At 45.7% G+C, this 72,089-nt stretch overlaps 2 protein-coding genes and 1 pseudogene across 2 annotated transcripts in view; 1 reads left to right on the top strand and 2 right to left on the bottom strand.

Annotated features, from left to right (window-relative positions):
* Nucleotides 1–6,554: 6,554 nt before the first annotated feature.
* Nucleotides 6,555–8,900, bottom strand: LOC149450502 (uncharacterized). Its single transcript, XM_089691860.1, has one exon. It carries the CDS (start codon nucleotides 8,037–8,039, stop codon nucleotides 6,690–6,692), a length of 1,350 nt encoding a protein of 449 aa, XP_089547986.1. The 5' UTR covers nucleotides 8,040–8,900; the 3' UTR covers nucleotides 6,555–6,689.
* A 23,780-nt stretch (nucleotides 8,901–32,680) lies between these two features.
* Nucleotides 32,681–46,304, bottom strand: LOC149450501 (uncharacterized; annotated as a pseudogene).
* Nucleotides 46,305–65,211: 18,907 nt separating this feature from the next.
* The window catches only part of LOC149450500 (phospholipid scramblase 1-like), a 15,326-nt gene continuing 8,448 nt past the window's right edge, over nucleotides 65,212–72,089 (top strand). Inside the window, exon 1 of the mRNA XM_089691854.1 lies at nucleotides 65,212–65,845. The gene's annotated coding sequence lies outside the window, so the exon portion shown is untranslated. The remainder of the gene's footprint in view (nucleotides 65,846–72,089) is intronic.

Below are 72,089 nucleotides of genomic sequence, written 5' to 3'. Positions count from 1 at the left end.
TCCAGTCCATCATGAATACTGCTTCCAGGGTCATCCATCTTACCAACCGTTCAGTGTCCTCCACCCCTCTCTGCCAATCTCTCCACTGGCCTTCATTCAGTGTCCTCCACCCCTCTCTGCCAATCCCTCCACTGGCCTCCATTCAGTGTCCTCCACCCCTCTCTGCCAATCCCTCCACTGGCCTCCATTCAGTGTCCTCCACCCCTCTCTGCCAATCCCTCCACTGGCCTCCATTCAGTGTCCTCCATCCCTCTCTGCCAATCCCTCCACTGGCCTCCATTCAGTGTCTGCCACTCCTCTCTGCCAATCCCTCCACTGGCCTCCACTCAGTGTCCTCCATCCTTCTCTGCCAATCCCTCCACTGGCCTCCACTCAGTGTCCTCCACCTCTCTCTGCCAATCACTCCACTGGCCTCCACTCAGTGTCCTCCACCCCTTTCTGCCAATCTCTCCACTGGCCTCCACTCAAGTGACCTCCACCCCTTTCTGCCAATCCCTCCACTGGCTTCTACTCATCCAGTGAATAAAATGTAATATACTAACAACAACAACTTATAAAGCCATCCACAACTCTGCCCCGGCTACATCACCAACCTGGTCTAAAAATATCAACCAAACCGCTCTCTTCGATCCTCCCAAGACCTTCTGCTCTGTAGTTCTTGTGTCACCTCCTCCCATGCTCACCTCAAGGACTTCTCATGAGCTTCTCCCATCCTATGGAACTCCCTACCCCAATTTGTCCAGCTATCTCCTTATCTATCCACCTTTTAGATGATCCATGAAAACCTCTCTCTTTAAAGAAGTCTATCCTGCTTGTACCTAGTAAACTGCCAATTATTTCCTCCATCAGCCCATCCCCCACAGCTTTTACCTTTTGTATCACTCGACCCTTCCTCTTAGATTGTAAGCTCTAATGAGCCGGGCCCTCTGTGTCCTCTTGTACTGAATTGTATTGTAACTGTAATGTCTGCCTTCATGTTGTAAAGTGCTGAGCAAACTGCTGGAGCCATATAAATCCTGTATAATAAGAAGAAGAATAATCAGCCACTAGGATGGCTTTTCCATGACAAGGAATGTCCAGCCTGGAGCTGCAGTCATCATCCCAGTACGTCCTACAGGCAGGAAGGGGCTAAAGTCTAAACCATCAATGAGGTGGATAGTACACGGTACTGCAGAGTGTGAGAGCCGGAGCAACCAATCAGAGGGGGAGTGCAGGCAGCACTGTGATGTCTATTACTGATCAGCATGTTCCCCGCTCTCACCCTCTTCATCTTCCCATCTATTCTACATATTAGCAGCCTGATGTATGACGGCTCTCTGTAGAATATCGTCTTCTCTGGGGGGGAAGATGAGGAGGGTGAGAGCGGAGAACATGCTGCACAGCAACATCCATCTCAGTGCTGCTTCCACTGACACCGACACCCACACTGCTCCAATTCTAGGAAGGAGATGTTCTATTACAGTCCATGCCAAGACAAAGACTTGATTTCTAGTTGTGGATGGTGTGGGGAAGGAGGAGAACCCCAGTTGGCTTTTCCTACTATAGGGGGCTCCGGGACAAGGAGTGAGGGCCAATCTGTACCAGGGACACAGACATAGAAAGATCTGACAGGGGCCCCAAACCTTCCCCTTCTTTACTCCACTAAACATAGGATTCTTATTTCACTCTGTGTTTCTGTTGGAGAGTTCCCTTCATTTCCTGTCTAGGAAAATGTTGTCACCGAGACAGGAAGTGAGGAGAAATCTCTCTAACGGAGCCCCAGATAGGAAACACCTGACCGAGGATCTAATCCTGACCCACTCGGCCTACAAACTAAGTCTTCAGTCCCACTGGATCCCACTTTGTAATCTGGAAACGTCACTTGAAGTCGCTCGATTCCAAAGTCGGATGTCAGTGCGACTTCAGGTGCGACTTGCAGGACATCTGTGTGACTTTATATACAAGTCTATGCAAGTCGCAGCTGAACTTGGAAAAAGTAGTGCAGGAAGAACTTTCATAATCGGTGCGACTCGGATGGAGGGGGATTTGTACCGGTATGACCGCTTCCATTGTGGGCAATAGAGTGCGACTTGTCATGTGATGAGAAACTATCAACTCACATGACGAGTCGCACCGCTGTGACCGGGGACTAAGAAACACAGTCTGGGCTCTCTGGTACATCAGATTATTTCTTTCAGTAGTAAATCTGTAGAAGACGTCTTCATATATTTCCTCTCAGATTGTTACATTTATTTCCATCTCTTTGTAGTATACATTGTATGGAGGAGGGGGAGGGGCAGAGAGGAGGGGGAGGGGCAGAGAGGAGAGGTGACCCCATCCTATCCCATCACAGTGACTGCACCTCACCCTCTATGTCTGATCATGGTGCCACCCCACACAGAGGGACCACATGGGGGAAGGGGTAGAAAGGAGCTGGAGGGGCAGAGAGGAAAGGTGACCCCAATATATCCTATCACATTGATCACACCCAACCCTCTATGTCTGATCATGATGCCACCCCATACAGAGGGGCCACATGGGGAGAGGAGAATAGAGGAGGGGAGAGGCAGAGAGGAGAAAAGAGGTGACTCCATCCTATCCCATCACAGTGACCGCACCCCACCCTCTATGTCTGATCATGGTGCCATCCCACACAGAGGGACCACATGGGGGAGGGGCAGGGAGGATGGAGAGGGGCAGAGAGGAGAGGTGACCCCATTCTATCCCATCACAGTGACAGCACCCCACCCTCTATGTCTGATCATGGTGCCATCCCACACAGAAGGACCACATGGAGGGAGGGGCAGGGAGGATGGAGAGGGGCAGAGAGGAGAGGTGACCCCATTCTATCCCATCACAGTGACAGCACCCCACCCTCTATGTCTGATCATGGTGCCATCCCACACAGAAGGACCACATGGAGGGAGGGGCAGGGAGGATGGAGAGGGGCAGAGAGGAGAGGTGACCCCATTCTATCCCATCACAGTGACAGCACCCCACCCTCTATGTCTGATCATGGTGTCACCCCATACAGAGGGACCACGTGGGGGAGGGACAGGGAGGAGGGACAAAGAGAAGGGAGGAGAGAGAGGAGAGGTGACCCAATCCTATCCCATCACATTAACCACACCCCACCCTCTATGTCTGATCATGGTTTTACCCCATATAGAGGGACCACATGGGGAGGGGCAGGGAGAAGGGGCAGGAAGGAGAGGGATATGCAGAGAAAAAGGGGAGGGGCAGGTAGGATGTGGAGGGGCAGAGAGAAGGGGGAGGGACAGGAGGAGATGGCTGGTGTCACACATTGTGATGATAACTCTGCTTAAAAATTACAAAGTATCATGTCAGATTTTCGTGAGATAGAGAATAGATAGATAGATAGATAGATAGATAGAGAATAGATAGATAGATAGATAGATAGATAGATAGATAGATAGATAGATAGATAGATAGATAATAGATAGATAGATAATAGATAGATAGATAGATAGATAGATAGATAGATAATAGATAGATAGATAGATAATAGATAGATAGATAATAGATAGATAGATAGATAGATAGATAGATAGATAGATAGATAATAGATAGATAGATAATAGATAGATAATAGATAGATAGATAGATAGATAGATAGATAGATAGATAGATAGATAGATAGATAGATAATAGATAATAGATAATAGATAGATAGATAATAGATAGATAGATAGATAGATAGATAGATAGATAGATAGATAGATAGATAGATAGATAATAGATAGATAGATAATAGATAGATAGATAGATAGATAGATAGATAGATAGATAGATAATAGATAGATAGATAGATAGATAGATAGATAGATAGATAATAGATAGATGATAGATAGATAGATAATAGATAGATAGATAGATAGATAGATAGATAGATAGATAGATAGATAGATAGATAGATAATAGATAGATAGATAGATAGATAGATAGATAGATAGATAAATAGATAGATAGATAGATAATAGATAGATAGATTAATAGATAGATAGATAATAGATAGATGATAGATAGATAGATAATAGATAGATAGATAGATAGATAGATAGATAGATAGATAGATAGATAGATAGATAGATAATAGATAGATAGATAATAGATAGATGATAGATAGATAGATAATAGATAGATGATAGATAGATAGATAATAGATAGATAGATAGATAGATAGATAGATAGATAGATAATAGATAGATGATAGATAGATAGATAATAGATAGATAGATAGATAGATAGATAGATAGATAGATAATAGATAGATAGATAGATAGATAGATAATAGATAGATGATAGATAGATAGATAGATAATAGATAGATAGATAGATAGATAATAGATAGATAGATAGATAATAGATAGATAGATAGATAGATAGATAGATAGATAGATAGATAATAGATAGATAGATAATAGATAGATAGATAGATAGATAGATAGATAGATAGATAGATAGATAGATAGATAGATAGATAATAGATAGATAATAGATAGATAGATAATAGATAGATAATAGATAGATAATAGATAGATAGATAGATAGATAGATAGATAATAGATAGATAGATAGATAGATAGATAATAGATAGATAGATGATAGATAGATAGATAGATAGATAGATAGATAGATAGATAGATAGATAGATAATAGATAGATAGATAATAGATAGATAGATAGATAGATAGATAGATAGATAGATAGATAGATAATAGATAGATAGATAGATAGATAGATAGATAGATAGATAATAGATAGATAGATAGATAGATAGATAGATAATAGATAGATAGATAGATAGATAGATAGATAGATAGATAATAGATAGATAGATAGTAGATAATAGATAGATAGATAATAGATAGATAGATAGATAGATAGATAGATAGATAGATAGATAGATAGATAGATAGATAGATAATAGATAGATAGATAATAGATAGATAATAGATAGATAGATAGATAGATAGATAGATAGATAATAGATAATAGATAATAGATAGATAGATAATAGATAGATAGATAGATAGATAGATAGATAGATAGATAGATAGATAATAGATAGATAGATAATAGATAGATAGATAGATAGATAGATAGATAGATAGATAGATAATAGATAGATAGATAGATAGATAGATAGATAGATAGATAGATAATAGATAGATGATAGATAGATAGATAATAGATAGATAGATAGATAGATAGATAGATAGATAGATAGATAATAGATAGATAGATAGATAGATAGATAGATAGATAGATAAATAGATAGATAGATAGATAATAGATAGATAGATTAATAGATAGATAGATAATAGATAGATGATAGATAGATAGATAATAGATAGATAGATAGATAGATAGATAGATAGATAGATAGATAGATAGATAGATAGATAGATAGATAGATAATAGATAGATGATAGATAGATAGATAATAGATAGATGATAGATAGATAGATAATAGATAGATAGATAGATAGATAGATAGATAGATAATAGATAGATGATAGATAGATAGATAATAGATAGATAGATAGATAGATAGATAGATAATAGATAGATAGATAGATAGATAGATAGATAGATAGATAGATAGATAGATAGATAGATAGATAATAGATAGATGATAGATAGATAGATAATAGATAGATAGATAGATAGATAATAGATAGATAGATAGATAATAGATAGATAGATAGATAGATAGATAGATAGATAGATAGATAGATAGATAGATAGATAATAGATAGATAGATAATAGATAGATAGATAGATAGATAGATAGATAGATAGATAATAGATAGATAATAGATAGATAGATAATAGATAGATAATAGATAGATAATAGATAGATAGATAGATAGATAGATAGATAGATAGATAGATAGATAATAGATAGATAGATAGATAGATAGATAGATAGATAGATAATAGATAGATAGATGATAGATAGATAGATAGATAGATAGATAGATAGATAGATAGATAATAGATAGATAGATAATAGATAGATAGATAGATAGATAGATAGATAGATAGATAATAGATAGATAGATAGATAGATAGATAGATAATAGATAGATAGATAGATAGATAGATAGATAATAGATAGATAGATAGATAGATAGATAGATAATAGATAGATAGATAGATAGATAGATAGATAGATAGATAGATAATAGATAGATAGATAGATAGATAGATAGATAGATAATAGATAGATAGATAGATAGATAGATAGATAGATAGATAATAGATAGATAGATAGATAATAGATAGATAATAGATAGATAGATAGATAGATAGATAGATAGATAGATAATAGATAGATAGATAATAGATAGATAATAGATAGATAGATAGATAGATAGATAGATAGATAGATAGATAGATAGATAGATAGATAGATAATAGATAGATAGATAGATAGATAATAGATAGATAGATAGATAGATAGATAGATAGATAGATAGATAGGCCACACCCATCCTCACGGACCAATAGGAACATGTTACTGTTACTCCAGTAATACTCCACAGGGATCAGTAAGACATCTCAAGTTTATTAATAGTAGAAACATCTGCAGGAGACTGAAGCCCCGCCCACCACTATATACTATTGGATGAATATTAAATGAATTCCAATTCTTTGACATCACCAGACTGTGGGCGGAGTTCTCACATTTCTCCCCTCCCCCCACATATCTTTATACAACCTCTCCATACACATACCCCAGCATGGAGGGGCTCAGTGAAGGTGGTGGTGAAGGTGTGGAGGTGTCGGATCGGGTCACACAGATCATAGAAGGAGATCCGCCCGGCCTCATAATCCAGATATATCCTGACTCTGTTACTGGAGGGATTGGTGGGTAATGGGGTCTCATCATTGTCATGCATCACTGCATACTGATCATCATCATCATCATCCCTGTCCAAACACCAGGACTTGTTATTCCTTCCAATCAATGACTCCTCTCCTCTCCTGGCTATACTGGGGTAACACATCCCGACTACCCAGCTCTCTGACCCCCCGACATCCACTTCCCAGTAATGTCTCCCTGAGGAGAACCTCTGACTGCTCATCACCTGAGAACACAGGAATCTCTCTGATGTTTCTAGATGATTCTGCTTTATATCTGACCTGGATGCAGTTTTCCCGTCATCTGATATCTGTAGATAATTACCAGCTGTGTTTCCATCCAGTAATATGTCTGCAGCCCCCTGTATATAGAAGGATACATTTCCCCCTGTTATTATATCAGATAAACCTGTGTGTAAGACCCCCGCCACACCCAGCCCCCCTCCATCATGGAGGAGTTCCTCATGTCTCTCTCTGTCCTCATCATCTCCATCCTCAGTATCACACAAGTCACCTGTGTCTGATTCCTCATCATCTCCATCCTCAGTATCACACAAGTCACCTGTGTCTGATTCCTCATTATCTCCATCCTCAGTATCACACAAGTCACCTGTGTCTGATTCCTGTAGGACAGTCAGTGGATCCATCATGTTACACAGCTCCTCAATGTCACGCATCTTCCTGGACAGCTCCTCCTTCTTTATTTCCAGATCCCGGATGAAGATGGAGACCCGCTCTGCCCTCCCGGAGATGTCCCTCAGGACTCTCTTCTCCAGGTCTTCCAGACGTCTCCTGAGGTCTATAAACAGGGCAGGAGGTACAGCAGGTACAGGAGACTCCACACAGTAAGTACAGAAGACCTTGGAGTCCTCCTGACCTGGCTGAGCAGACAGGAAATTCTCCGCTAGTTTCATGTTCTTCTGCAGTGTAGGACGTTCCGAAAACTTCTCTCTGCATTCTTGACAGCAAAATCCTCCAGACCCCCCACATACACCAATCACACGTTCAATACAGACCCGGCTGTTGTGTCCTAATTTCATGGTCACGGGTTCAGTAATAACGTTCAGACAGACGGAAGTTTCCAGTTTAGCTTTCAGAGCAGCAGACGCCATCGCTGACAGCAGAAGAGAAATGAAACTGAAAGTCTCTGACAATGGAGAGGAATGCATTGGGGGAGGGGTGACACCCTCCTACACAGGGGGAGGCTGGGCTGGGTGATTATTATTGGACACGGAGATCAGAGTACAGAGGGAGGAGTTTGTTTCTGCCATAGTAACAATAATCGCACCTCCCAACATTAGAAGACAGAGAACGAGGGAAAGACGGATGTGAGGGAGAAGGAGGAGGACTAAGTGCATTGAGATGGAAAATGGAGGTGACTACATGATGCTGAAAAGGGATCCGGTTATATGGAGTCTGAGCTCACTCATGTAGCGCTCTTTGTACACTCTTTGCGACTACTGGGGTGTGATGGTGTCACCTGTATAGTAATTAGGAGCAGAGTCCTTATAATCTGTGTGATCAGGACAAGATCTCTAACAAGCACTAGTGCCTCCTCTCAATTGGGGCTTGTGGATAACAAGTGAAATCCCAACTGAGAAATGTATCATCCACATAGACAGCAATCCACACAGCATTGTATATGGAAGTCCATGTATTGGAGAAATCACATTCAGTGACCATCCAACATAAAGGATCTTCCAAACAGGAACATTAAAGCATTAACAGTGTTTTCTGCAGGTCTCAGTGAGGGGGGGTCTGCAACGCTGACAGTCTGAGCTCTCTCTCTCCCAGGAAATCTACACCCCTCTCTTTCTACAAGTCTCTCTCTGATGACCTCATCCTCAGTGCCCAGAGAACATAGCAGCCATATTGGAAAAGGGCAAAATAAACACTGCAGAATAGAAGAATACACTGGAAAATGGGCAAAGAATATATCACATCACTACATTCTCCCCCTGCTGAAAATCCTTCCGACCCGGCAAGGATATACACATAAAGCAACAAAACACAGCAAGTTAACATCGTTGTCACCTTCTGCGGACCACTTCTCCAGAAGCAATCTATTACAGAGATTATCTGCAAAGAAAACATGGTTAGTAACAAATAGGCATCATGCTACCCAGTCTAGAATGGGCTGTAATCATGTCCAGCAGAACATGAGGTTGTACAGCATAGTTCTGTACAGCACAGCAGGGTCTTCCCAAGGTGTCATAAGTAAACATTGGTGGAGGTCCTAGAACAGGATCTCCTCTCCTCAAGCCTTCAGGCATTAGTCCAGATAAATCTGGGACTGCACTAGTGGGAATACTTGGTGCTCCAATCATGCCTGGAACTGTAGGCACAACATTTTGGGCTGTTGGTTTGAAAGCAGGAGTAGTTGGTTTCAGACCTCCCCTCTGAGGAAGACCCCCATTAGTAATAGGTGAAGGAGCCTGTACAGGAGACTCTGGTGGAGGTGTAAACCAGTCATTGTCATCACACTGTTCTCCACTGTCTGCACAAGGCACATCATTAGAATCTGTAGCAATATCAGGTTGTGGCTCCTCATCCGCAGTAGCAACTTGTGGTACTGGAAGCAAGTGATTCCTATGCCAGGCTTTGATCCGACCCTCAGGTCCTCGAATCCAGTAGACTGGAATTCTAGGCAGTTTTTCTATAACTTCAAACAACTCATTTCTCCAGCGATCAGCTAAGTTATGTTTGGCTGAGGGTCCCGAATTGCGAAGAAGCACTTTATCACCAGGTTGTAAGTCTTTGTAACGAACTTTGGCATCAAAGCCTCTTTTATTGGCAGCATTTATTTTTGCAGCATTTTCCTCAGCCATTTGATAGGCCTCTTGTAAACTATGTTTGAGTCGTGCCACATACTGGTAGTGATTTCTATGTTCCACTCCATCAGTAGACACATGCAACTGAATGTCAATAGACAGACGGGCTTCTCTCCCAAACATGAGAAAATAAGGAGAGAAACCAGTTGACTCATGTCTGGTACAATTATAGGCATGTACCATAGCTCCAACATGTCGGCTCCAGGTTTGTTTAGTACCATTAGGGAGGGTACCTGTAAGGGATTTTTGGCAAGACGAACCGTGATCGGAAATGCCCGATCACACACGTGTATGTTCACACGCACGGCAAAGATTGGCTTCAGACGACCTATATAAGGAGTGTCTCTGTTCATGTTCAGTGCTGAGTGGTCTTCAGCTCCCCCGTGTCCTGCTTGTTCCTGTGTGATTCCTCCGTTGCTGACCCGGCTTGTTCCTCACCTGACTCTGATTGCTCTCCTGATACTGGTTTCTGACTTCGGCTCTGCCCCTGACTTTTGATTTTCCTACTGATTCTGTACCGCGCTGCCCGACTGTTGATGACTTTGGCTATTCCATGACACTGCTCCTGTCTCTTGTCCTCACTACCTGCCTTGCTCTGCTGCACGCCTGGCAATCTACAAAACCTGCTCTTCCTGCTACTCCTGTGCAGGTACCCCTTCCAAGGTATTCATCTGCAAGAGCTGCAAACAACAACTATTGGCACTTTTGTTCCCCTGGGTCCTAGACTTCCTTTGTTTCAACCTCAGCGGGGTCAGGGCTAGTGACACAAGTGAGGCCTACCTTGTAAATTCAGTCTCCCATCAGGTACGTGACAGTACCCAACATATTCAACGAGGTACGATTGAAACGCTCAAGGAGAGCATCACCCTCTGGATGATAAGGTGTGGTTAGGCTCTTGTCGATGTTAAGTAATGTTAACAGCTCTTTAATTAGGTGACTTTCAAAGTCCCGTCCCTGGTCAGAGTGAAGTCGATCTGGCAGTCCATAATGAATAAAAAACTTCTCCCACAACACTTTGGCCACAGTTACTGCTTTTTGATCTTTGGTGGGATAGGCCTGAGCATATTGAGTGTAGTGATCAGTCACAATCAAAACATTTCCCGCACCACTGCTGTCATTATCAATACACAAAAAGTCCATGCACACTAAATCCATTGGACCAGAACTTTTTAAGTGTTCCATAGGAGCAGCTCGAGTAGGCAGAGTTTTCCGTTGCAGACATCTCACACAATGGCGGCAATAGTCCACAACAGCTTCCCTCATTTGTGGCCAAAAGAAATGATCTTAGATTAATTCATATGTTTTTTCAACTCCTAGATGCCCATGTTGGTCATGCAAACTTCTCAAAACAGAATTTCTGTAGACTTGAGGGAACACTAGCTGTCTCCTTCCAGGATGATCATGAGCCCCAATATTTTTGGTTCTGGGCTTGTACTTGAGAGTGAATTGGTAATTAGACAAGGCAGCAAGCCACCTATGACCAGTGGCATCCAGCTTGGCTGTAGTCAAAACATAAGTGAGGGGGTTATTGTCAGTTCTCACCTCAAACTGAGCCCCATACAAGTAATCATGCAGCTGTTCAACAATAGCCCACTTCAGGGCAAGAAATTCCAGTTTGTGAACAGGATAATTCTTTTCTGCTGGGCTTAGACTGCAACTGATATAAAAAACAGACCTTAGTCCTCCTGGGTACTCCTGATGGAGGACTCCTCCTAACCCTTCATAGCTGGCATCTACATGCAGAACATATGACTTTTGTGGGTCTACATAAGCCAACACTGGTGCTTCTGTAAGGCGTTTCTTAAGCTGTAGAAAAGCTTCCTCACAACTAGAAGTCCACCTCTCACTGAAAGGAGTTTTGCTGGTTGTGTCAATGCCAGGTGTTTCTTTAAGCAAGTCATTGCGAGGCCGAGCAGTCTTGGAATAGTCTCTAATGAAGCGGTGATAATAGCCACAAACCCCAAGAAGGACCTCAGTTCTGTCAGATTTGTGGGACGGGGCCAGGTTACCACAGCCTCCACTTTAGCAGGATCAGTTGCTACCCCTTCTGCAGATATGATGTGGCCCACAAAGTTTACTGAAGAACGGGCAAACTTACATTTGTCCAGGGAGAGTCTCAGACCTTCTCTCCTCAAACGATCAAGCATTTTAAACAGTCTCTGATCATGCTCCTCCAGAGTGGAGCCAAAAACAATTATGTCATCTAGGTAGACAATACATTGAGTGGGACAAAGGTCTCCCAGTGTCCGATCCATTAGATGCTGGAAGGTTGCAGGTGCACCACAAATTCCCTGAGGCATTGGAACAAACTGGAAAAACCCCAGGGGGCAAATAAAAGCTGTCTTTTCTTCATGTTCCTCACTCATTGGTACTTGGAAATACCCAGATCTTAAGTCCATTACTGTGAATCACTTGCTGCCTTGCAGGGCATCAAGAGCTTCCTCAATACGAAGTAGCGTATATTGATCTGGGACCGTTCGCTGATATAGAGTCCTGTAATCAACACATATTCGTACTCCACCATTTTTCTTTCTGACCACCACTATTGGGGATGCATACGGGCTTTTAGACTCAACAATGATGTTTTGATCTTTCATTTTGTGCAAGCACTCTTGAACATCATCCAGATCTTTAGGAGGTATGCGCCTGGATCTTTCTCTAAAGGGGGTGCTATCTGTTAGGTGAATACTGAGTTGAATACTTTTAGCTCACCCAACATCCATGTCATCAGTAGAGAAAACATCATTGTATTCCATTAGCTGCTCTTCTACTGCTTGTTTGTGCTCTGCAGGACTATCAGCATCATTCAGGTGAAAGTCTAATTTGGTTTCTTTCTCCTCGACCTTGGCAGGGTAAGAGCTAATGGTTTCCACTGGGTAACAATAGGCTACCTCCTGCCAGGCTGGTATTATAACTGGCTATGTGGTAACATTCCGAACAGTAACAACATCCATTCTTGGACATTTTAAACAACAGTCTTTCCTTTCTGGTACTATCTCCCAGCCATTCTTTGCAGCCTCTTTTGGATCAGTCTCTAGCAGGAAAAAGCTACTCTTTGCACCCGGTGAAATTTCCACATAAACCCGCAACACTCTCACTCCCCCCGGCTGGAAGCTCTATGGGATGCCATGGATTCCCCACACATCCTCCAGGAAGATCAGGAGGAAAGGTTTGGCAGATATTTTGAAGTTCTGGAGCAACAGGCAGTGAAGGTAGAGGAGTACCCTGTTGTGGCTGAAGAAACCTCATGAAAGCAGCCTCAACGGCTTCAACATTGGAACCCACAATCATAGGAGCATACTCATTACCCCCGGGTGAAGGGCTCACATAGGCAATGACTTTAAGTGGGGGATCCTCATCAGCTGTCACACCAGGAATGCGAAGCTCAACTTCCAGACAACCATCCATAAAAACAGGATTTTCTCCCACACCATAAACCGTTAGCACGCTTTTTATTATTTCAATCTGATCTCCATGGCATCTATGTTGGGCAGGAGGAATTACGACTCGCTTTGTTTGCAGATGATATCTTAGTTTTCACTGCACTCCCTTCCCTTGACCTACCCTATATACAACGTATTTTTTCCGCATTTTGTCTATGCTCTGGACTCCACATCAATTTTTCTAAAAGTGAAGTACTTCCCTTATTCCACTCCCACCCTCCGGCATGGTCTCACAACTCGGTGTTCAAAATCGCCTCCAAGCATATCACTTACTTAGGTATAAAGATAGGGAAACTAGCTTCATCTTTATATGCGCTAAACTATACACCAACGATCACCAAAATTATTGGGGAACTAGAAATGTGGAAGGATTTACCACTTTCGCTCCTGGGCAGATCACACCTTTTCAAGATGGTCAGCTTTCCGAAGCTTCTCTACCCACTCCAAACCATTCCTATACTACTTAAACAAAGTGACATACTAAGGTTACATCGAGCATTATCAACATTTCTCTGGAAAGGCAAACGTCCCCGCATAGCAATTGATAAACTATTTCTACCAAGATGCGGGGGAGGGGCAGGTCTGCCGAACATTCGTATATACAATCTTTCCTGTTTACTTCGAATAGGCCTGGATTGGATCACTCAATCCTCTACCTACTCCAACTATCGTTTGGAGTCGGCAATAGCATACCCTTATGATCTCTCGGCCTTACTACATTCCAATGTCAACTCCTTGCCACCGCATTTAAAACATAATCTGCTTATCCACGATACCTTAATCACATGGAGGGAAGTCAGGCGTAAGTTGGGGGTGTCTCGGTGGCTCTCGCGCTTTCTTCCTATTCATCATAATCCCTCCTTTCCTCCTCCTCAATCTCACAATGCATATGGTACTTGGCGAAATCAGCATCTAACTCTGGTACATCAATTGTATGACACTTCTACGGGATCCCCAAAACCTCTTAATAGTATCCTACATACTTTTGACCTTCCAGCGCATCATTTCTTCTACATATTTCAAGTAAGAAACTTTGTAAATTCAGTGGCACCCACTATCTCTACTAGATTCCAATCAACATTCATTGATGTCTTGGTGAGCTCACGGAAATACAATATAACACATGTATATAGATCTTTGAATCTCTTATTCACTAAACCTTTGGAGTCGCACAATACTGTTAAAACCTGGATTAAAGATTTCAACAACACACTTACAGCCGAACAGTTACTAGCGGGATTCCAATCCACTTGTGCCTTCAACTGCAATGAATTCTGGCGGGAACAACAACTTAAGATCCTCCATCGTGCCTACATGCCTTGTCTCCATTCCAAAACTGATCTGACTCTATCTACCTGCCCCCTGTGTGGCACTCAAAAACCATCACTACAGCACAGATTCTGGACTTGTCCATCTATACTCACATTTTGGAAACAAGTAGTCCACTTCGTATTCACCATCACAGCTTTCCGATTGCCCACCCACCCGCTACCTTTACTTTTCGGATTTCTGGAACAGCCAATCATTGGTCTTTTTTCCTCACAAACGTCATCATTCAGAGATAATAAATCTTGGATATCCACATGTCTTCTATCTGCACGAAGGGCTATTCTGCGCAAATGGACTTCCAATTGCCCTCCAACTATAACGGACATTAAACAAGAACTTAACTCTCTTCTTCGTTTGGACAGACTACATCTACTCATATCCCCGGATAACTCAAAGGAATCTCGCTACTTTAGCAAATGGAGGTCTTATATTGTAGGCTCCTTATCAATACAGGAACAGGCCTTTTTCACTCAGACAAGGACTTGTTGATATAGGTTCAATATCTCATTTACATCCGATATTGTAAGCTCACCATAGATCTTAACTAATGTAATGGGGTGCCATTCTCCTCTCCTTTCATTGTTTCATTTCATCTTAGCACATCATCTATGGCGGCTCCCGTGACATGTAATACTGACATGTAATACTGACATGAAATGCCGACATGTAATTTACATATGTTACATATTTACCATACGCATAGTATACCACTTTTGCCTTCACAGCTTGCACTGGATCCTTTTATCTTCATCTCTTTACTCTCTATTTTTCTCGGACCCGTGGTCTCTTATCTATATCTCTATATTTTCTAGACCTTTTCTCTATGCCTTCGAGGAACATCGTTCCTATCTTCACTACTATCTCTACTACTACATCTGAATGATTCCTGACTCCGGATGATATCTCATCTTTTCACTTTATTAAGCCCTCTTATTTCTTATCGCGCTGATTATTTTTTCCTTCATAACTCCCCCTTTTCTCTATGTACACCCCTTTTTTTTCCCCCTCTTTCTTCTTCACCTCTTGAAAACGTTATCTCCTCTTACTATCCAATCTCCAGAACTTGATCAACACACTATATCTCACACATGGGACCGATGGGACGCTGTTGTTATCTAAATACATTTTCTTTATTTATTTATTATTAGCTACTAGTACATTCTGTCTCGCCTCACTGAGCTGCGTGTATACCTCCATCATAACTGATATGATTTACTAATGTACCGTTATCTTTTAGCACTTATCAATGCTGTAATGTGTTTATATGCTTATTAATATATTCATGAGTGAGATGGATGTAACTTGAATGTTAGACCTGTTGTTTTCTCTATCAGAGGTTGTATTTTGTTAAAACCCAATAAAACTTTCTTTAAAAAAAAAAACATCGTTGTCGCCTTCTGCAGACCACTTCTCCAGAAGCAATCTATTACAGAGATTATCTGCAAAGAAAACATGGTTAGTAACAAATAGGCATCATGCTACCCAGTCTAGAATGGGCTGTAATCATGTCCAGCAGAACATGAGGTTGTACAGGATAGTTCTGTACAGCACAGCAGGGTCTTCCCAAGGTGCCATAAGTAAACATTGGTGGAGGTCCTAGAACAGGATCTCCTCTCCTCAAGCCCTCAGGCATTAGTCCAGATAAATCTGGGACTGCACTAGTGGGAATACTTGGTGCTCCAATCATGCCTGGAACTGTAGGCACAATATTTTGGGCTGTTGGTTCAAAAGCAGGAGTAGTTGGGTTCAGACCTCCCCTCTGAGAACGGCCCCCATTAGTAATAGGTGAAGGAGCCTGTACAGGAGACTCTGGTGGAGGTGTAAACCAGTCATTGTCATCACACTGTTCTCCACTGTCTGCACAAGGGACATCATTAGAATCTGCAGCAATATCAGGTTGTGGCTCCTCATCCGCAGTAGCAACTTGTGGTACTGGAAGCAAGTGATTCCTATGCCAGGCTTTGATCCGACCCTCAGGTCCTCGAATCCAGTAGACTGGAATTCTAGGCAGTTTTTCTATAACTTCAAACAACTCATTTCTCCAGCGATCAGCTAAGTTATGTTTGGCTGAGGGTCCCGAATTGCGAAGAAGCACTTTATCACCAGGTTGTAAGTCTTTGTAACGAACTTTGGCATCAAAGCCTCTTTTATTGGCAGCATTTATTTTTGCAGCATTTTCCTCAGCCATTTGATAGGCCTCTTGTAAACTATGTGTGAGTCGTGCCACATACTGGTAGTGATTTCTATGTTCCACTCCATCAGTAGACACATGCAACTGAATGTCAATAGGCAGACGGGCTTCTCTCCCAAACATGAGAAAATAAGGAGAGGAACCAGTTGACTCATGTCTGGTACAAATATAGGCATGTACCATAGCTCCAACATGTCGGCTCCAGGTTTGTTTAGTACCATTAGGGAGGGTACCTGTAAGGGATTTTTGACAAGACGAACCGTGATCGGAAATGCCCGATCACGCACGTGTATGTTCACACGCACGGCGAAGATTGGCTTCAGACGGCCTATATAAGGAGTGTCTCTGTTCATGTTCAGTGCTGACTGGTCTTCAGCTCCCCCGTGTCCTGCTTGTTCCTGCATGATTCCTCCGTTGCTGACCCGGCTTGTTCCTCACCTGACTTTGATTGCTCTCCTGATACTGGTTTCTGACTTCGGCTCTGCCCCTGACTTTTGATTTTCCTACTGATTCTGTACAGCGCTGCCCGACTGTTGATGACTTTGGCTATTCCATGACACTGCTCCTGTCTCTTGTCCTCACTACCTGCCTTGCTCTGCTGCACGCCTGGCATCTACAAAACCTGCTCTTCCTGCTACTCCTGTGCAGGTACCCCTTCCAAGGTATTCATCTGCAAGAGCTGCAAACAACAACTATTGGCACTTTTGTTCCCCTGGGTCCTAGACTCCCTCTGTTTCAACCTCAGCAGGGTCAGGGCTAGTGACACAAGTGAGGCCAACCTCGTCAATTCAGTCTCCCATCAGGTACGTGACAGTACCTAACATATTCAACGAGGTACGATTGAAACGCTCAAGGAGAGCATCACCCTCTGGATGATAAGGTGTGGTTCGGCTCTTGTCGATGTTAAGTAATGTTAACAGCTCTTTAATTAGGTGACTTTCAAAGTCCCGCCCCTGGTCAGAGTGAAGTTGATTTGGCAGTCCATAATGAATAAAAAACTTCTCCCACAACACTTTGGCCACAGTTACTGCTTTTTGATCTTTGGTGGGATAGGCTTGAGCATATTGAGTGTAGTGATCAGTCACAATCAAAACATTTCCCGCACCACTGCTGTCATTATCAATACACAAAAAGTCCATGCACACTAAATCCATTGGACCAGAACTTTTCAAGTGTTCCATAGGAGCAGCTCGAGTAGGCAGAGTTTTCCATTGCAGACATTTCACACAATGGCCGCAATAGTCCACGACAGCTTCCCTCATTCATGGCCAAAAGAAATGATCTTAGATTAATTCATATGTTTTTTCAACTCCTAGATGCCCATGTTGGTCATGCAAACTTCTCAAAACAGAATTTCTGTAGACCTGAAGGAGCACTAGCTGTCTTCCAGGATGATCATGGAACAAATGTTCCCTATACAAAAGTTCACTGATTATTTTGCGTTCATCCCATTCCTTAAGATAGTAGGTACTCTGCTCAGGTAGAGTTTTTCTCATGTAATTAGGATCTTTGTGAAAAACAGACTCTCTAACTTGTCTGATTACTGGATCCCTCATTTGTAGAAGAATCACATCTTTCTTTTGCAGCTGGATGTTTTCTGGTACCCCTAGAGCAGTGGGGCAGCAATACATGTCTGGGATACACTCTTCACCAGCTTCCAATGAGTCAACAACTCGTAAGTCAGAGAAAACAATATTGTCTCCTTGTACAGCAGCTGTAGCACAGTAGGCAGCCACAGAAGGCCCAGGTACTTCCTCCCATGCACTTTCTTCTAAGGTCATTGGCAATCCAGGATGCCTGGAGAGAGCATGAGCCCCAATATTTTTGGTTCTGGGCTTGTACTTGAGAGTGAATTGGTAATTAGACAAGGCAGCAAGCCAACTATGACCAGTGGCATCCAGCTTGGCTGTAGTCAAAACATAAGTGAGGGGTTATTGTCAGTTCTCACCTCAAACTGAGCCCCATACAAGTAATCATGCAGCTGTTCAACAATAGCCCACTTCAGGGCAAGAAATTCCAGTTTGTGAACAGGATAATTCTTTTCTGCTGGGCTTAGACTGCAACTGATATAAAAAACAGGCCTTAGTCCTCCTGGGTACTCCTGATGGAGGACTCCTCCTAACCCTTCATAGCTGGCATCTACATGCAGAACATATGACTTTTGTGGGTCTACATAAGCCAACACTGGTGCTTCTGTAAGGCGTTTCTTAAGCTGTAGAAAAGCTTCCTCACAACTAGAAGTCCACCTCTTACTGAAAGGAGTTTTGCTGGTTGTGTCAATGCCAGGTGTTTCTTTAAGCAAGTCATTGCGAGGCCGAGCAGTCTTGGAATAGTCTCTAATGAAGCGGTGATAATAGCCACAAACCCCAAGAAGGACCTCAGTTCTGTCAGATTTGTGGGACGGGGCCAGGTTACCACAGCCTCCACTTTAGCAGGATCAGTTGCTACCCCTTCTGCAGATATGATTTTGCCCACAAAGTTTACTGAAGAACGGGCAAACTTACATTTGTCCAGGGAGAGTCTCAGACCTTCTCTCCTCAAACGATCAAGCATTTTAAACAGTCTCTGATCATGCTCCTCCAGAGTGGAGCCAAAAACAATTATGTCATCCAGGTAGACAATACATTGAGTGGGACAAAGGTCTCCCAGTGTCCGATTCATTAGATGCTGGAAGGTTGCAGGTGCACCACTAATTCCCTGAGGCATTCGAGGAAACTGGAAAAAACCCCAGGGGGCAAATAAAAGCTGTCTTTTCTTCATGTTCCTCACTCATTGGTACTTGGAAATACCCAGATCTTAAGTCCATTACTGTGAATCACTTGCTGCCTTGCAGGGCATCAAGAGCTTCCTCAATACGAAGTAGCGTATATTGATCTGGGACCGTTCGCTGATATAGAGTCCTGTAATCAACACATATTCGTACTCCACCATTTTTCTTTCTGACCACCACTATTGGGGATGCATACGGGCTTTTAGACTCAACAATGATGTTTTGATCTTTCATTTTGTGCAAGCACTCTTGAACATCATCCAGATCTTTAGGAGGTATGCGCCTGGATCTTTCTCTAACGGGGGGTGCTATCTGTTAGGTGAATACTGTGTTGAATACTTTTAGCTCACCCAACATCCATGTCATCAGTAGAGAAAACATCATTGTATTCTAGAGATGAGCGAAGTATTGAAAAATTCGATTTGGCGAATTCCAGTATGAAATTCGATTCGATGCGAATTTATCCGCTACGAAGATGACTTATAAAAAGGGTTTCTAGGCTTCAGAGAGCCTTTAAATTAGTGCAGAACACTGTACCTTTAATTTAAATGCCCTTGGAGATGAGGAAGGAGAAGGAGAAGGAGAAGGATGAGAAGAAGGAGAAGGAGAAGGATGAGAAGAAGGAGAAGGAGAAGGATGAGAAGAAGGAGAAGGAGAAGGATGAGAAGAAGGAGAAGGATGAGAAGAAGGAGAAGGAGAAGGATGAGAAGAAGGAGAAGGAGAAGGATGAGAAGAAGGAGAAGGAGAAGGATGAGAAGAAGGAGAAGGAGAAGGATGAGAAGAAGGAGAAGGATGAGAAGATGGAGAAGGAGAAGGATGAGAAGAAGGAGAAGGAGAAGGAGAAGGAGAAGGATGAGGAGAAGGAGAAGGATGAGAAGAAGGAGAAGGATGAGAAGAAGGAGAAGGAGAAGGATGAGAAGAAGGAGAAGGATGAGAAGAAGGAGAAGGAGAAGGATGAGAAGAAGGAGAAGGATGAGAAGAAGGAGAAGGAGAAAGATGAGAAGAAGGAGAAGGAGAAGGATGAGAAGAAGGAGAAGGATGAGGAGAAGGAGAAGGATGAGAAGAAGGAGAAGGATGAGAAGAAGGAGAAGGATGAGAAGAAGGAGAAGGAGAAGGATGAGAAGAAGGAGAAGGATGAGAAGAAGGAGAAGGAGAAGGAGAAGGATGAGAAGAAGGAGAAGGATGAGAAGAAGGAGAAGGATGAGAAGAAGGAGAAGGATGAGAAGAAGGAGAAGGAGAAAGATGAGAAGAAGGAGAAGGATGAGAAGAAGGAGAAGGATGAGAAGAAGGAGAAGGATGAGAAGAAGGAGAAGGATGAGAAGAAGGAGAAGGATGAGAAGAAGGAGAAGGAGAAGGATGAGAAGAAGGAGAAGGATGAGGAGAAGGAGAAGGATGAGGAGAAGGAGAAGGATAAGAAGAAGGAGAAGGATGAGAAGAAGGAGAAGGATGAGAAGAAGGAGAAGGATGAGAAGAAGGAGAAGGAGAAGGATGAGAAGAAGGAGAAGGATGAGAAGAAGGAGAAGGATGAGAAGAAGGAGAAGGAGAAGCAGAAGGAGAAGGATGAGAAGAAGGAGAAGGAGAAGGATGAGAAGATGGAGAAGGAGAAGGATGAGAAGAAGGAGAAGGAGAAGGATGAGAAGAAGGAGAAGGAGAAGGATGAGAAGAAGGAGAAGGATGAGAAGAAGGAGAAGGAGAAGGATGAGAAGAAGGAGAAGGAGAAGGATGAGAAGAAGGAGAAGGAGAAGGATGAGAAGAAGGAGAAGGATGAGAAGATGGAGAAGGAGAAGGATGAGAAGAAGGAGAAGGAGAAGGATGAGGAGAAGGAGAAGGATGAGGAGAAGGAGAAGGATGAGAAGAAGGAGAAGGATGAGAAGAAGGAGAAGGAGAAGGATGAGAAGAAGGAGAAGGATGAGAAGAAGGAGAAGGAGAAAGATGAGAAGAAGGAGAAGGAGAAGGATGAGAAGAAGGAGAAGGATGAGGAGAAGGAGAAGGATGAGAAGAAGGAGAAGGATGAGAAGAAGGAGAAGGAGAAGGATGAGAAGAAGGAGAAGGAGAAGGATGAGAAGAAGGAGAAGGATGAGAAGAAGGAGAAGGATGAGAAGAAGGAGAAGGAGAAAGATGAGAAGAAGGAGAAGGAGAAGGATGAGAAGAAGGAGAAGGATGAGAAGAAGGAGAAGGATGAGAAGAAGGAGAAGGATGAGAAGAAGGAGAAGGAGAAGGATGAGAAGAGGGAGAAGGAGAAGGATGAGAAGAAGGAGAAGGAGAAGGATGAGAAGAAGGAGAAGGAGAAGGATGAGAAGAAGGAGAAGGAGAAGGATGAGAAGAAGGAGAAGGAGAAGGATGAGGAGAAGGAGAAGGATGAGAAGAAGGAGAAGGATGAGAAGAAGGAGAAGGATGAGAAGAAGGAGAAGGAGAAGGATGAGAAGAAGGAGAAGGATGAGAAGAAAGAAAAGGATGAGAAAAAGGATAAGGATGAGAAGAAGGAGAAGGATAAGGATGAGAAGAAGGAGAAGGATGAGAAGAAGGAGAAGGATGAGAAGAAGGAGAAGGAGAAGCAGAAGGAGAAGGATGAGAAGAAGGAGAAGGAGAAGGATGAGAAGATGGAGAAGGAGAAGGATGAGAAGAAGGAGAAGGAGAAGGATGAGAAGAAGGAGAAGGAGAAGGATGAGAAGAAGGAGAAGGATGAGAAGAAGGAGAAGGATGAGAAGAAGGATGAGAAGAAGGATGAGAAGAAGGAGAAGGATGAGAAGAAGGAGAAGGAGAAGGATGAGAAGAAGGAGAAGGATGAGAAGAAGGATGAGAAGAAGGATGAGAAGAAGGAGAAGGATGAGAAGAAGGAGAAGGAGAAGGATGAGAAGAAGGAGAAGGATGAAAAGAAGGAGAAGGATGAGAAGAAGAATGAGAAGAAGGATGAGAAGAAGGAGAAGGATGAGAAGAAGGACAGTTCTGTGACAGTTTCTGTCTATTTCTGACAGTTCTGGGACATTCACTCCATACAGCAGTTTCAACCGCTGTATGGAGGGAATGTCATAGAACTGTCAGAAATAGACTATTTCTGACAGTTCTGGGACACTCACTCCATACAGCGGTTGAAACATTGTATCTATTTGTTTCCATAAATGGATCCATTTATGGAAACAAATAGATACAATGTTTCAACCGCTGTATGGGAGGAATGTCCCAGAATTGTCATAAATAGTCTATTTCTAACAGTTCTGGGACATTCCCTCCATACAGCGGTTTCAACCGCTGTATGGAGTGAATGTCCCAGAACTGTCAGAAATAGTGTATTTCTGACAGTTATGGGACATTCACTCCATACAGCGGTTGAAACATTGTATCTATTTTTTTCCATAAATGACATTCTGCAGATACACTTAGAGGAGCGCTGCAGATACACTTTTTGCCGGCTTGGAATTATTCTTATTTTCATCCTACTTCTTCTTCTTCTTCTTCATCCTCATCCTCAGAAGAAGAAGAAGAGGATGAGGATGAAGAAGAAGAAGAAGTAGGATGAAAATAAGAATAATTCCAAGCCGGCAAAAAGTGTATGTGCAGAGCTCCGCTATTTCTGACAGTTCTCTGACAGCTTCTTCACATGTACAGCGATTGAAACATCTGTATCCTAAATGGAAACTAATAGATACAATGTTTCAACCGCTAAACATGTGTTCCTTCTGTCAGAGAACTGTCAGAAATAGCGGAGCTCACTGCAGGGACACTTTTGCCGGCTGATCGGGAAATATTCGATTCGCGCACCCGAAGTAGGCAACATTTCGGATTCGACGCGAATCGAATATTTCCTGAAATTCGACTCGAATTCCGGTTCGCCTGGTTCGATTCGCTCATCTCTATTGTATTCCATTAGCTGCTCTTCTAGTGCTTGTTTGTGCTCTGCAGGACTATCAGCATCATTCAGGTGAAAGTCTAATTTGGTTTCTTTCTCCTCGGGCTTGGCAGGGTAAGAGCTAATGGTTTCCACTGGGTAACAATAGGCTACCTCCTGCCAGGCTGGTATTATAACTGGGTATGTGGTAACATTCCGAACAGTAACAACATCCATCCTTGGACATTTTAAACAACAGTCTTTCCTTTCTGGTACTATCTCCCAGCCATTCTTTGCAGCCTCTTTTGGATCAGTCTCTAGCAGGAAAAAGCTACTCTTTGCACCCGGTGAAATTTCCACATAAACCCGCAACACTATCACTCCCCCCGGCTGGAAGCTCTATGGGATGCCATGGATTCCCCACACATCCTCCAGGAAGATCAGGAGGAAAGGTTTGGCAGATATTTTGAAGTTCTGGAGCAACAGGCAGTGAAGGTAGAGGAGTACCCTGTTGTGGCTGAAGAAACCTCATGAAAGCAGCCTCAACGGCTTCAACATTGGAACCCACAATCATAGGAGCATACTCACTACCCCCGAGTGAAGGGCTCACATAGGCAATGACTTTAAGTGGGGGATCCTCATCATCTGTCACACCAGGAATGCGAAGCTCAACTTCCAGACAACCATCCATAAAAACAGGATTTTCTCCCACACCATAAACCGTTAGCACGCTTTTTATTATTTCAATCTGATCTCCATGGCATCTATGTTGGGCAGGAGGAATTACGACTCGCTTTGTTTGCAGATGATATCTTAGTTTTCACTGCACTCCCTTCCCTTGACCTACCCTATATACAACGTATTTTTGCCGCATTTCGTCTATGCTCTGGACTCCGCATCAATTTTTCTAAAAGTGAAGTACTTCCCTTATTCCACTCCCACCCTCCGGCATGGTCTCACAACTCGGTGTTCAAAATCGCCTCCAAGCATATCACTTACTTAGGTATAAAGATAGGGAAACTAGCTTCATCTTTATATGTGCTAAACTATACACCAACGATCACCAAAATTATTGGGGAACTAGAAATGTGGAAGGATTTACCACTTTCACTCCTGGGCAGATCACACCTTTTCAAGATGGTCAGCTTTCCGAAGCTTCTCTACCCACTCCAAACCATTCCTATACTACTTAAACACATTGACATACTAAGGTTACATCGAGCATTATCAACATTTCTCTGGAAAGGCAAACGTCCCCGCATAGCAATTGATAAACTATTTCTACCAAGATGTGAGGGAGTGTCAGGAATGGACTGGCCAGCTATGGTGGGACTCACCTGCCTTTTGATCTGCAGTACCAGGGCTGGCCAGCGGGTGTTCCCAGCAATCAGAGACTCAACTTTGCAGCCAGCTAACACCTGTAACTGATTATGCTGGTGTATTTAAGGGATGGCCAGACCCACAGACTCTGCCTTGGTGTTGTGTTTGTCCTGGGCCCGGTATCCTGTTTCTGTCCTGCATCCTGTTTCTGAACCGCTGCTGACTTCTCCTGCTCTGATCCCGGCTCACTTCTGACCATCCCTCTGTCTGACCCTCTGTACCTCGCTGCTTGCTACCTGCTGAACCTGGCCTGTGACCCCGACCATTCTCTGCTTGCTCCCCCTGTACCTACCTGCCCAATTGATATTGACCCGGCCTGCCTGACGACGCTTGCTTGTATGTACTGTTATCTGTGGGTGGTTGGTTGGGTTTGTTTGCACTGTACTATGTTTAGTATTGCACTGCGTTTATGTTTGTATGGTTAGTGTTAATAAATTATATTGTTTATAACATATCTGAAGTCTGCGTTTCCCTGCGTCAGTCACACATCTCTGGTCATACCCGGGAGCCCTGACATTACACCAAGGCCAATCCTGACCAGAAGTGGCTGCACAGGGAAGCCACCTTGGCTTGTTGATGGGAAGGATGGATCTGGATGAGGTTGTGTATTTATATCTGCTAGTGTTTGATGACAGGGAGTATGCTTATCAGACTCTGAAGGAGTATCCCCGGGATGAACTGCTAGAATGTATACGGCTCGCTCATGTTCTAGTAGATCAGGGCACAGTGTTCTCTGAGGTGCAGCCTTTGATTGAGGTTTGTGCTGAGTTGGTTTCATCTGGTTCCCCCGAATGCAGGGATGAATTTTTGCCACCATTTAGTGCAGACCAGGTAGAGTCCCTGGTGTGGTTCTTAGAGGATGATGTGGGTTACTTTCTGGAGCGTTATTCCACATGTTCACCACAGACACTAAGAGATTGTATAAACGCAGTGCAGTCATTGACCAGACAGGCTTTGTGTAAGCTGAGCTTTGTTCAACCCATACTGCAGACATGGACAGATTTGTTGCACCCAGCCTCAGTCAGCTTACAAAGACCCAGTCCTGCTTCTAACTCTACTCCTGTATTCCCACCAGCTCCTCCAGTTACAGCCCAGTATACTTGGCTATCTACCGCATGTCAGTACCCTGTTCCCACTCGCTGCACCTATCCTGCCTTTAACCCTGTAAAAAAGCCCTCTGTAGCAACTGCTCCCTCTCCTGTTCCATCCTCCAGTTTTACTCTGTCTCCAGCTGCTCCATTCGTTTGCAGACCTGCGTTTACTTGCAGTGCTCCAGTAGTTAAAACCAGAAAAAAGCGAAAATTCTTTCCAACTAATACCATCCTGCCAGTATCCAAACCGGTGAGCCAGCCTGAAGCCTCTACTCAGCCTGAAGCCTCTACTCAGCCTGAAGCCTCTACTCAGCCTGAAGCCTCTACGCGGCCTGAAGCCTCTACTCAGCCGGATGCCTCTCCTCAGCCTGATGCCTCTACTCGGCCTGATGCCTCTACTCGGCCTGAAGCCTCTACTAAGCCTGATGCCTCTACTCAGCCTGAAGCCTGTACTCAGCCGGATGCCTCTCTTCAGCCGGATGCCGCTACTCAGCATGATAAACTGATGCAGCCCGACGGTCCTATTAGGCCAGTTGACTCGATGTTGATCCAGACGACTCGGTGCCCGCAGTCTTGCCAGACGACTCGGTCCCCCGCAGTCTTGCCAGACGACTCGGTCCCCCGCAGTCTTGCCAGACGACTCGGTGCCCGCAGTCTTGCCAGACGACTTGGTGCCCGCAGTCTTGCCAGACGACTCGGTGCCCGCAGTCTTGCCAGACGACTCAGTGCCCGCTGTTCCGCCAGTTGACTCGGTGCCCGCAGTCTTGCCAGACGACTCGGTGCCCGCAGTCTTGCCAGACGACTCGGTGCCCGCTGTTCCGCCAGTTGACTCGGTGCCCGCAGTCTTGCCAGACGACTCGGTGCCCGCAGTCTTGCCAGACGACTCGGTGCCCGCAGTCTTGCCAGACGACTCAGTGCCCGCTGTTCCGCCAGTTGACTCGGTGCCCGCAGTCTTGCAAGACGACTCGGTGCCCGCAGTCTTGCCAGACGACTCGGTGCCCGCTGTTCCGCCAGTTGACTCGATGCCCGCTGTTCCGCCAGTTGACTCGGTGCCCGCAGTCTTGCCAGACGACTCGGTGCCCACTGTCGTGCCTGGTGACTCGGTGCCCGCCGCTTCGTCTGGGGGCCCGAGACCTGTTGCTCCGCCTGAGGGCCCGAGATCTGTCGCTCCATCTGGGGGTCCAGCGCCCGCCGCTCCGCCTGAGGGCCCGAGACCTGTAGTTCCGCCTGGGGGTCCGGCGCCCGCCGCTCCGCCCGGGGGCCCGAGGCCTGTCGCCCCGCCAGGGGGCCCGGTGCCTGTCGCCCCGCCCGGGGGCCCGGTGCCTGTCGCCCCGCCCGGGGGCCCGGTGCCTGTCGCCCCGCCCGGGGGCCCGGTGCCTGTCGCCCCGCCCGGGGGCCCGGTGCCTGTCGCCCCGCCCGGGGGCAGGTGCCTGTCGCCCCGCCTGGTGGCCCGCTGCTTGCTGCTTCGCCTGGTAGCCCGATGTGCCTCTGCCCGGAGTCCTGCCCGATGTGCCTCTGCCCGGAGTCCTGCCCGATGTGCCTCTGCCCGGAGTCCAGCCCGATGTGCCTCTGCCCGGAGTCCAGCCCGATGTGCCTCTGCCCGGAGTCCAGCCCGATGTGCCTCTGCCCGGAGTCCAGCCCGATGTGCCTCTGCCCGGAGTCCAGCCCGATGTGCCTCTGCCCGGAGTCCAGCCCGATGTGCCTCTGCCCGGAGTCCAGCCCGGTGTGCCTCTGCCCGGTGTGCCTCTGCCCGGTGTGCCTCTGCCCGGAGTCCAGCCCGATGTGCCTCTGCCCGGAGTCCAGCCCGATGTGCCTCTGCCCGGTGTACCGCTGCCCGGAGTCCTGCCCGGTGTGCCAGTCTTTGATATCCCGCCAGTTACCAGACCCGGGCGGTGGAACATTTTTCCCAGCTAGGACTGTTTGGAGCGTCCTGAGGCCGCTCCTTGAGGGGGGGTACTGTCAGGAATGGACTGGCCAGCAATGGTGGGACTCACCTGCCTTATAAGCTGCAGTACCAGGGCTGGCCAGCGGGTGTTCCCAGCAATCAGAGACTCAACTTTGCAGCCAGCTAACACCTGGAACTGATTATGCTGGGGTATTTAAGGGATGGCCAGACCCACAGACTCTGCCTTGGTGTTGTGTTTGTCCTGGGCCCGGTATCCTGTTTCTGTCCTGCATCCTGTTTCTGAACCGCTGCTGACTTCTCCTGCTCTGATCCCGGCTCACTTCTGACCATCCCTCTGTCTGACCCTCTGTACCTCGCTGCTTGCTACCTGCTGAACCTGGCCTGTGACCCCGACCATTCTCCGCTTGCTCCCCCTGTATCTACCTGCCCTATTGATATTGACCCGGCCTGCCTGACGACGCTTGCTTGTATGTATTGTTATCTGTGGGTGGTTGGTTGGGTTTGGTTGCACTGTGTTATGTTTAGTATTGCACTGCGTTTATGTTTGTATGGTTAGTGTTAATAAATTATATTGTTTATCACATTTCTGAAGTCTGCGTTTCCCTGCATCAGTCACACATCTCTGGTCATACCTGGGAGCCCTGACAGGGAGGGGCAGGTCTGCCGAATATTCGTATATACAATCTTTCCTGTTTACTTCGAATAGGCCTGGATTGGATCACTCAATCCTCTACCTACTCCAACTATCGTTTGGAGTCGGCAATAGCATACCCATATGATCTCTCGGCCTTACTACATTCCAATGTCAACTCCTTGCCACCACATTTAAAACATAATCTGCTTATCCGCGATACCTTAATCACATGGAGGGAAGTCAGGCGTAAGTTGGGGGTGTCTCGGTGGCTCTCGCGCTTTCTTCCTATTCATCATAATCCCTCCTTTCCTCCTCCTCAATCTCACAATGCATATGGTACTTGGCAAAATCAGCATCTAACTCTGGTACATCAATTGTATGACACTTCTACGGGATCCCCAAAACCTCTTAATAGTATCCTACATACTTTTGACCTTCCGGCGCATCATTTCTTCTACATATTTCAAGTAAGAAACTTTGTAAATTCAGTGGCACCCACTATCTCTACTAGATTCCAATCAACATTCATTGACGTCTTGGTGAGCTCACGGAAATACAATATAACACATGTATATAGATCTTTGAATCTCTTATTCACTAAACCTTTGGAGTCGCACAATACTGTTAAAACCTGGATTAAAGATTTCAACAACACACTCACAGCCGAACAGTTACTAGCGGGATTCCAATCCACTTGTGCCTTCAACTGCAATGAATTCTGGCGGGAACAACAACTTAAGATCCTCCATCGTGCCTACATGCCTTGTCTCCATTCCAAAACTGATCTGACTCTATCTACCTGCCCCCTGTGTGGCACTCAAAAACCATCACTACAGCACAGATTCTGGACTTGTCCATCTATACTCACATTTTGGAAACAAGTAGTCCACTTCGTATTCACCATCACAGCTTTCCGATTGCCCACCCACCCGCTACCTTTACTTTTCGGATTTCTGGAACAGCCAATCATTGGTCTTTTTTCCTCACAAACGTCATCATTCAGAGATAACAAATCTTGGATATCCACATGTCTTCTATCTGCACGAAGGGCTATTCTGCGCAAATGGACTTCCAATTGCCCTCCAACTATAATGGACATTAAACAAGAACTTAACTCTCTTCTTCGTTTGGACAGACTACATCTACTCATATCCCCGGATAACTCAAAGGAATCTCGCTACTTTAGCAAATGGAGGTCTTATATTGTAGGCTCCTTATCAATACAGGAACAGGCCTTTTTCACTCAGACAAGGACTTGTTGATATAGGTTCAATATCTCATTTACATCCGATATTGTAAGCTCACCATAGATCTTAACTAATGTAATGGGGTGCCATTCTCCTCTCCTTTCATTGTTTCATTTCATCTTAGCACATCATCTATGGCGGCTCCCGTGACATGTAATACTGACATGTAATACTGACATGAAATGCCGACATGTAATTTACATATGTTACATATTTACCATACGCATAGTATACCACTTTTGCCTTCACAGCTTGCACTGGATCCTTTTATCTTCATCTCTTTACTCTCTATTTTTCTCGGACCCGTGGTCTCTTATCTATATCTCTATATTTTCTAGACCTTTTCTCTATGCCTTCGAGGAACATCATTCCTATCTTCACTACTATCTCTACTACTACATCTGAATGATTCCTGACTCCGGATGATATCTCATCTTTTCACTTTATTAAGCCCTCTTATTTCTTATCGCGCTGATTATTTTTTCCTTCATAACTCCCCCTTTTCTCTATGTACACCCCTTTTTTTTCCCCCTCTTTCTTCTTCACCTCTTGAAAACGTTATCTCCTCTTACTATCCAATCTCCAGAACTTGATCAACACACTATATCTCACACATGGGACCGATGGGACGCTGTTGTTATCTAAATACATTTTCTTTATTTATTTATTATTAGCTACTAGTACATTCTGTCTCGCCTCACTGAGCTGCGTGTATACCTCCATCATAACTGATATGATTTACTAATGTACCGTTATCTTTTAGCACTTATCAATGCTGTAATGTGTTTATATGCTTATTAATATATTCATGAGTGAGATGGATGTAACTTGAATGTTAGACCTGTTGTTTTCTCTATCAGAGGTTGTATTTTGTTAAAACCCAATAAATCTTTCTTTAAAAAAAAAACATCGTTGTCGCCTTCTGCAGACCACTTCTCCAGAAGCAATCTATTACAGAGATTAGCTGCAAAGAAAACATGGTTAGTAACAAATAGGCATCATGCTACCCAGTCTAGAATGGGCTGTAATCATGTCCAGCAGAACATGAGGTTGTACAGGATAGTTCTGTACAGCACAGCAGGGTCTTCCCAAGGTGTCATAAGTAAACATTGGTGGAGGTCCTAGAACAGGATCTCCTCTCCTCAAGCCCTCAGGCATTAGTCCAGATAAATCTGGGACTGCACTAGTGGGAATACTTGGTGCTCCAATCATGCCAGGAACTGTAGGCACAATATTTTGGGCTGTTGGTTCGAAAGCAGGAGTAGTTGGGTTCAGACCTCCCCTCTGAGGAAGACCCCCATTAGTAATAGGTGAAGGAGCCTGTACAGGAGACTCTGATGGAGGTGTAAACCAGTCATTGTCATCACACTGTCCTCCACTGTCTGCACAAGGCACATCATTAGAATCTGTAGCAATATCAGGTTGTGGCTCCTCATCCGCAGTAGCAACTTGTGGTACTGGAAGCAAGTGATTCCTATGCCAGGCTTTGATCCGACCCTCAGGTCTTCGAATCCAGTAGACTGGAATTCTAGGCAGCTTTTCTATAACTTCAAACAACTCATTTCTCCAGCGATCAGCTAAGTTATGTTTGGCTGAGGGTCCCGAATTGCGAAGAAGCACTTTATCACCAGGTTGTAAGTCTTTGTAATGAACTTTGGCATCAAAGTCTCTTTTATTGGCAGCATTTTGTTTTGCAGCATTTTCCTCAGCCATTTGATAGGCCTCTTGTAAACTATGTTTGAGTCGTGCCACATACTGGTAGTGATTTCTATGTTCCACTCCATCAGTAGACACATGCAACTGAATGTCAATAGACAGACGGGCTTCTCTCCCAAACATGAGAAAATAAGGAGAGAAACCAGTTGACTCATGTCTGGTACAATTATAGGCATGTACCATAGCTCCAACATGTCGGCTCCAGGTTTGTTTAGTACCATTAGGGAGGGTACCTGTAAGGGATTTTTGACAAGACGAACCGTGATCGGAAATGCCCGATCACACACGTGTATGTTCACACGCACGGCGAAGATTGGCTTCAGACGGCCTATATAAGGAGTGTCTCTGTTCATGTTCAGTGCTGACTGGTCTTCAGCTCCCCCGTGTCCTGCTTGTTCCTGTGTGATTCCTCCGTTGCTGACCTGGCTTGTTCCTCACCTGACTCTGATTGCTCTCCTGATACTGGTTTCTGACTTCGGCTCTGCCCCTGACTTTTGATTTTCCTACTGATTCTGTACCGCGCTGCCCGACTGTTGATGACTTTGGCTATTCCATGACACTGCTCCTGTCTCTTGTCCTCACTACCTGCCTTGCTCTGCTGCATGCCTGGCAATCTACAAAACCTGCTCTGCCTGCTACTCCTGTGCCAAAATCAGAGGATCTTCAGCCTTCCAAGGTATTCATCTGCAAGAGCTGCAAACAACTATTGGCACTTTTGTTCCCCTGGGTCCTAGACTCCCTCTGTTTCAACCTCAGCGGGGTCAGGGCTAGTGACACAAGTGAGGCCGACCTCGTCAATTCAGTCTCCCATCAGGTACGTGACAGTACCCAACATATTCAACGAGGTACGATTGAAACGCTCAAGGAGAGCATCACCCTCTGGATGATAAGGTGTGGTTCGGCTCTTGTCGATGTTAAGTAATGTTAACAGCTCTTTAATTAGGTGACTTTCAAAGTCCCGTCCCTGGTCAGAGTGAAGTCGATCTGGCAGTCCATAATGAATAAAAAACTTCTCCCACAACACTTTGGCCACAGTTACTGCTTTTTAAACTTTGGTGGGATAGGCTTGAGCATATCGAGTGTAGTGATCAGTCACAATCAAAACATTTTCTGCACCACTGTTGTCATTATCAATACACAAAAAGTCCATGCACACTAAATCCATTGGACCAGAACTTTTCAAGTGTTCCATAGGAGCAGCTCGAGTAGGCAGAGTTTTCCGTTGCAGACATCTCACACAACGGCGGCAATAGTCCACAACAGCTTCCCTCATTCGTGGCCAAAAGAAATGATCTTAGATTAATTCATATGTTTTTTCAACTCCTAGATGCCCATGTTGGTCATGCAAACTTCTCAAAACAGAATTTCTGTAGACCTGAGGGAGCACTAGCTGTCTCCTTCCAGGATGATCATGGAACAAATGTACCCTATACAAAAGTCCATCAATTATTTTGAGTTCATCCCATTCCTTAAGATAGTAGGTACTCTGCTCAGGTAGAGTTTTCTCATGTAATTAGGATCTTTGAGAAAAACAGACTCTCTAACATGTCTGATTACTGGATCCCTCTTTTGTAGAAGAATCACATCTTTCTTTTGCAGCTGGATGTTTTCTGGTACCCCTAGAGCAGTGGGGCAGCAATGCATGCCTGGGATACACTCTTCACCAGCTCCCAATGAGTCAATAACTCGTAAGTCAGAGAAAACAATATTGTCTCCTTGTACAGCAGCTGTAGCACAGTAGGCAGCCACAGCAGGCCCAGGTACTTCCTCCCATTCACTTTCTTCTAAGGTCATTGGTAATCCAGGACACCTGGAGAGAGCATGAGCCCCAATATTTTTAGTTCCGGGCTTGTACTTGAGAGTGAATTGGTAATTAGACAAGGCAGCAAGCCAACTATGACCAGTGGCATCCAGCTTGGCTGTAGTCAAAACATAAGTGAGGGGGTTATTGTCAGTTCTCACCTCAAACTGAGCCCCATACAAGTAATCATGCAGCTGTTCAACAATAGCCCACTTCAGGGCAAGAAATTCCAGTTTGTGAACAGGATAATTCTTTTCTGCTGGGCTTAGACTGCAACTGATATAAAAAACAGGCCTTAGTCCTCCTGGGTACTCCTGATGGAGGACTCCTCCTAACCCTTCATAGCTGGCATCTACATGCAGAACGTATGACTTTTGTGGGTCTACATAAGCCAACACTGGTGCTTCTGTAAGGCGTTTCTTAAGCTGTAGAAAAGCTTCCTCACAACTAGAAGTCCACCTCTCACTGAAAGGAGTTTTGCTGGTTGTGTCAATGCCAGGTGTTTCTTTAAGCAAGTCATTGCGAGGCCGAGCAGTCTTGGAATAGTCTCTAATGAAGCGGTGATAATAGCCACAAACCCCAAGAAGGACCTCAGTTCTGTCAGATTTGTGGGACGGGGCCAGGTTACCACAGCCTCCACTTTAGCAGGATCAGTTGCTACCCCTTCTGCAGATATGATGTGGCCCACAAAGTTTATTGAAGAACGGGCAAACTTACATTTGTCCAGGGAGAGTCTCAGACCTTCTCTCCTCAAACGATCAAGCACTTTAAACAGTCTCTGATCATGCTCCTCCAGAGTGGAGCCAAAAACAATTATGTCATCTAGGTAGACAATACATTGAGTGGGACAAAGGTCTCCCAGTGTCCGATCCATTAGATGCTGGAAGGTTGCAGGTGCACCACAAATTCCCTGAGGCATTGGAACAAACTGGAAAAACCCCAGGGGGCAAATAAAAGCTGTCTTTTCTTCATGTTCCTCACTCATTGGTACTTGGAAATATCCAGATCTTAAGTCCATTACTGTGAATCACTTGCTGCCTTGCAGGGCATCAAGAGCTTCCTCAATACGAAGTAGCGTATATTGATCTGGGACCGTTCGCTGATATAGAGTCCTGTAATCAACACATATTCGTACTCCACCATTTTTCTTTCTGACCACCACTATTGGGGATGCATACGGGCTTTTAGACTCAACAATGATGTTTTGATCTTTATTTTGCGCAAGCACTCTTGAACATCATCCAGATCTTTAGGAGGTATGCGCCTGGATCTTTCTCTAAAGGGGGTGCTATCTGTTAGGTGAATACTGAGTTGAATACTTTTAGCTCACCCAACATCCATGTCATCAGTAGAGAAAACATCATTGTATTCCATTAGCTGCTCTTCTACTGCTTGTTTGTGCTCTGCAGGACTATCAGCATCATTCAGGTGAAAGTCTAATTTGGTTTCTTTCTCCTCGACCTTGGCAGGGTAAGAGCTAATGGTTTCCACTGGGTAACAATAGGCTACCTCCTGCCAGGCTGGTATTATAACTGGCTATGTGGTAACATTCCGAACAGTAACAACATCCATTCTTGGACATTTTAGACTATAGTCTTTCCTTTCTGGTACTATCTCCCAGCCATTCTTTGCAGCCTCTTTTGGATCAGTCTCTAGCAGGAAAAAGCTACTCTTTGCACCCGGTGAAATTTCCACATAAACCCGCAACACTATCACTCCCCCCGGCTGGAAGCTCTATGGGATGCCATGGATTCCCCACACATCCTCCAGGAAGATCAGGAGGAAAGGTTTGGCAGATATTTTGAAGTTCTGGAGCAACAGGCAGTGAAGGTAGAGGAGTACCCTGTTGTGGCTGAAGAAACCTCATGAAAGCAGCCTCAACGGCTTCAACATTGGAACCCACAATCATAGGAGCATACTCATTACCCCCGGGTGAAGGGCTCACATAGGCAATGACTTTAAGTGGGGGATCCTCATCAGCTGTCACACCAGGAATGCGAAGCTCAACTTCCAGACAACCATCCATAAAAACAGGATTTTCTCCCACACCATAAACCGTTAGCACGCTTTTTATTATTTCAATCTGATCTCCATGGCATCTATGTTGGGCAGGAGGAATTACGACTCGCTTTGTTTGCAGATGATATCTTAGTTTTCACTGCACTCCCTTCCCTTGACCTACCCTATATACAACGTATTTTTTCCGCATTTTGTCTATGCTCTGGACTCCGCATCAATTTTTCTAAAAGTGAAGTACTTCCCTTATTCCACTCCCACCCTCCGGCATGGTCTCACAACTCGGTGTTCAAAATCGCCTCCAAGCATATCACTTACTTAGGTATAAAGATAGGGAAACTAGCTTCATCTTTATATGCGCTAAACTATACACCAACGATCACCAAAATTATTGGGTAACTAGAAATGTGGAATGATTTACCACTTTCACTCCTGGGCAGATCACACCTTTTCAAGATGGTCAGCTTTCCGAAGCTTCTCTACCCACTCCAAACCATTCCTATACTACTTAAACACAGTGACATACTAAAGATACATCGAGCATTATCAACATTTCTCTGGAAAGGCAAACGTCCCCGCATAGCAATTGATAAACTATTTCTACCAAGATGTGAGGGAGGGGCAGGTCTGCCGAATATTCGTATATACAATCTTTCCTGTTTACTTCGAATAGGCCTGGATTGGATCACTCAATCCTCTACCTACTCCAACTATCGTTTGGAGTCGGCAATAGCATACCCATATGATCTCTCGGCCTTACTACATTCCAATGTCAACTCCTTGCCACCACATTTAAAACATAATCTGCTTATCCACGATACCTTAATCACATGGAGGGAAGTCAGGCGTAAGTTGGGGGTGTCTCGGTGGCTCTCGCGCTTTCTTCCTATTCATCATAATCCCTCCTTTCCTCCTCCTCAATCTCACAATGCATATGGTACTTGGCGAAATCAGCATCTAACTCTGGTACATCAATTGTATGACACCTCTACGGGATCCCCAAAACCTCTTAATAGTATCCTACATACTTTTGACCTTCCAGCGCATCATTTCTTCTACATATTTCAAGTAAGAAACTTTGTAAATTCAGTGGCACCCACTATCTCTACTAGATTCCAATCAACATTCATTGACGTCTTGGTGAGCTCACGGAAATACAATATAACACATGTATATAGATCTTTGAATCTCTTATTCACTAAACCTTTGGAGTCGCACAATACTGTTAAAACCTGGATTAAAGATTTCAACAACACACTTACAGCCGAACAGTTACTAGCGGGATTCCAATCCACTTGTGCCTTCAACTGCAATGAATTCTGGCGGGAACAACAACTTAAGATCCTCCATCGTGCCTACATGCCTTGTCTCCATTCCAAAACTGATCTGACTCTATCTACCTGCCCCCTGTGTGGCACTCAAAAACCATCACTACAGCACAGATTCTGGACTTGTCCATCTATACTCACATTTTGGAAACAAGTAGTCCACTTCGTATTCACCATCACAGCTTTCCGATTGCCCACCCACCCGCTACCTTTACTTTTCGGATTTCTGGAACAGCCAATCATTGGTCTTTTTTCCTCACAAACGTCATCATTCAGAGATAATAAATCTTGGATATCCACATGTCTTCTATCTGCACGAAGGGCTATTCTGCGCAAATGGACTTCCAATTGCCCTCCAACTATAACGGACATTAAACAAGAACTTAACTCTCTTCTTCGTTTGGACAGACTACATCTACTCATATCCCCGGATAACTCAAAGGAATCTCGCTACTTTAGCAAATGGAGGTCTTATATTGTAGGCTCCTTATCAATACAGGAACAGGCCTTTTTCACTCAGACAAGGACTTGTTGATACAGGTTTAATATCTCATTTACATCCGATATTGTAAGCTCACCATAGATCTTAACTAATGTAATGGGGTGCCATTCTCCTCTCCTTTCATTGTTTCATTTCATCTTAGCACATCATCTATGGCGGCTCCCGTGACATGTAATACTGACATGAAATGCCGACATGTAATTTACATATGTTACATATTTACCATACGCATAGTATACCACTTTTGCCTTCACAGCTTGCACTGGATCCTTTTATCTTCATCTCTTTACTCTCTATTTTTCTCGGACCCGTGGTCTCTTATCTATATCTCTATATTTTCTAGACCTTTTCTCTATGCCTTCGAGGAACATCGTTCCTATCTTCACTACTATCTCTACTACTACATCTGAATGATTCCTGACTCCGGATGATATCTCATCTTTTCACTTTATTAAGCCCTCTTATTTCTTATCGCGCTGATTATTTTTTCCTTCATAACCCCCCCTCTTTTCTCTATGTACACCCCTTTTTTTTCCCCCTCTTTCTTCTTCACCTCTTGATAACGTTATCTCCTCTTACTATCCAATCTCCAGAACTTGATCAACACACTATATCTCACACATGGGACCGATGGGACGCTGTTGTTATCTAAATACATTTTCTTTATTTATTTATTATTAGCTACTAGTACATTCTGTCTCGCCTCACTGAGCTGCGTGTATACCTCCATCATAACTGATATGATTTACTAATGTACCGTTATCTTTTAGCACTTATCAATGCTGTAATGTGTTTATATGCTTATTAATATATTCATGAGTGAGATGGATGTAACTTGAATGTTAGACCTGTTGTTTTCTCTATCAGAGGTTGTATTTTGTTAAAACCCAATAAATCTTTCTTTAAAAAAAAAACATCGTTGTCGCCTTCTGCAGACCACTTCTCCAGAAGCAATCTATTACAGAGATTAGCTGCAAAGAAAACATGGTTAGTAACAAATAGGCATCATGCTACCCAGTCTAGAATGGGCTGTAATCATGTCCAGCAGAACATGAGGTTGTACAGCATAGTTCTGTACAGCACAGCAGGGTCTTCCCAAGGTGTCATAAGTAAACATTGGTGGAGGTCCTAGAACAGGATCTCCTCTCCTCAAGCCCTCAGGCATTAGTCCAGATAAATCTGGGACTGCACTAGTGGGAATACTTGGTGCTCCAATCATGCCAGGAACTGTAGGCACAATATTTTGGGCTGTTGGTTCGAAAGCAGGAGTAGTTGGGTTCAGACCTCCCCTCTGAGGAAGGCCCCCATTAGTAATAGGTGAAGGAGCCTGTACAGGAGACTCTGATGGAGGTGTAAACCAGTCATTGTCATCACACTGTCCTCCACTGTCTGCACAAGGCACATCATTAGAATCTGTAGCAATATCAGGTTGTGGCTCCTCATCCGCAGTAGCAACTTGTGGTACTGGAAGCAAGTGATTCCTATGCCAGGCTTTGATCCGACCCTCAGGTCCTCGAATCCAGTAGACTGGAATTCTAGGCAGCTTTTCTATAACTTCAAACAACTCATTTCTCCAGCGATCAGCTAACTTCTGTTTGGCTGAGGGTCCCAAATTGTGAAGAAGCACTTTATCACCAGGTTGTAAGTCTTTGTAATGAACTTTGGCATCAAAGTCTCTTTTATTGGCAGCATTTTGTTTTGCAGCATTTTCCTCAGCCATTTGATAGGCCTCTTGTAAACTATGTTTGAGTCGTGCCAGATACTGGTAGTGATTTCTATGTTCCACTCCATCGGTAGACACATGCAACTGAATGTCAATAGACAGACGGGCTTCTCTCCCAAACATGAGAAAATAAGGAGAGAAACCAGTTGACTCATGTCTGGTACAATTATAGGCATGTACCATAGCTCCAACATGTCGGCTCCAGGTTTGTTTAGTACCATTAGGGAGGGTACCTGTAAGGGATTTTTGACAAGATCACGCACGTGTATGTTCACACGCACGCCGAAGATTGGCTTCAGACGGCCTATTTAAGGAATGTCTCTGTTCATGTTCAGTGCTGACTGGTCTTCAGCTCCCCCGTGTCCTGCTTGTTCCTGTGTGATTCCTCCGTTGCTGACCCGGCTTGTTCCTCACCTGACTCTGGTTGCTCTCCTGATACTGGTTCCTGACTTCGGCTCTGCTCCTGACTTTGGCTTTTCCTCCTGATTCTGTACCGTGCTGCCCGACTGTTGATGTCCCTGGCTATTCCATGACACTGCTCCTGTCTCTTGTCCTCACTACCTGCCTTGCTCTGCTGCATGCCTGGCAATCTACAAAACCTGCTCTGCCTGCTACTCCTGTGCCAAAATCAGAGGATCTTCAGCCTTCCAAGGTATTCATCTGCAAGAGCTGCAAACAACTATTGGCACTTTTGTTCCCCTGGGTCCTAGACTCCCTCTGTTTCAACCTCAGCGGGGTCAGGGCTAGTGACACAAGTGAGGCCGACCTCGTCAATTCAGTCTCCCATCAGGTACGTGACAGTACCCAACATATTCAACGAGGTACGATTGAAACGCTCAGGGAGAGCATCACCCTCTGGATGATAAGGTGTGGTTCGGCTCTTGTCGATGTTAAGTAATGTTAACAGCTCTTTAATTAGGCGACTTTCAAAGTCCCGTCCCTGGTCAGAGTGAAGTTGATTTGGCAGTCCATAATGAATAAAAAACTTCTCCCACAACACTTTGGCCACAGTTACTGCTTTTTAAACTTTGGTGGGATAGGCTTGAGCATATTGAGTGTAGTGATCAGTCACAATCAAAACATTTCCCGCACCACTGCTGTCATTATCAATACACAAAAAGTCCATGCACACTAAATCCATTGGACCAGAACTTTTCAAGTGTTCCATAGGAGCAGCTCGAGTAGGCAGAGTTTTCCGTTGCAGACATCTCACACAACGGCGGCAATAGTCCACAACAGCTTCCCTCATTCGTGGCCAAAAGAAATGATCTTAGATTAATTCATATGTTTTTTCAACTCCTAGATGCCCATGTTGGTCATGCAAACTTCTCAAAACAGAATTTCTGTAGACCTGAGGGAGCACTAGCTGTCTCCTTCCAGGATGATCATGGAACAAATGTACCCTATACAAAAGTCCATCAATTATTTTGAGTTCATCCCATTCCTTAAGATAGTAGGTACTCTGCTCAGGTAGAGTTTTCTCATGTAATTAGGATCTTTGAGAAAAACAGACTCTCTAACATGTCTGATTACTGGATCCCTCTTTTGTAGAAGAATCACATCTTTCTTTTGCAGCTGGATGTTTTCTGGTACCCCTAGAGCAGTGGGGCAGCAATGCATGCCTGGGATACACTCTTCACCAGCTCCCAATGAGTCAATAACTCGTAAGTCAGAGAAAACAATATTGTCTCCTTGTACAGCAGCTGTAGCACAGTAGGCAGCCACAGCAGGCCCAGGTACTTCCTCCCATTCACTTTCTTCTAAGGTCATTGGTAATCCAGGACACCTGGAGAGAGCATGAGCCCCAATATTTTTAGTTCCGGGCTTGTACTTGAGAGTGAATTGGTAATTAGACAAGGCAGCAAGCCAACTATGACCAGTGGCATCCAGCTTGGCTGTAGTCAAAACATAAGTGAGGGGGTTATTGTCAGTTCTCACCTCAAACTGAGCCCCATACAAGTAATCATGCAGCTGTTCAACAATAGCCCACTTCAGGGCAAGAAATTCCAGTTTGTGAACAGGATAATTCTTTTCTGCTGGGCTTAGACTGCAACTGATATAAAAAACAGGCCTTAGTCCTCCTGGGTACTCCTGATGGAGGACTCCTCCTAACCCTTCATAGCTGGCATCTACATGCAGAACGTATGACTTTTGTGGGTCTACATAAGCCAACACTGGTGCTTCTGTAAGGCGTTTCTTAAGCTGTAGAAAAGCTTCCTCACAACTAGAAGTCCACCTCTCACTGAAAGGAGTTTTGCTGGTTGTGTCAATGCCAGGTGTTTCTTTAAGCAAGTCATTGCGAGGCCGAGCAGTCTTGGAATAGTCTCTAATGAAGCGGTGATAATAGCCACAAACCCCAAGAAGGACCTCAGTTCTGTCAGATTTGTGGGACGGGGCCAGGTTACCACAGCCTCCACTTTAGCAGGATCAGTTGCTACCCCTTCTGCAGATATGATGTGGCCCACAAAGTTTATTGAAGAACGGGCAAACTTACATTTGTCCAGGGAGAGTCTCAGACCTTCTCTCCTCAAACGATCAAGCACTTTAAACAGTCTCTGATCATGCTCCTCCAGAGTGGAGCCAAAAACAATTATGTCATCTAGGTAGACAATACATTGAGTGGGACAAAGGTCTCCCAGTGTCCGATCCATTAGATGCTGGAAGGTTGCAGGTGCACCACAAATTCCCTGAGGCATTGGAACAAACTGGAAAAACCCCAGGGGGCAAATAAAAGCTGTCTTTTCTTCATGTTCCTCACTCATTGGTACTTGGAAATATCCAGATCTTAAGTCCATTACTGTGAATCACTTGCTGCCTTGCAGGGCATCAAGAGCTTCCTCAATACGAAGTAGCGTATATTGATCTGGGACCGTTCGCTGATATAGAGTCCTGTAATCAACACATATTCGTACTCCACCATTTTTCTTTCTGACCACCACTATTGGGGATGCATACGGGCTTTTAGACTCAACAATGATGTTTTGATCTTTATTTTGCGCAAGCACTCTTGAACATCATCCAGATCTTTAGGAGGTATGCGCCTGGATCTTTCTCTAAAGGGGGTGCTATCTGTTAGGTGAATACTGAGTTGAATACTTTTAGCTCACCCAACATCCATGTCATCAGTAGAGAAAACATCATTGTATTCCATTAGCTGCTCTTCTACTGCTTGTTTGTGCTCTGCAGGACTATCAGCATCATTCAGGTGAAAGTCTAATTTGGTTTCTTTCTCCTCGACCTTGGCAGGGTAAGAGCTAATGGTTTCCACTGGGTAACAATAGGCTACCTCCTGCCAGGCTGGTATTATAACTGGCTATGTGGTAACATTCCGAACAGTAACAACATCCATTCTTGGACATTTTAGACTATAGTCTTTCCTTTCTGGTACTATCTCCCAGCCATTCTTTGCAGCCTCTTTTGGATCAGTCTCTAGCAGGAAAAAGCTACTCTTTGCACCCGGTGAAATTTCCACATAAACCCGCAACACTATCACTCCCCCCGGCTGGAAGCTCTATGGGATGCCATGGATTCCCCACACATCCTCCAGGAAGATCAGGAGGAAAGGTTTGGCAGATATTTTGAAGTTCTGGAGCAACAGGCAGTGAAGGTAGAGGAGTACCCTGTTGTGGCTGAAGAAACCTCATGAAAGCAGCCTCAACGGCTTCAACATTGGAACCCACAATCATAGGAGCATACTCATTACCCCCGGGTGAAGGGCTCACATAGGCAATGACTTTAAGTGGGGGATCCTCATCAGCTGTCACACCAGGAATGCGAAGCTCAACTTCCAGACAACCATCCATAAAAACAGGATTTTCTCCCACACCATAAACCGTTAGCACGCTTTTTATTATTTCAATCTGATCTCCATGGCATCTATGTTGGGCAGGAGGAATTACGACTCGCTTTGTTTGCAGATGATATCTTAGTTTTCACTGCACTCCCTTCCCTTGACCTACCCTATATACAACGTATTTTTTCCGCATTTTGTCTATGCTCTGGACTCCGCATCAATTTTTCTAAAAGTGAAGTACTTCCCTTATTCCACTCCCACCCTCCGGCATGGTCTCACAACTCGGTGTTCAAAATCGCCTCCAAGCATATCACTTACTTAGGTATAAAGATAGGGAAACTAGCTTCATCTTTATATGCGCTAAACTATACACCAACGATCACCAAAATTATTGGGTAACTAGAAATGTGGAATGATTTACCACTTTCACTCCTGGGCAGATCACACCTTTTCAAGATGGTCAGCTTTCCGAAGCTTCTCTACCCACTCCAAACCATTCCTATACTACTTAAACACAGTGACATACTAAAGATACATCGAGCATTATCAACATTTCTCTGGAAAGGCAAACGTCCCCGCATAGCAATTGATAAACTATTTCTACCAAGATGTGAGGGAGGGGCAGGTCTGCCGAATATTCGTATATACAATCTTTCCTGTTTACTTCGAATAGGCCTGGATTGGATCACTCAATCCTCTACCTACTCCAACTATCGTTTGGAGTCGGCAATAGCATACCCATATGATCTCTCGGCCTTACTACATTCCAATGTCAACTCCTTGCCACCACATTTAAAACATAATCTGCTTATCCACGATACCTTAATCACATGGAGGGAAGTCAGGCGTAAGTTGGGGGTGTCTCGGTGGCTCTCGCGCTTTCTTCCTATTCATCATAATCCCTCCTTTCCTCCTCCTCAATCTCACAATGCATATGGTACTTGGCGAAATCAGCATCTAACTCTGGTACATCAATTGTATGACACCTCTACGGGATCCCCAAAACCTCTTAATAGTATCCTACATACTTTTGACCTTCCAGCGCATCATTTCTTCTACATATTTCAAGTAAGAAACTTTGTAAATTCAGTGGCACCCACTATCTCTACTAGATTCCAATCAACATTCATTGACGTCTTGGTGAGCTCACGGAAATACAATATAACACATGTATATAGATCTTTGAATCTCTTATTCACTAAACCTTTGGAGTCGCACAATACTGTTAAAACCTGGATTAAAGATTTCAACAACACACTTACAGCCGAACAGTTACTAGCGGGATTCCAATCCACTTGTGCCTTCAACTGCAATGAATTCTGGCGGGAACAACAACTTAAGATCCTCCATCGTGCCTACATGCCTTGTCTCCATTCCAAAACTGATCTGACTCTATCTACCTGCCCCCTGTGTGGCACTCAAAAACCATCACTACAGCACAGATTCTGGACTTGTCCATCTATACTCACATTTTGGAAACAAGTAGTCCACTTCGTATTCACCATCACAGCTTTCCGATTGCCCACCCACCCGCTACCTTTACTTTTCGGATTTCTGGAACAGCCAATCATTGGTCTTTTTTCCTCACAAACGTCATCATTCAGAGATAATAAATCTTGGATATCCACATGTCTTCTATCTGCACGAAGGGCTATTCTGCGCAAATGGACTTCCAATTGCCCTCCAACTATAACGGACATTAAACAAGAACTTAACTCTCTTCTTCGTTTGGACAGACTACATCTACTCATATCCCCGGATAACTCAAAGGAATCTCGCTACTTTAGCAAATGGAGGTCTTATATTGTAGGCTCCTTATCAATACAGGAACAGGCCTTTTTCACTCAGACAAGGACTTGTTGATACAGGTTCAATATCTCATTTACATCCGATATTGTAAGCTCACCATAGATCTTAACTAATGTAATGGGGTGCCATTCTCCTCTCCTTTCATTGTTTCATTTCATCTTAGCACATCATCTATGGCGGCTCCCGTGACATGTAATACTGACATGAAATGCCGACATGTAATTTACATATGTTACATATTTACCATACGCATAGTATACCACTTTTGCCTTCACAGCTTGCACTGGATCCTTTTATCTTCATCTCTTTACTCTCTATTTTTCTCGGACCCGTGGTCTCTTATCTATATCTCTATATTTTCTAGACCTTTTCTCTATGCCTTCGAGGAACATCGTTCCTATCTTCACTACTATCTCTACTACTACATCTGAATGATTCCTGACTCCGGATGATATCTCATCTTTTCACTTTATTAAGCCCTCTTATTTCTTATCGCGCTGATTATTTTTTCCTTCATAACCCCCCCCCTTTTCTCTATGTACACCCCTTTTTTTTTCCCCTCTTTCTTCTTCACCTCTTGATAACGTTATCTCCTCTTACTATCCAATCTCCAGAACTTGATCAACACACTATATCTCACACATGGGACCGATGGGACGCTGTTGTTATCTAAATACATTTTCTTTATTTATTTATTATTAGCTACTAGTACATTCTGTCTCGCCTCACTGAGCTGCGTGTATACCTCCATCATAACTGATATGATTTACTAATGTACCGTTATCTTTTAGCACTTATCAATGCTGTAATGTGTTTATATGCTTATTAATATATTCATGAGTGAGATGGATGTAACTTGAATGTTAGACCTGTTGTTTTCTCTATCAGAGGTTGTATTTTGTTAAAACCCAATAAATCTTTCTTTAAAAAAAAAACATCGTTGTCGCCTTCTGCAGACCACTTCTCCAGAAGCAATCTATTACAGAGATTAGCTGCAAAGAAAACATGGTTAGTAACAAATAGGCATCATGCTACCCAGTCTAGAATGGGCTGTAATCATGTCCAGCAGAACATGAGGTTGTACAGCATAGTTCTGTACAGCACAGCAGGGTCTTCCCAAGGTGTCATAAGTAAACATTGGTGGAGGTCCTAGAACAGGATCTCCTCTCCTCAAGCCCTCAGGCATTAGTCCAGATAAATCTGGGACTGCACTAGTGGGAATACTTGGTGCTCCAATCATGCCAGGAACTGTAGGCACAATATTTTGGGCTGTTGGTTCGAAAGCAGGAGTAGTTGGGTTCAGACCTCCCCTCTGAGGAAGGCCCCCATTAGTAATAGGTGAAGGAGCCTGTACAGGAGACTCTGATGGAGGTGTAAACCAGTCATTGTCATCACACTGTCCTCCACTGTCTGCACAAGGCACATCATTAGAATCTGTAGCAATATCAGGTTGTGGCTCCTCATCCGCAGTAGCAACTTGTGGTACTGGAAGCAAGTGATTCCTATGCCAGGCTTTGATCCGACCCTCAGGTCCTCGAATCCGGTAGACTGGAATTCTAGGCAGTTTTTCTATAACTTCAAACAACTCATTTCTCCAGCGATCAGCTAACTTCTGTTTGGCTGAGGGTCCCAAATTGCGAAGAAGCACTTTATCACCAGGTTGTAAGTCTTTGTAACAAACTTTGGCATCAAAGCCTCTTTTATTGGCAGCATTTATTTTTGCAGCATTTTCCTCAGCCATTTGATAGGCCTCTTGTAAACTATGTTTGAGTCGTGCCACATACTGGTAGTGATTTCTATGTTCCACTCCATCAGTAGACACATGCCACTGAATGTCAATAGACAGACGGGCTTCTCTCCCAAGCATGAGAAAATAAGGAGAGAAACCAGTTGACTCATGTCTGGTACAATTATAGGCATGTACCATAGCTCCAACATGTCGGCTAAAAGGTTTGTTTAGTACCATTAGGGAGGGTACCTGTAAGGGATTTTTGGCAAGACGAACCGTGATCGGAAATGCCCGATCACACACGTGTATGTTCACACGCACGGCAAAGATTGGCTTCAGACGACCTATATAAGGAGTGTCTCTGTTCATGTTCAGTGCTGAGTGGTCTTCAGCTCCCCCGTGTCCTGCTTGTTCCTGTGTGATTCCTCCGTTGCTGACCCGGCTTGTTCCTCACCTGACTCTGATTGCTCTCCTGATACTGGTTTCTGACTTCGGCTCTGCCCCTGACTTTTGATTTTCCTACTGATTCTGTACCGCGCTGCCCGACTGTTGATGACTTTGGCTATTCCATGACACTGCTCCTGTCTCTTGTCCTCACTACCTGCCTTGCTCTGCTGCACGCCTGGCAATCTACAAAACCTGCTCTTCCTGCTACTCCTGTGCAGGTACCCCTTCCAAGGTATTCATCTGCAAGAGCTGCAAACAACAACTATTGGCACTTTTGTTCCCCTGGGTCCTAGACTTCCTTTGTTTCAACCTCAGCGGGGTCAGGGCTAGTGACACAAGTGAGGCCTACCTTGTAAATTCAGTCTCCCATCAGGTACGTGACAGTACCCAACATATTCAACGAGGTACAATTGAAACGTTCAAGGAGAGCATCACCCTCTGGATGATAAGGTGTGGTTCGGCTCTTGTCGATGTTAAGTAATGTTAACAGCTCTTTAATTAGGTGACTTTCAAAGTCCCGTCCCTGGTCAGAGTGAAGTCGATCTGGCAGTCCATAATGAATAAAAAACTTCTCCCACAACACTTTGGCCACAGTTACTGCTTTTTGATCTTTGGTGGGATAGGCTTGAGCATATTGAGTGTAGTGATCAGTCACAATCAAAACATTTCCCGCACCACTGCTGTCATTATCATTACACAAAAAGTCCATGCACACTAAATCCATTGGACCAGAACTTTTTAAGTGTTCCATAGGAGCAGCTCGAGTAGGCAGAGTTTTCCGTTGCAGACATCTCACACAATGGCGGCAATAGTCCACAACAGCTTCCCTCATTTGTGGCCAAAAGAAATGATCTTAGATTAATTCATATGTTTTTTCAACTCCTAGATGCCCATGTTGGTCATGCAAACTTCTCAAAACAGAATTTCTGTAGACTTGAGGGAACACTAGCTGTCTCCTTCCAGGATGATCATGAGCCCCAATATTTTTGGTTCTGGGCTTGTACTTGAGAGTGAATTGGTAATTAGACAAGGCAGCAAGCCACCTATGACCAGTGGCATCCAGCTTGGCTGTAGTCAAAACATAAGTGAGGGGGTTATTGTCAGTTCTCACCTCAAACTGAGCCCCATACAAGTAATCATGCAGCTGTTCAACAATAGCCCACTTCAGGGCAAGAAATTCCAGTTTGTGAACAGGATAATTCTTTTCTGCTGGGCTTAGACTGCAACTGATATAAAAAACAGGCCTTAGTCCTCCTGGGTACTCCTGATGGAGGACTCCTCCTAACCCTTCATAGCTGGCATCTACATGCAGAACATATGACTTTTGTGGGTCTACATAAGCCAACACTGGTGCTTCTGTAAGGCGTTTCTTAAGCTGTAGAAAAGCTTCCTCACAACTAGAAGTCCACCTCTCACTGAAAGGAGTTTTGCTGGTTGTGTCAATGCCAAGTGTTTCTTTAAGCAAGTCATTGCGAGGCCAAGCTCTTAGAATAGTCTCTAATGAAGCGGCGATAATAGCCACAAACCCCAAGAAGGACCTCAGTTCTGTCAGATTTGTGGGACGGGGCCAGGTTACCACAGCCTCCACTTTAGCAGGATCAGTTGCTACCCCTTCTGCAGATATGATGTGGCCCACAAAGTTTACTGAAGAACGGGCAAACTTACATTTGTCCAGGGAGAGTCTCAGACCTTCTCTCCTCAAACGATCAAGCACTTTAAACAGTCTCTGATCATGCTCCTCCAGAGTGGAGCCAAAAACAATTATGTCATCTAGGTAGACAATACATTGAGTGGGACAAAGGTCTCCCAGTGTCCGATCCATTAGATGCTGGAAGGTTGCAGGTGCACCACAAATTCCCTGAGGCATTGGAACAAACTGGAAAAACCCCAGGGGGCAAATAAAAGCTGTCTTTTCTTCATGTTCCTCACTCATTGGTACTTGGAAATACCCAGATCTTAAGTCCATTACTGTGAATCACTTGCTGCCTTGCAGGGCATCAAGAGCTTCCTCAATACGAAGTAGCGTATATTGATCTGGGACCGTTCGCTGATATAGAGTCCTGTAATCAACACATATTCGTACTCCACCATTTTTCTTTCTGACCACCACTATTGGGGATGCATACGGGCTTTTAGACTCAACAATGATGTTTTGATCTTTCATTTTGTGCAAGCACTCTTGAACATCATCCAGATCTTTAGGAGGTATGCGCCTGGATCTTTCTCTAAAGGGGGTGCTATCTGTTAGGTGAATACTGAGTTGAATACTTTTAGCTCACCCAACATCCATGTCATCAGTAGAGAAAACATCATTGTATTCCATTAGCTGCTCTTCTAGTGCTTGTTTGTGCTCTGCAGGACTATCAGCGTCATTCAGGTGAAAGTCTAATTTGGTTTCTTTCTCCTCGACCTTGGCAGGGTAAGAGCTAATGGTTTCCACTGGGTAACAATAGGCTACCTCCTGCCAGGCTGGTATTATAACTGGCTATGTGGTAACATTCCGAACAGTAACAACATCCATTCTTGGACATTTTAAACAACAGTCTTTCCTTTCTGGTACTATCTCCCAGCCATTCTTTGCAGCCTCTTTTGGATCAGTCTCTAGCAGGAAAAAGCTACTCTTTGCACCCGGTGAAATTTCCACATAAACCCGCAACACTCTCACTCCCCCCGGCTGGAAGCTCTATGGGATGCCATGGATTCCCCACACATCCTCCAGGAAGATCAGGAGGAAAGGTTTGGCAGATATTTTGAAGTTCTGGAGCAACAGGCAGTGAAGGTAGAGGAGTACCCTGTTGTGGCTGAAGAAACCTCATGAAAGCAGCCTCAACGGCTTCAACATTGGAACCCACAATCATAGGAGCATACTCATTACCCCCGGGTGAAGGGCTCACATAGGCAATGACTTTAAGTGGGGGATCCTCATCAGCTGTCACACCAGGAATGCGAAGCTCAACTTCCAGACAACCATCCATAAAAACAGGATTTTCTCCCACACCATAAACCGTTAGCACGCTTTTTATTATTTCAATCTGATCTCCATGGCATCTATGTTGGGCAGGAGGAATTACGACTCGCTTTGTTTGCAGATGATATCTTAGTTTTCACTGCACTCCCTTCCCTTGACCTACCCTATATACAACATATTTTTTCCGCATTTTGTCTATGCTCTGGACTCCGCATCAATTTTTCTAAAAGTGAAGTACTTCCCTTATTCCACTCCCACCCTCCGGCATGGTCTCACAACTCGGTGTTCAAAATCGCCTCCAAGCATATCACTTACTTAGGTATAAAGATAGGGAAACTAGCTTCATCTTTATATGCGCTAAACTATACACCAACGATCACCAAAATTATTGGGGAACTAGAAATGTGGAAGGATTTACCACTTTCACTCCTGGGCAGATCACACCTTTTCAAGATGGTCAGCTTTCCGAAGCTTCTCTACCCACTCCAAACCATTCCTATACTACTTAAACAAAGTGACATACTAAGGTTACATCGAGCATTATCAACATTTCTCTGGAAAGGCAAACGTCCCCGCATAGCAATTGATAAACTATTTCTACCAAGATGCGGGGGAGGGGCAGGTCTGCCGAACATTCGTATATACAATCTTTCCTGTTTACTTCGAATAGGCCTGGATTGGATCACTCAATCCTCTACCTACTCCAACTATCGTTTGGAGTCGGCAATAGCATACCCTTATGATCTCTCGGCCTTACTACATTCCAATGTCAACTCCTTGCCACCGCATTTAAAACATAATCTGCTTATCCACGATACCTTAATTACATGGAGGGAAGTCAGGCGTAAGTTGGGGGTGTCTCGGTGGCTCTAGCGCTTTCTTCCTATTCATCATAATCCCTCCTTTCCTCCTCCTCAATCTCACAATGCATATGGTACTTGGCGAAATCAGCATCTAACTCTGGTACATCAATTGTATGACACCTCTACGGGATCCCCAAAACCTCTTAATAGTATCCTACATACTTTTGACCTTCCAGCGCATCATTTCTTCTACATATTTCAAGTAAGAAACTTTGTAAATTCAGTGGCACCCACTATCTCTACTAGATTCCAATCAACATTCATTGACGTCTTGGTGAGCTCACGGAAATACAATATAACACATGTATATAGATCTTTGAATCTCTTATTCACTAAACCTTTGGAGTCGCACAATACTGTTAAAACCTGGATTAAAGATTTCAACAACACACTTACAGCCGAACAGTTACTAGCGGGATTCCAATCCACTTGTGCCTTCAACTGCAATGAATTCTGGCGGGAACAACAACTTAAGATCCTCCATCGTGCCTACATGCCTTGTCTCCATTCCAAAACTGATCTGACTCTATCTACCTGCCCCCTGTGTGGCACTCAAAAACCATCACTACAGCACAGATTCTGGACTTGTCCATCTATACTCACATTTTGGAAACAAGTAGTCCACTTCGTATTCACCATCACAGCTTTCCGATTGCCCACCCACCCGCTACCTTTACTTTTCGGATTTCTGGAACAGCCAATCATTGGTCTTTTTTCCTCACAAACGTCATCATTCAGAGATAATAAATCTTGGATATCCACATGTCTTCTATCTGCACGAAGGGCTATTCTGCGCAAATGGACTTCCAATTGCCCTCCAACTATAACGGACATTAAACAAGAACTTAACTCTCTTCTTCGTTTGGACAGACTACATCTACTCATATCCCCGGATAACTCAAAGGAATCTCGCTACTTTAGCAAATGGAGGTCTTATATTGTAGGCTCCTTATCAATACAGGAACAGGCCTTTTTCACTCAGACAAGGACTTGTTGATATAGGTTCAATATCTCATTTACATCCGATATTGTAAGCTCACCATAGATCTTAACTAATGTAATGGGGTGCCATTCTCCTCTCCTTTCATTGTTTCATTTCATCTTAGCACATCATCTATGGCGGCTCCCGTGACATGTAATACTGACATGTAATACTGACATGAAATGCCGACATGTAATTTACATATGTTACATATTTACCATACGCATAGTATACCACTTTTGCCTTCACAGCTTGCACTGGATCCTTTTATCTTCATCTCTTTACTCTCTATTTTTCTCGGACCCGTGGTCTCTTATCTATATCTCTATATTTTCTAGACCTTTTCTCTATGCCTTCGAGGAACATCGTTCCTATCTTCACTACTATCTCTACTACTACATCTGAATGATTCCTGACTCCGGATGATATCTCATCTTTTCACTTTATTAAGCCCTCTTATTTCTTATCGCGCTGATTATTTTTTCCTTCATAACTCCCCCTTTTCTCTATGTACACCCCTTTTTTTTTCCCCTCTTTCTTCTTCACCTCTTGATAACGTTATCTCCTCTTACTATCCAATCTCCAGAACTTGATCAACACACTATATCTCACACATGGGACCGATGGGACGCTGTTGTTATCTAAATACATTTTCTTTATTTATTTATTATTAGCTACTAGTACATTCTGTCTCGCCTCACTGAGCTGCGTGTATACCTCCATCATAACTGATATGATTTACTAATGTACCGTTATCTTTTAGCACTTATCAATGCTGTAATGTGTTTATATGCTTATTAATATATTCATGAGTGAGATGGATGTAACTTGAATGTTAGACCTGTTGTTTTCTCTATCAGAGGTTGTATTTTGTTAAAACCCAATAAATCTTTCTTTAAAAAAAAAACATCGTTGTCGCCTTCTGCAGACCACTTCTCCAGAAGCAATCTATTACAGAGATTAGCTGCAAAGAAAACATGGTTAGTAACAAATAGGCATCATGCTACCCAGTCTAGAATGGGCTGTAATCATGTCCAGCAGAACATGAGGTTGTACAGCATAGTTCTGTACAGCACAGCAGGGTCTTCCCAAGGTGTCATAAGTAAACATTGGTGGAGGTCCTAGAACAGGATCTCCTCTCCTCAAGCCTTCAGGCATTAGTCCAGATAAATCTGGGACTGCACTAGTGGGAATACTTGGTGCTCCAATCATGCCAGGAACTGTAGGCACAATATTTTGGGCTGTTGGTTCGAAAGCAGGAGTAGTTGGTTTCAGACCTCCCCTCTGAGGAAGACCCCCATTAGTAATAGGTGAAGGAGCCTGTACAGGAGACTCTGATGGAGGTGTAAACCAGTCATTGTCATCACACTGTCCTCCACTGTCTGCACAAGGCACATCATTAGAATCTGTAGCAATATCAGGTTGTGGCTCCTCATCCGCAGTAGCAACTTGTGATACTGGAAGCAAGTGATTCCTATGCCAGGCTTTGATCCGACCCTCAGGTCCTCGAATCCAGTAGACTGGAATTCTAGGCAGCTTTTCTATAACTTCAAACAACTCATTTCTCCAGCGATCAGCTAACTTCTGTTTGGCTGAGGGTCCCAAATTGTGAAGAAGCACTTTATCACCAGGTTGTAAGTCTTTGTAATGAACTTTGGCATCAAAGTCTCTTTTATTGGCAGCATTTTGTTTTGCAGCATTTTCCTCAGCCATTTGATAGGCCTCTTGTAAACTATGTTTGAGTCGTGCCAGATACTGGTAGTGATTTCTATGTTCCACTCCATCAGTAGACACATGCAACTGAATGTCAATAGACAGACGGGCTTCTCTCCCAAACATGAGAAAATAAGGAGAGAAACCAGTTGACTCATGTCTGGTACAATTATAGGCATGTACCATAGCTCCAACATGTCGGCTCCAGGTTTGTTTAGTACCATTAGGGAGGGTACCTGTAAGGGATTTTTGACAAGACGAACCGTGATCGGAAATGCCCGATCACACACGTGTATGTTCACACGCACGGCGAAGATTGGCTTCAGACGGCCTATATAAGGAGTGTCTCTGTTCATGTTCAGTGCTGAGTGGTCTTCAGCTCCCCCATGTCCTGCTTGTTCCTGTGTGATTCCTCCGTTGCTGACCCGGCTTGTTCCTCACCTGACTCTGATTGCTCTCCTGATACTGGTTTCTGACTTCGGCTCTGCCCCTGACTTTTGATTTTCCTACTGATTCTGTACCGCGCTGCCCGACTGTTGATGACTTTGGCTATTCCATGACACTGCTCCTGTCTCTTGTCCTCACTACCTGCCTTGCTCTGCTGCACGCCTGGCAATCTACAAAACCTGCTCTGCCTGCTACTCCTGTGCCAAAATCAGAGGATCTTCAGCCTTCCAAGGTATTCATCTGCAAGAGCTGCAAACAACTATTGGCACTTTTGTTCCCCTGGATCCTAGACTCCCTCTGTTTCAACCTCAGCGGGGTCAGGGCTAGTGACACAAGTGAGGCCGACCTCGTCAATTCAGTCTCCCATCAGGTACGTGACAGTACCCAACATATTCAACGAGGTACGATTGAAACGCTCAAGGAGAGCATCACCCTCTGGATGATAAGGTGTGGTTCGGCTCTTGTCCATGTTAAGTAATGTTAACAGCTCTTTAATTAGGCAACTTTCAAAGTCCCGTCCCTGGTCAGAGTGAAGTCGATCTGGCAGTCCATAATGAATAAAAAACTTCTCCCACAACACTCTGGCCACAGTTACTGCTTTTTGATCTTTGGTGGGATAGGCTTGAGCATATTGAGTGTAGTGATCAGTCACAATCAAAACATTTCCCGCACCACTGCTGTCATTATCAATACACAAAAAGTCCATGCACACTAAATCCATTGGACCAGAACTTTTCAAGTGTTCCATAGGAGCAGCTCGAGTAGGCAGAGTTTTCCGTTGCAGACATCTCACACAACGGCGGCGATAGTCCACAACAGCTTCCCTCATTCGTGGCCAAAAGAAATGATCTTAGATTAATTCATATGTTTTTTCAACTCCTAGATGCCCATGTTGGTCATGCAAACTTCTCAAAACAGAATTTCTGTAGACCTGAGGGAGCACTAGCTGTCTCCTTCCAGGATGATCATGGAACAAATGTACCCTATACAAAAGTCCATCAATTATTTTGAGTTCATCCCATTCCTTCAGATAGTAGCTACTCTGCTCAGGTAGAGTTTTCTCATGTAATTAGGATCTTTGCGAAAAACAGACTCTCTAACATGTCTGATTACTGGATCCCTCTTTTGTAGAAGAATCACATCTTTCTTTTGCAGCTGGATGTTTTCTGGTACCCCTAGAGCAGTGGGGCAGCAATGCATGCCTGGGATACACTCTTCACCAGCTCCCAATGAGTCAATAACTCGTAAGTCAGAGAAAACAATATTGTCTCCTTGTACAGCAGCTGTAGCACAGTAGGCAGCCACAGCAGGCCCAGGTACTTCCTCCCATTCACTTTCTTCTAAGGTCATTGGCAATCCAGGACACCTTGAGAGAGCATGAGCCCCAATATTTTTAGTTCCGGGCTTGTACTTGAGAGTGAATTGGTAATTAGACAAGGCAGCAAGCCAACTATGACCAGTGGCATCCAGCTTGGCTGTAGTCAAAACATAAGTGAGGGGGTTATTGTCAGTTCTCACCTCAAACTGAGCCCCATACAAGTAATCATGCAGCTGTTCAACAATAGCCCACTTCAGGGCAAGAAATTCCAGTTTGTGAACAGGATAATTCTTTTCTGCTGGGCTTAGACTGCAACTGATATAAAAACATACCTTAGTCCTCCTGGGTAGTCCTGATGGAGGACTCCTCCTAACCCTTCATAGCTGGCATCTACATGCAGAACATATGACTTTTGTGGGTCTACATAAGCCAACACTGGTGCTTCTGTAAGGCGTTTCTTAAGCTGTAGAAAAGCTTCCTCACAACTAGAAGTCCACCTCTCACTGAAAGGAGTTTTGCTGGTTGTGTCAATGCCAAGTGTTTCTTTAAGCAAGTCATTGCGAGGCCAAGCAGTCTTGGAATAGTCTCTAATGAAGCGGCGATAATAGCCACAAACCCCAAGAAGGACCTCAGTTCTGTCAGATTTGTGGGACGGGGCCAGGTTACCACAGCCTCCACTTTAGCAGGATCAGTTGCTACCCCTTCTGCAGATATGATGTGGCCCACAAAGTTTACTGAAGAACGGGCAAACTTACATTTGTCCAGGGAGAGTCTCAGACCTTCTCTCCTCAAACGATCAAGCACTTTAAACAGTCTCTGATCATGCTCCTCCAGAGTGGAGCCAAAAACAATTATGTCATCTAGGTAGACAATACATTGAGTGGGAAAAGGTCTCCCAGTGTCCGATCCATTAGATGCTGGAAGGTTGCAGGTGCACCACAAATTCCCTGAGGCATTGGAACAAACTGGAAAAACCCCAGGGGGCAAATAAAAGCTGTCTTTTCTTCATGTTCCTCACTCATTGGTACTTGGTAATACCCGGATCTTAAGTCCATTACTGTGAACCACTTGCTGCCTTGCAGGGCATCAAGAGCTTCCTCAATGCGAGGTAGCGTGTATTGATCTGGGACCGTTCGCCAATTTAAAGTCCTGTAATCAACACATATTCGTACTCCACCATTTTTCTTTCTGACCACCACTATTGGGGATGCATACGGGCTTTTAGACTCAACAATGATGTTTTGATCTTTATTTTGTGCAAGCACTCTGGAACATCATCCAGATCTTTAGGAGGTATGCGCCTGGATCTTTCTCTAAAGGGGGTGCTATCTGTTAGCCGAATACTGTGTTGAATACTTTTAGCTCACCCAACATCCATGTCATCAGTAGAGAAAACATCATTGTATTCCATTAGCTGCTCTTCTAGTGCTTGTTTGTGCTCTGCAGGACTATCAGCATCATTCAGGTGAAAGTCTAATTTGGTTTCTTTCTCCTCGACCTTGGCAGGGTAAGAGCGAATGGTTTCCACTGGGTAACAATAGGCTACCTCCTGCCAGGCTGGTATTATAACTGGCTATGTGGTAACATTCCGAACAGTAACAACATCCATTCTTGGACATTTTAGACTATAGTCTTTCCTTTCTGGTACAATCTCCCAGCCATTCTTTGCAGCCTCTTTCGGATCAGTCTCTAGCAGGAAAAAGCTACCGTTTGCACCCGGTGAAATTTCCACGTAAACCCGCAACACTATCACTCCCCCCGGCTGGAAGCTCTATGGGATGCCATGGATTCCCCACACATCCTCCAGGAAGATCAGGAGGAAAGGTTTGGCAGATATTTTGAAGTTCTGGAGCAACAGGCAGTGAAGGTAGAGGAGTACCCTGTTGTGGCTGAAGAAACCTCATGAAAGCAGCCTCAACGGCTTCAACATTGGAACCCACAATCATAGGAGCATACTCATTACCCCCGGGTGAAGGGCTCACATAGGCAATGACTTTAAGTGGGGGATCCTCATCATCTGTCACACCAGGAATGCGAAGCTCAACTTCTAGACAACCATCCATAAAAACAGGATTTTCTCCCCACCATAAACAGGCATAGTGTCCATAGGTTTCAAAGGGAGGTGGCTTAAGTGTTGCTGATAGAATGGTCTGTAGATAATAGTCACCTGAGAGCCGGTGTCAAACAGAGCAGTGGTGGGTATATCATTAACAAACAAAATGAAAGGACATCTGCGGCCTACTCCAGGCAGTTTAGTGAACATTTGTTTTCTTGATTTTCTCTGTTTTCTTTTATACATTTGTCCAGCTTTACTGTGAATTTCAGAACTATCAGCAAGTTGTGGACACTGACGAACTGTGTGACCTGCTTGTCCACAGCAGAAACATTTAATGTGGAAAAGAGGCCTATCACTGGAGGTTTTATCAGCAGATAGAGCTCTAGGCTGTGGAAGTCTACCAACTTCTTTGTTTTTAGCAACAGTCTCATTTTTGTGCTCACCCCAAGAACTCTGATGAACTTTGCTTTTAGAAGGGGTACTAAAAAGGATATCAGCCTCCTGTTTCTTTACTTCAGTCATAGTTTCAGTAAAGGTAAAGTTTCTCTCTCTCAAAACAACTCTTAGGACCGGTGACATTGGGTGATGCGGCAGTAACCCCTTTAGGATTTGAGCAGTCCTTAATTTATAAACATCTGTAGGAGAGATGACCTTATCACAGACATCCATCCCACTTAGCATACCTTATACTAAACTTCCCTCAACACTTTCCTCTTTTGACCTCAACACTACCGAAGAGGTCACTAAGGTTTTCTCGGAAGCCCGTCCTACCACCTGCCCCCCGGATACTGTCCCCTCACAACTACTACGGTCACCCTCTTCTTCCATCCTATGCTCCCTCACTCACATCTTCAATCTCTCCCTCTCTAACGGTGCCTTCTCCTCCCCTCTAAAGCATGCGCACAACACTCCCATACTTAAATATCCCTCCCTGGACCCCACCAACCTGAACAACTTAAGACCCATCTCCCTGCTGCCATTTACCTCTGAACTCCTAGAATGCTTAGTCTACAATCTCCTGAGCTCCCACCTCACCGACAACAACCTTCTTCACCTTTTACAGTCTGGCTTTCGCTCACTAAACTCCACTGACACTGCCCTACTAAACCTCACTAATGATCTACTAACAGCTAAAACCAATGGCCACTACTCCGTACTCATCCCAACCAATGGCCACTACTCCGTACTCATCCCAACCAATGGCCACTACTCCGTACTCATCCCAACCAATGGTCACTACTCCGTACTAATCCCAACCAATGGCCACTACTCCGTACTCATGCCAACCAATGGCCACTACTCTGTACTCATCCCAACCAATGGCCACTACTCCGTACTCATCCTAACCAATGGCCACTACTCCGTACTAATCCCAACCAATGGCCACTACTCCGTACTCATGCCAACCAATGGCCACTACTCCGTACTCATGCCAACCAATGGCCACTACTCCGTACTCATCCCAACCAATGGTCACTACTCAGTACTCATCCCAACCAATGGCCACTACTCCGTACTCATCCCAACCAATGGTCACTACTCAGTACTCATCCCAACCAATGACTACTACTCCGTACTCATCCCAACCAATGGTCACTACTCCGTACTCATCCCAACCAATGGACACTACTCCGTACTCATCGCAATCAATGGCCACTACTCCGTACTCATCCCAACCAATGGCCACTACTCCGTACTCCTCCCAACCAATGGCCACTACAATGTACTCATCCCAACCAATGGCCGCTACTCCGTACTCATCCCAACCAATGGCCACTACTCTGTATTCTTACTACTTGACCTCTCTGCAACTTTTTATACGGTTGCCCATCCCTTCCTCAAAAAAAACTCCACTCTCTTGGCCTCCGAGACTCTGCTCTCTCCTGGTTCTCCTCCTACCTATTGCAGCTCTCCTTCAGCGTTACCTATAACACTGCCTCCTCCTCTTCACCCCCTCTCTCTGTAGGGGTCCCTCAAGGTTCTGTCCTTGGACCCCTTCTCTTTTCCATCTACACCTCCTCTCTTGGTCACTTGATAAACTCCCATGGCTTCAATTACCATCTCTATGCTGATGATACACAAATCTATCTTTCTACTCCTCACCTCACCCCTTCAGTCTCCTCCTCACCTCACCCCTTCAGTCTGCTCCTCACCTCACCCCTTCAGTCTCCTCCTCACCTCACCCCTTCAGTCTCCTCCTCACCTCACCCCTTCAGTCTCCTCCACACCTCACACCTTCAGTCTCCTCCACACCTCACCCCTTCAGTCTCTTCCTCACCTCGCCCCTTCAGTCTCCTCTCGTATTACTAGCCTACTAAGTGACATATCCTCAAACTCAATCCTTCCAAAACTGAGCTCTTAGTATTCCCCCCAGCCCGTGCCCCCTCCCTGACACAGGCAGCCATCAGCAGCCCCTCACCCCCCTCGCCTGCAGTCTGGCCTCCTGCTGAAGGAATCCACAAACAGGCCCCCTCCTCCCTAACCCCTCCTGCACAAATTCCTGAGCTCCCTGGGCAGGTCTAGAGACCTGGGAGATAGGGCCCATTGCCATGGTAACCCGACAGGAAGTATCCGGTTACCAACAAGGCACAGAGCTCTCTACTTAAGAGAGAGCAAGGAAACCCCCCTCGTGTGTTCTCCGTGTGTTCTTCATGTGTTCTCCTGGCTGCGTGTGTGAGGGAAGGCTGTGCTGAGGGCAAGCTTCTCTCATCCGACCATTCCCCAACCATCCCCCATCCTCCTCCTCATCTCCTGGACTGTCCGTGCTGCTGGACTCTCTGATGTGGGGTGAACTCTCTGCTGCCTGGAACCCATTCCCTGCCTGGACTACCTTTTGTTCCCTGTGAGCCTGCGGGCTGGATATCTTCCTTGCCTGGACTTACCTTTTGTTCCCTGCGGGCTGGACATTTTCCCTGTCTGGATTGAACTCTTTGTTGCCCGTGAGCCGAACGGACTTAACCCTTCCCTGCCTGGAGCTGCCTGTGTGGACTGTAACCCTCTGTGCCCGGCTCCCCACATCCAGTAAGTGGACTAACCCCATGCTGCCCAAAAAGACTGAACCCTGTTGATTACCATACCTCTGTTGTTCCATATTTCCTTCCAAAGAACTTTATTGTGCTGCTGTGTCTGGTGTGGATCTGTGGACTAAAGGAACCATTGTCTGTGCCCCAAAAACCTCCCCAATAAAAGCACGTTGGGTTCCGTGCAATCTGTCTCTGTGTGCTCTCTGGTTCTCTTGACAAGTCCCTCCCCTCATGCCAGGGTACTAGGTGTAATCCTAGACTCCCATCTGTCCTTTCAGCCCCAAATCCAATCACTGTCCAAATCTTATAGACTTCACTTCCGCAACATCTCCAACCTCTGCAACATCTCCAACCTCCGCAACACCTCCAACCTCCGCAACATCTCCAACCTCCGCAACACCTCCAACCTCCGCAACATCTCCAACCTCCGCAACACCTCCAACCTCCGCAACACCTCCAACCTCCGCAACATCTCCAACCTCTGCAACATCTCCAACCTCCCCAACACCTCCAAGATACGTCCGTTTCTAACCTCGGAAACCACTAAGCAACTTATTCCCTCCCTTGTTATATCTCTCCTTGACTATTGTAACTCCCTCCTCATTGGCCGACCTCATTGCAGGCTATCCCCTCTTCAGTCTATCCTGAATGCTGCTGCCAGATTCATCCACCTTACTAACCGCTCTGTATCTGCCACCCCTCTCTGCCAATCCCTCCACTGGCCTCCATTCAGTGTCCTTCACCCCTCTCTGCCAATCCCTCCACTGACCTCCACTCAGTGTCCTTCACCCCTCTCTGCCAATCCCTCCACTGACCTCCACTCAGTGTCCTTCACCCCTCTCTGCCAATCCCTCCACTGACCTCCACTCAGTGTCCTCCATCCCTCTCTGCCAATCCCACCACTGGCCTCCGTTCAGTGTCCTCCACCCCTCTCTGCCAATCCCTCCACTGGCCTCCACTCAGTGTCCTCCACCCCTCTCTGCCAATCCCACCACTGGCCTCTGTTCAGTGTCCTCCACCCCTCTCTGCCAATCCCTCCACTGGCCTCCACTCAGTGTCCTCCACCCCTCTCTGCCAATCTCTCCACTGGCTTCCATTCAGTGTCCTCCATTCCTCTCTGCCAATCCCTCCACTGGCCTCCATTCAGTGTCCTCCATTCCTCTCTGCCAATTCCTCCACTGGCCTCCACTCAGTGTCCTCCACCCCTCTCTGCCAATCCCTCCACTGGCCTCCATTCAGTGTCCTCCACCCCTCTCTGCCAATCCCTCCACTGGCCTCCACTCCGTGTCCTCCACCCCTCTCTGCCAATCCCTCCACTGGCCTCCACTCCGTGTCCTCCACCCCTCTCTGCCAATCCCTCCACTGGCTTCCCATTGCCCAATGAATAAAATTCAAAACATTAACAATAACATATAAAGCCATTTATAACTCTGCCCCAAATTACATCACCAATCTTGTCTCCAAATGCCACCCAAACCGTACACTCCGCTCCTCGCAAGACCTCCTACTCTCTAGCTCCCTTGTCTCCTCCTCCCATGCTCACCCTCAGGACATCTCCAGAGCTTCCTCCATCCTCTGGAACTCTCTACCCTAATCTATCAGACTATCGCCTACTCTGCCCACTTTTAGGCGATCTCTGAAAACCGATCTCTTCAGGGAAGCCTATCCTGCCCTCAGCTAATACTGGAATCTTCTACTCCTCCTACCAGTCCATCCCTCACAGTTACTACCTTTTGTACCACTAGGCCCTCCCTCCTAGATTGTAAGCTCCCAGGATCAGGCCCTCCTAACCCTCTTGTATTGAACTGTATTGTTGCTGTATTGTCTCCCGTTATATTGTACAGCGCTGAGGACACTGTTGGTGCCATAAATCCTGTATAATAATAATTATCAGTGAGCAATCTTCCTAGAAGCACTTCTAGCTTCCTCACAAACACAGAAACCTCCTCTCCCTCTTTATGCTTTGTCTGTTTACAATCAGCAAGTATCTGATCCGGGTCACGGCGCCGTCCATAAGCATCTGTCAAAGTATCAATATATTCTGGAGCCCTGGTACTCACATGTGTGTCCGTGTAAGCTCCGACAATAATGGATGCTGGAGGTCTTCAGCTTTCCATGATGCGCTGTTTTTTCTTTTCCTCTGAGCAGGTCCATTCCTCCATCACTTGTTGTGCAGAATCTTTCCACACTTCAAAGCTTTCTTCACCAGCAGGGACAGGCAGCACTCCTGAAAAAGCCTTTCATCTGCGGGACGAATCAGCATGTCAGTTCTGAGCAATGACTTCAGGGACTTGTAGCAGCAGATGCTCAATATTTGTTTCCTGCTGTATAGATACAGCGCTGATAAATATATAAATGAAATGAGTAAAATGTCCAATATAAAGAGAATTCAATAATAAGAATGCACAAAAAGTCCAGTTATATAGAAATAAAATCATGAAAAGTTCATGTAATAAAATTTGATGATCAATTCAGCAGCAGATATTCAGTAGCCTTGTGACAGGAAACCAATAGAAAAAGTGCGCACTCACCGAAAGCACATGGATAATGCGCATATAATTAGATAACCATCAGGATCTGTCTAGGTAGGTGGGATATGTAGGTGAACTTCCATCTATGGAATGGCCATCAAGCCTTGGGAAATACAGTGGGGCAAAAAAGTATTTAGTCCCCACCAATGGTGCAAGTTCTCCCACTTACAGAGCCCCAGATGGAGGGAGATTATCAGTGGTCTTGTATGTCTTCCATTTTCTAATTATTGCTCCCACAGTTGATTTGTTCACACCAAGCTGCTTGCCTATTGCAGATTCAGTCTTCCCAGCCTGGTGCAGGTCTACAATTTTGTTTCTGGTGTCCTTCGACAGCTCTTTGGTCTTCACCATAGTGGAGTTTGGAGTGTGACTGTTTGAGGTTGTGGACAGGTGTCTTTTATACTGATAACAAGTTCAAACAGGTGCCATTGATACAGGTAATGAGTGCAGGACAGAGGAGCCTCTTAAAGAAGAAGGTCCAGGTCTGTGAGAGCCAGAAATCTTGCTTGTTTGTAGGTGACCAAATACTTATTTTCCACCATAATTTGCAAATAAATTCTTTCCAGATCAGCCAATGAGATTGTCTGGATTTGTTTTCTCATTTTGTCTCTCATAGTTGAGGTCTCCCTATGATGCCAATTACAGGCCTCCCTCATCTCTGTAAGTGGGAGAACTTGTACAATTGGTGGGGACTAAATACTTTTTTGCCCCACTGTAGTTGAAATCTGCTGGGTCCAGAGGTCCCCTTAAGGATGGATGGGTGCTCAGGCTCTGTACCACCCAAATCTCTTTGAAGTCTTCAAGGTCCCAATTTGCCTCCCTCCAGTGCCAGTGATTTCTCTTTCTCCGATGGCTGCAGACACTTGTGTGTGTTCCCCAGGGGGTCATAGTCCTATCACGTGATGCATCACAGGACTTCTTATGTGATCAGGAAATCAGTTTAATGAATAAGTTCAGCTCAGTTTTTCTAAGTTCCAGCTATCCTCAGGCTCCAGATTGTTGTGTGATAAACGTCTCCATTACTTCCTGAAAAGTGGCGTGTCCAGAGTACAGCTACCTGTGATGCCCCGGAGTGCTTGAGCCATCGCTACCCGTTGAGTCCTCATAAGCCCGATGTCCCTAGAAAGCTGGGTGGTAGCTGTGTTGAGGCCAGACTCCCCAGCCCAAGTCCCGCTGAGTCCCCGTGATCCTGATGTCGTCCCTAGCACGCTGTGTTGAGGCCAGACTCCACAGCCCAAGTCCCGCTGAGTCCCCGTGAGCCTGATGTCGTCCCTAGCACGCTGTGTTGAGGCCAGACTCCACAGCCCAAGTCCCGCTGAGTCCCCGTGAGCCTGATGTCATCCCTAGCACGCTGTGTTGAGGCCAGACTCCCCAGCCCAAGTCCCGCTGAGTCCCCGTGAGCCTGATGTCGTCCCTAGCACACTGTGTTGAGGCCAGACTCCACAGCCCAAGTCCCGCTGAGTCCCCGTGAGCCTGATGTCGTCCCTAGCACACTGTGTTGAGGCCAGACTCCACAGCCCAAGTCCCGTTGAGTCCCCGTGAGCCTGATGTCGTCCCTAGCATGCTGTGTTGAGGCCAGACTCCACAGCCCAAGTCCCGCTGAGTCCCCGTGAGCCTGATGTCGTCCCTAGCACGCTGTGTTGAGGCCAGACTCCCCAGCCCAAGTCCCGCTGAGTCCCCGTGAGCCCGCTTACCGTGAGTGTCCCTACAAGCTGTATGTTGCGGAGTGCCATGAACTGTCCTGATTGAGTGTCTTTCATAGTTCAATAAACCTTTGTGTGTTCCCCATCTTGGTGTGTTCTGTCCTGCCTGCGCTTCCGTCACAGTGCCGCACCACACAGAATTCACACGTGATTTGCAGAGGAACGCGGGGTGGTTCCTGCCCAAATCGCATGTGATATGCCGCACCACACAGAATTTGCCCGTGATTTACAGAGGATTGGGAGCAGTTCCTGCATGAATCGCATGTGATATGCCGCACCACACAGAATTTGCGTGATTTGCAGAGGAATGGGGGCGGTTCTTGTGTGAATCGCATGTGATATGTTTGTTTATAAACAATGTTACTTTGTATCTCTCTATCTCAGTATTTCTCGGTATCTGTCCTTATTCTGTATGTATGGACTCTGCACAGTCCCACTTCTCCCTTCCCGGATGCCGGGTGTCACTCCCGGTATCTGTCCCCATTCTGTATGTATGGACTCTGCACAGTCCCACTTCTCCTGTCCCGGGTGCCGGGTGTCATTCTCGGTATCTGACCTTATTCTGTATGTATGGACTCTGCACAGTCCCACTTCACCTGTCCTGGATGCCGGGTGTCATTCTCGGTATCTGACCTTATTCTGTATGTATGGACTCTGCACAGTCCCACTTCACCTGTCCTGGATGCCGGGTGTCATTCTCGGTATCTGTCCCCATTCTGTATGTATGGACTCTGCACAGTCCCACTTCTCCTGTCCCGGATGCCGGGTGTCATTCTCGGTATCTGTCCCTATTCTGTATGTATGGACTCTGCACAGTCTCACTTCTCCTGTCCCGGATGCCGGGTGTCATTCTCTATATCTGTCCCCATTCTGTATGTATGGACTCTGCACAGTCCCACTTCTCCTGTCCCGGATGCCGGGTGTCATTCTCGGTATCTGTCCCTATTCTGTATGTATGGACTCTGCACAGTCTCACTTCTCCTGTCCCGGATGCCGGGTGTCATTCTCTATATCTGTCCCTATTCTGTATGTATGGACTCTGCACAGTCCCACTTCTCCTGCCCCGGATGTCGGGTGTCATTCTCAGTATCTGTCCCCATTCTGTATGTATGGACTCTGCACAGTCCCACTTCTCCTGCCCCATGTGTTTGGGATGACAGATATTTTCCAACACAAAGTTTCATAATATAACGAGTTAATAGATTTCTTCACCATAATAGGGAGGAGAACGGTTTCATATTACACCATTTGTATTCTTCCTGTTCCTTCATAAACTTGGCTCCAGCTCAGGGGAAGAGGAAGACAAACTCCACCAGGAGACATCAGACCACAGAGGAGAGACAGCAGAGAGTGGAGACTCCACCAGGAGACATCAGACCACAGAGGAGAGACAGCAGAGAGCGGAGGGGACTCCGCCAGGAGACATCAGACCACAGAGGAGAGACAGCAGAGAGCGGAGGAGACTCCACCAGGAGACATCAGACCACAGAGGAGAGACAGCAGAGAGCGGAGGAGACTCCGCCAGGAGACATCAGACCACAGAGGAGAGACGACAGAGAGCGGAGGAGACTCCGCCAGGAGACATCAGACCACAGAGGAGAGACAGCAGAGAGCGGAGGAGACTCCACCAGGAGACATCAGACCACAGAGGAGAGACAGCAGAGAGCGGAGGGGACTCCACCAGGAGACATCAGACCACAGAGGAGAGACAGCAGAGAGCGGAGGAGACTCCACCAGGAGACATCAGACCACAGAGGAGAGACAGCAGAGAGCGGAGGAGACTCCACCAGGAGACATCAGACCACAAAGGAGAGACAGCAGAGAGCGGAGGGGAGAGGTCATCCCAGTCCATCAGAGAGGTAGGATGGAGCAGATGTTTGAACTCTTCTAGATGTCAGGAGGACACAGGAGGGGTTCATGACCCCCACACTCGGGCACTCAGTATTTTGCAGGTTGGGATGGATGGTGTGGGTGGAGGAATCTAGAAGTCTCTTCTGCTCTGAAGGATCTGTATGACCAGCTTTTGGAATAGAAAACTTTGTCAAAAGATAAAATTAAAAACAAAAAAATAAAATCAAAGTTTAGGAAAAATATCAGAAGGTTCAAAAAGATCCCAACTGAAAGTAGACGGTCATCAGAGGAACCTCCTCCTGCTTTCAAGGTTGTTAAGGAATGTGTGCCACGCCCTTAGCAACAAGTGATGTCACCCAGCCCAACAAACAATGTGTCCCTGAGCCCCCCCCCAATTTATAGAAGGTTCTTCAAGTCTGGTTTACATGTATACGGGGACCCCCATGTTAAAAAACATTGCGTTGAGCCCCCCAAAATTCCATACCAGGCCACTGGGGTCTGGTGTAGATTTTATAGGGGAACCTCACAATAAAAAACAGGGAGAACAGCACCTGGGGTCCTCCCAAAAATCCATACTGAACCCTGATGTGAGCATGCAGCCTGGGTGCAGCCCCCTCATTCTCCCATACATGCCCCCAACATGGGGGGTATCTCTCCAGGGGGAATCCCTCACAATGCATCTGGTGCCCATGTTGATGAGGACAAGGACCTCTTTCCCACATTCCTGGCCTGGTGGTTGTGTGGAAGAGTGGGTGAGGGGCTTATCTGAATCTGAAAGAACCCTTCAACAATAAGGGGGCCCCAGAAACTGCCCCACCCACACTCGTTTACAGGAAAAAAAAATGAAAACTGAATTAAAACACAGAGACGTCCTTTAAGAAAAATGACCACCTCCCCCAGAAAAGTCCCAAAATGTAATTTCACCATGTTGTCCGGTGACGTAGATCGAACGTCAGCCACAAAGAACAACTCTCATGAACCCACCAAAAAAAAAAGCTGATCTGCTCCTGCTGACTGCTCGCCTAGGAATGACAGTTCCAGCAGATGACAGCTGAATGTAAACGCAGGAGAACCTGATCTGGGAGATGTAACTTTATTCGTACTTCACAGAGCAACTCCTTCTGTGTTCATATACACCGAACACAGCTCTAGACTGGACACTGGACTGCTGTACATGACAGCTCCCTTTGTCATTGGTTGTTAGCGAAGCAGCGGGTACCGGCACCCGCTGCATCACCAGCAACCATGACGTCACCCGACTCCACCAGGAATCCTCAGCCATGTAAATAGAGGGGCGGTTCCAGCTTGACATCACTGACCACATGACCATATTTGGGCAAGGACATTGACTTATTTGCTTTATGACCATGGCGATAGTTGGGCGGTGACATCACTGGGTATAAACCCCGCCCCTTTGTTTGCATTAAGCAAACAACATATCATTCATGGCAAGTGTAGCGATGGAATGGTACATGTCCCTTGGTCACTCATTTCTACACAGGGGGCCGGCAGGGCCAGTACAAGGATTGTCTCTGCACAGGTGAAGGTGCATTTTGGTGTCCCCCACCCCCGCCACACCCTCCCCTATCCTACACAATGCAGCCCCCCCCATCCCCACTGTCTACAGCCTTGCTGGTACACCTTCACGTTGCACTCATAATGTGATGGATGTCAACCAGCACTGCAAATGTGAGCTGTGCTGAACTGGCACTAAGTTCCCCCTCTTCAAATCCCCCCCCCCCAGTACAAATCCCCCCCCCCAATCCACCTTCCCAGCACAACAAATCCCCCCAAATGTCCTTTTCTTTCAAGCATACTCCCCCCTCCCCCAATCCCTCTTCTAGCAGAGATCTTTCTCCCAGGGTAAATCTTCTCCCCACTTCTAGAAAAAATCCATATCTCCCCACCCCCATTCCAGCACAACCCCCCATCCCAGCACAATCCCCTCCCCCCATCCCAGCACAACCCCCCCAATCTCAGCACAATCCCCTCCCTCCGTCCCAGCACAAACCCCCTCATCCCAGCACAAACCCCTCTCCCCCCAATCCCAGCACAATCCCCTTCCCCCAATCCCAGCACAACCCCCCCAATCTCAACACAATCCCCTCCCCCATCCCAGCAAACCCCCCCCAATCTCAGCAGAATCCTCTCCCCCCATCCCAGCACAAACCCCCTCATCCCAGCACAAATCCCTCTCCCCCAAATCCCAGCACAATCTTCTCCCCCCAATCCCAGCACAACCCCCCCCAATCTCAACACAATCCCCTCCCCCCATCCCAGCACAAACCCCTCTCCCCCCAACCAATCCCAGCACAAACCCCTCTCCCCCCCTTCCAGTACAACCCCCCCAACACAAATCCTCTCCCCTGCTAATACAAATCAATCAATACTTCCCAATTGTCCCGCTTTTTGTGGGACCTCCCTGAGATAAGAGCAAAATCCTGCAAATCTGAACTAAACACCAACACGCAGTGCAGAAAACCGTTCCATGTGAGTTTCTCGCACCGCATTCAAAATGCAAAGTTGCAATCTGTATTGGGTGTCAACGTTCACTTAATGACACCCCCAAATGAAGGTTGCAAATGTAATGGCTTTACTTCCACCAGATCGCATGGTATCCGGTTCCTGTAACTCGGTGCGGTCCGGCACAATTTCAGCCCATTCAAATGAATGGGCTGAAATTCCACTGCATCTGGAACGCATGGGAATCGCACAGGAATGCTTAGTGTGTTCCTGTGCAATTCATGGTGTGACCCGACCCTGAGTCCTGGAGCCCATTGTGTCCCTTCCTGGCTCCTGCTCCTGTCTGTGTATAGGAAGACATCAGAGCCGAGGAGGAGGAGGCTTCACTCCGGTGTGAAAGGCAGCCAGCGAGGACAGGTGCCAGCTGCTATACTGGGCTGAGATCCAGGGCTGTCCTAATGCATGGGCACTGCTGGGTACTGCCCAGGGGCCCCAGGTGCATGGGGGCCCCATGATAATCTTACATTACATCATACTTGCCAACTGTCCTGGATTTGCTGGGAGAGTCACGCTTTTTACTAAACTGTCCTGGGATGGCCCAGGCAGCATTCCAGAACCTGTACTGTGCCCTCCTCATTTCAGTATTGTGCCCTTCTGACCCCCCTGTACTGTGTCCTCCTGATCCCTGTTCTGTGCTCTCCTGATCCCAGTATTGTGCCCTCCTGATCCCAGTGTTGTGCCCTCCTGATCCCCCCTGTATTGTGTCCTCCTTACTCCCCCTGTATTGTGCCCTCCTGATCCCAGTATTGTGCCCTCCTGAGCCCTCTACTGTGCCCTCCTGATCCCTGTACTGTGCCCTCCTGATCCCTGTACTGTGCCCTCCTGATCCCAGTATTATGCCCTCCTGATCCCAGTATTGTGTCCTGATGATCCCAGTATTGTGCCCTCCTTATCCCAGTATTGTGTCCTCCTGGTCCCAGTACTGTGCCCTTCTGACCCCCCGTACTGTGCTCTCCTGATCCCAGTATTGTGTCCTCATGATCCCAGTATTGTGTCCTCCTGATCCCAGTATTGTACCCTCCTGACTCCCCCAGTATTGTGCCCTCCTGACCCCTCAGTATTGTGCCCTCCTGACCCCTCAGTATTGTGTCCTCCTGATTATAATATTATGTCCTCTTGATCCCAGTATTGTGCCCTCCTGATCTCAGGATTGTGCCCACCTGACTCCCCCAGTATTGTGACCTCCTGACTCCCCCAGTATTGTGCCCTCCTGACTCCCCCAGTATTGTTCCCTCCTGACTCCCCCATACTGGGCCCTTTGTGTTGATTAGTCTTTGATTTATGGCATGCTTACTTATTGTTTAAAATCAATTCTATTGAAAGTCCTAAGAAATGTATGTTTAATTCTATCCACTATTTATACTTTAATTCTGGAGAGTAGGAGTGTAAATTGGGGCAGATTGGTAGGGGCCCCAGTGTACTACTTTGCCCAGGGGCCCATGATGCTATTAAGATGGCCCTGCTGAGGTCACAGCGCATGAGACATTAAAAGTAGGGTGGCCACCTCACCCCTTTAAACCCAAACACATACTAATGACACGGGTTCTGGGGCTACTGAAGGTGGTCATCAAACTCACTTGGTGCCTCATCTGAATTCAGTTATCCCCAGAGTCTGGTCGACCAATCAGCTTCCTCCAGTAATGAATATGATGAGTGTTGTATTGCGGGTTGGACTGGTCGCCCGTCTCTTGGACTGTAATAAATATTACGGCAAACTTTCTGGAAGAGAACCGAGGTTGCGAAGTACTTGATTACGTTCAACATCCTTTTCCGATTGTAAAACCGTACATTTCACAACGCTGACCTGGTGCCGCGGGTCGTAGAGGCTGATTATCTCCACACATTCCACACACCTGACACCACACCTGACACCACACACCTGACACCACACCTGACACCACACCTGACACCGATGACACCCTCCTGTAAAGTGATCCCAGCACAGAAACCTCATATTATTATTATTATTATTATTACTACGAGTTTATATAGCGGCAAAGGGTTTGCTCAGCGCTGTCCAATAGGGGGGACAATACATGGCACAGTACAACAACAACAAACAACGTACGAGGGGTAAGAGGGCCCTACTCTTACGAGCTTACAATCTAGGAGGGAGGGGGTAAAGGTACAGTAGGAAGTGGCTGAGGGGGATGAAGTGGTGGGAGGAATGAGGGAGGATGGCCGTTAGGTGAGGGTGGGGTAGGCTTCCCTGAAGAGATGGGTTTTGAGGGAGCGCCTGAATGTGAATAGGGAAGGCGACAGTCTGATGGATTGGGGCAGTGAGTTCCAGAGGATGGGGGAGGACCTGGAGAAGTCCTGCAGTCGTGCATGGGAGGAGGAGACCAGGGAGCAGGATAGAAGGAGGTCCTGTGAGGAGCGAAGGGTACGGGTAGGGTGGTACTTGGGGATCAGGTTGGTGAGGTAGTCAGGGGCAGTGTTGTGAACGGCTTTGTAGGTCAGGGTAAGGAGTTTAAATTTGATGCGTTGGGCAATCGGGAGCCAGTGGAGGGAGAGGCAGAGGGGGGTGGCAGAGGTGGAGCGGGTGGTGAGGTGGATGAGTCTGGCAGCTGAGTTCAGGATGGTCTGGAGCGGGGAGAGCCTGCACTTGGGTAGGCCAGTGAGGAGGGAGTTGCAGTAGTCAAGGCGTGAGATGATGAGGGAGTGTACTAGAAGTTTGGTGGTGTCTGGGGTGAGGAAGGTACGTATCTTGGCAATGTTGCGAAGATGGAGCCTGCATGTGTTTGTGAGTGATTTGACATGCGGTTGGAGGGAGAGGTTTGCGTCAAGAATGACGCCAAGGACTTTGGCTTGCGGGGCGGGAGTGATAGTGGAGTTGTTGGTGATGATGGATAGGATGGGGGGGGGGTGTTGGCAGGGGGAAAGATGAGGAGCTCGGTTTTGGAGAGGTTGAGCTTGAGGAAATGTAGCGACATCCAGTCTGAGATGTCATTTAGGAGGTGAGTGAGGCAGAGATAGTGGGGGTGAGGAGAGGGGTGGAGAGGTAGATTTGGGTGTCGTCCGCGTAGAGGTGATAGTTGAAGCCGTGAGATTGTATGAGTTTGCCCAGGGAGGAGGTGTAGATGGAGAAGAGAAGGGGTCCAAGGACAGAGCCTTGGGGGACCCCAACAGAGAGGGGGAGGGAGGGGGAGGTGGCACCATTGTAGGTGACACTGAAGGAGCGTCGGGATAGGTAGGATGAGAACCAGGAGAGAGCAGTATCTCCGATGCCAAGGGAGAGTAGTTTATTAAGGAGGAGGGGGTGGTCAACTGTGTCGAAGGCCGCAGAGAGGTCCAGGAGAAGGAGGACAGAGTAGTCGCCCTTGGCTTTGGCGCTGAGTAGGTCGTTAGTGATTTTGAGGAGGGCAGTTTCAGTGGAGTGTAGGGGACGGAAGCCGGACTGTAGAGGGTCAAGGAGGTTATTGTCAATAAGGTGGGCGCTTAGGCGATCGTAGACTAAGCGTTCAAGGAGCTTGGAGGTGAGTGGCAGCAGGGAGATGGGTCTGAGGTTGTTGGGGTCTGCGGGATCCAGGGAGGGCTTTTTGAGGATGGGGGTGATATGCGCATGCTTTAGGGGGGAGGGGAATACGCCAGTAGAGAGGGAGAGATTGAAGATGTGGGTGAGGGAGCGGATGAGGGAAGAGGGGGGTGACCGGAGGAGTTGAGAGGGGATAGGGTCCAGGGGGCAGGTAGTGAGGCGGGCTTTTGTAGAGAAATAACAGAACAATAATA

This window comes from Staurois parvus, unplaced genomic scaffold (assembly GCF_062004578.1).
Source record: "Staurois parvus isolate SC_StPar_1 unplaced genomic scaffold, SC_StPar_1.0 ptg000573l, whole genome shotgun sequence".
Classification (NCBI taxonomy): domain Eukaryota; kingdom Metazoa; phylum Chordata; class Amphibia; order Anura; family Ranidae; genus Staurois; species Staurois parvus.
This window is presented reverse-complemented; position numbering and strand designations above follow the sequence as displayed.

Bases quoted from the DNA above. Each gene is read 5' to 3' on its own strand.
- LOC149450502 (XM_089691860.1), bottom strand. From the start codon at position 8,039: ATGCATTCCTCTCCATTGTCAGAGACTTTCAGTTTCATTTCTCTTCTG.